At 54.4% G+C, this 68,931-nt stretch overlaps 1 protein-coding gene across 4 annotated transcripts; it reads left to right on the forward strand.

Annotated features, from left to right (window-relative positions):
- Positions 1-32,520: 32,520 nt before the first annotated feature.
- WNT4 (Wnt family member 4) lies at positions 32,521-60,740 on the forward strand. 4 transcript variants are annotated; one of them, XM_030875588.2, is made up of 5 exons: positions 32,521-32,609; positions 47,473-47,708; positions 56,638-56,769; positions 56,867-57,009; positions 57,726-60,740. In XM_030875588.2, the coding sequence occupies exons 1-5, from the start codon at positions 32,533-32,535 to the stop codon at positions 58,191-58,193; spliced, it is 1,056 nt and encodes a 351-aa protein (XP_030731448.1). In that variant the 5' UTR covers positions 32,521-32,532; the 3' UTR covers positions 58,194-60,740. The 4 variants fall into 4 exon arrangements, with proteins under 4 accessions (XP_030731448.1, XP_060165839.1, XP_060165852.1 ...); XM_060309856.1 differs by lacking the exon at positions 32,521-32,609 and adding an exon at positions 41,846-42,024; XM_060309869.1 differs by lacking the exon at positions 32,521-32,609 and adding an exon at positions 41,846-42,024 and having other exon boundaries at positions 57,825-60,740.
- The last annotated feature ends 8,191 nt before the right edge of the window (positions 60,741-68,931 follow it).

Consider the following 68,931-nt stretch of genomic DNA (forward strand, 5'->3'; position numbering starts at 1 on the left):
GGTGATGAAGGCCAGGTGAGGTGATGAGGGCCTGGAGAGGGGACCACCCGCTCAAGAAAAGGGCCTGAAAGGAGGTGCTGAGGGCCCAGCTATGGCTGGAAACCATGCATCTGTAGCAGCTGTGACCCATCAGGCAGCGATTTTCTTCAGTGATGCTCAAGTAAGCAAGCAGCAGAGAGAGGAGGGTGGGGTGATCAGGACCAGGGGCTCTGGGGGCAGATAGAGGCCTGGGGGAGGGAAAGGAAGGGCTCAGGAAGCTGCCAGCTCAGCGCAGCTGTCGGTGCAGGAGGATGGGAGCTGCTCAGCATCAGCGAGTGGAGCTCGGAGTAGGGATTCAGAGGAGGCAGTCCTGGGGGATGATGAGGCCCAGGGTGGCCACGGGGTGGGCAGGTGGAGGGAGTGGAGCCACTGGAGACAAGGCAGTCCAGGAACTGAGTGACCAGGTGCTAGACAGGCCATCCACGAAGTCACTAAAGTCACCCTGGATGACAGTAGGATGGAGTGGAGGGAAGGGCGTGAGCCAAGTCTTCAGGGAATGTGCAGGGTGGCAGGGAGGTCAGCGGGACGGCAGTGACAAGGATCCCAGCCTGCCAGAGAACGGCAGGGTTAGGAAGGCGTGTCCCCAAGGAAAGCTGGGTCCTATGAGGGGGAGGGAGCTGGTGTCAGGCTGAGAAGGTGGCGGAGCATCTGTGAGCTATAAAGACATCCAGGACCTGCACAGGGGCCAGAAGCCTGGGCAAGGATGGTGTCTATGGTGAGGGGAAGGAAGGCAAGAAAATGGGAGGATGAGACTGCATTATCCTACCATACAGATGAGAAAACAGAGGCCCAGAGAGAAGAGACTCACCCAGGGTCACACAGAAAGTGACTGAACTTGAACCGGACCCAGGCCTTTGCTCCGGCCACTCAAGCCTACACAGATCCCTTCACATCTCTAGGCCTCAGTTTCCCCATCCATCAAACAAGATCAGCAGGTGTGGTGGCTAGATCTCAGCCGCAACCCATGAAGATTTGGGGGTTACACAAAAGTTCTTGGGGTGAGAGATCCCCTTCTCCCAGCCCTGCCCATTTAACTGAGTCACCTCAGAAATGACAGAACTTCAAAAATTCCCCCAGCTCTGTGTTAGGTCATCAGGGGAACTGAGTCACAGGAAAGGTGGAGACTACAAGGAAGCTGGTGGTTGATGCAGGTGAAATCGGGCTGCCACCAGGACCATCACACAGGTGCCCTCTCTCACAAGAGGTGGCATCACACCCACCCTTGGTAACCCACCTGTGTTGATCTGGCCACAACAAACCCTGTACAGTGAATGGGCCTCAACACCAAAGGCTTATTCCCCACCTCCCTGCCTGTCTTCATCCCACCCCAGTTCCTCTACAAGCCTCTGGAGCCGTCCTCCCACGGCTTGCTTCTTGTCCCTCTCCTGCTGTAGTCTTCCATAGCGCCCCATTGCCTATATAAAAAATCAGGTTCTTACCTAGCATGCCAGGCCCTTGTGACTCAAACCCATTGCCCTCCACAGCAACACTATCCAAGAGTCCTCCACTCCAACCCATGCTTCTCAGCTCCAGGCCTGGGTCATGCCATTCCCCAGCCCCACCCCCATCCAATAGGGAATAGCGTTTCCTCTCTGCCGATCCAAGTCATACAAATATAAAAACAAAACCCCGATGTCACCATGTCCTTTAGGTTCACCGTGGTCTTAATTTCAAAATAAAATCATTCAAAACCCTATGCCCCATACTTCAGAAAGCCCAAAGCCCTTCTTGATGTTCCTGGGACCTTGTGAGAGGGTTTAAGGTTCCTGTCTCCCTCCACTCCTAAATCTGCTCTTGGCCTGAGCCACATCTCCACTGCATCCTGCTGTCTGCCGCCCCTCTCTGCTCCTGTGTGCAGCCTGTGCCATGACTCCTTCACCCCCAAAGGCCACGGACACAAGGCTGTGTGTGCAACAGAACCCACTGAAGGGTCAGGGAAAGAAGGGAGACTCCTGGACCTAACCAGCAACACCACCAAAGTGACCAGTTCACTGTTTGGGACATTCCAGGGCCCTCACTGCCAGCCCATTCCCTGCCTCTGGCTGTTCCCACCTTCCCAAGCCCCTGTCTACCAAAGAGCCCACTGCTCATCCCCACCCAGCTTTGAGTCCTGGGCCTCCCAAAATCTCTCTCCAGCAGCCCAGAGGTGACTCCCAAACTCCTCCTCGTTACACAGACCCACGTCCTTCACTTTACAAGGAACTTCCTCTTCTAGACCAGGCCCGATGGGGGGTGGGATGGGGAGACCCTGCCCTTTCATAACCCCTCTCAAGGGGTTTTGGCGCAGTGGTTAGGAATCTACCTGCCAATGCAGGGGACATGGGTTCGAGCCCTGGTCCAGGAAGATCCCACATGCCGCAGAGCAACTAAGCCCGTGCGCCACAGCTATTAAGCCCGCGCGCCACAACCATTGAAGCCCGCACGTCTAGAGCCCGTGCTCCGCAGCAAAGAAGCCACCGCAATGAGAAGCCTGTGCACCGCAATGAAGAGTAGCCCCCGCTCACCACAACTGGAGACAAGCCCGCATGCAGCAACAAGATCCAACGCAGCCAAAAATAAATATGTAAATAAATTTATTTTGAAAAAAAAATTTAAGAAAGAAAAAAAGGGGGTTTTCTGAAGTGAAAGTGCAGCCTCCTTCTGTTACAGCCCCATCTCAAGTGAGGAGCAGCTGCCCTCAGTCCTTTATTTAAGTAGCAATGTTCTTGTTTTCGTAGAATGGAATTTTAGAGTCAGAAGCAGGACCATCAAGTCCAAGGTCATCATTTAACAGATGAGAGGTCGACAGAGACCCAAGGGTCAGGATCCCACCCAAAGAAAGCCCAGCAATTCAATGCCAAGCCTGGGGCAGAACCTAGTTCTCTGATTCCAGGTCTGGGGCTTCTCTGCTCCCCACACCACCTGCTCCTTCATATCCAGTACAAAGCAGGGAGGTGGGCAGGAGGGACCTGACATTTACTGAGCACCTACTATGTGCCAGGCATGATGCCAAGCACTTTATGTGCATTATGTCATTTAATCCCCACATCTACTCTTGAAATGGGAAATGCTATTATCCCCATTTTACAGATAAGCAAACTGACACCTGAAGAGGAAGCCCACGGTCAGTTGCCCAAGGTTCACCAGCTCAGAACTGAAACTAAACCAAAGCCAACTCTTTAGGTAACTGACCAAGCTTGGTCTGAAGCAGGGTTCTTATTCTTCACCACAATAAAAGCAAACACTGGTGGACTCTTTGCTTGGGCCAAGCACCCGTATAAAATTTTACATGATTCATCCTTGTTCACTCTTCACAATAATCCCGGGATGCATGTAGGATTATTCCCATTTTACACACAAGGAAACTGAGACTCAGAGAGGTAAGGTGATACGTCCAAGCTCTCACAGCTGATTAGCGGCAGAGGTAGATTCAAACTTAGATCAATCTGGCTCCCAGCCTATGCTCTTTCCATTCCCCTTCTCCCAGGGCCCTCACCATCCCCTTCTGCTGTGGAAGGACAGGTGTGGACACAAAGGCCTGTGTCTGCCTCTCTCCTCGGCCTCGAACTAGCTTTAGGGACTTTTTCCCCCCCACTCGTGGATTCACTTCTGGGCACCGGAATGTGGCTATGGTCATGGTGCCAGCCTAGAAGGGGCAGTCCCCCCTTCCCTCCCCTGCGCCCCACCATCCCCACTCCCAGGTCTCAGCAAAAAGGACTAGGTTTGGGGTTAGGAGGCCCCTCTGGGTAAAGTCCTGGCTGCCTGGCCCAGGCAGCCCCTGGAGTTGGACACTGGGCACCACTCAGGGACTGAACAGCTGACCCCTGTGGTCCCATCCAGGGCCAAGATGGGATCCCCCTCCGTCCAGACACTCTCACCACCACCTTCTCCTCCCCACTGGAGCCCTGACTCTCAGCTCCTCTATCCCAGGAGTTCGTAGATTTGTAGGGTGTGTGCATTGAATGCCAGCCACAGACTCCCCTTTGGCTTCCTTAAGCTTGAAGGGTATTTACTGGGGGTTGTGGAGAGCTCACAGAGTGGCAGGCAGGCTGGAGAACCAGGTCCAGACCCAAGTCAGGAGAAGAGGGCTTGGGTCTGTCCAGCAGTCCCAGCAGCATCTCATGATGTCCCACTGCCTCTGAATGAACCAAACCCTGTGGCTGAGGGAACACGATGACCAGGCTGGCTTAGGCAACTCACACGTTCCACCTCTAAGGGGGAAGAGTCACACAAGACAGTGGACTGAGAGGACAGGGGAGAATGCCCAGGGATCCTGGGTGCTGTAGGCATTGTTTCTTCCATCCACATAGACTAGAGGCTTCTCTGGCTTGGTACTATGCCTCTCACATCATACTAATTGTTCCCCTAGAGCAGGAAGGGCCATGTTTCCACGTTAGAGGGAGGGAGAGAGGAGGGAGGGAGGATGGAAGGTGCACTTTTAAGCACTGATTATGCGTTTAACCCAGTGCTGGCCTCTTTCACACAGGGTATCCCTGCAAGTAAGGGAGGGTGATCCTAGGAGAGCAAACAGCCTGTGCAAAGGTACGGAGGCGTGACACAGTGAGACTGCAGAGTGGCTCAGGACTGAAGCCAGGGAGGTGAGGCAGGGGACGAGGCCGGAGAGGTGGACCAGGGTCTGACTGGGAAGGGCCTGGAACACCAGGCCAAAAAACTGGCCTCTCACTAAAGACTGGGCAGCCACTGGGGCTCGGCGTGTTCTCCTCCCTCCCAGTGGGGCCCAGAGTCCAGCCACCCCACAAAATAAGACCCTCCTATGAAATGCTCCTGCCTGGGCCATGGTGGGAACTCCCCATCACCCAGGTTCAGACCCTCCTCCTGGTGAGGCCTTCATCCGGATACAGCCTATGCCCATGCCTAGTGGGGCTGAACAGACAAGTGAGGAGAGACAAGCAACAAAAGACAGGAGCCCAAATGCCACCTGGGCAGCCTGTCTGCAGAAGGGCAGGAAGAGAGTGCTGAGCAGAGATGAAAAGACAACAATGTTGATTTTTAAACTACTTTTATAAAGTTAAAAGTGAGCTGCAAAGCAAAATAATCACTGCTTTTTTAGCTAAAGACATACAACATTGTTCTTAGTTTTAACTCAACTAAGATGATTCTTTGCCTGGTGGCCACAGATGTGTTGTTGATTTGATCAGTGTGTTAACAGTCACCAGCCCCAAGTCTCTCTGCAGTTGATCTGTACAGACGCCCACATGTCTCCATAGATTTGTCATCTCTCGGTCCAGTCAGTCCAAGATGCCTGCGACCTGAGAATATGCCACTGAGGCGTACACAGCCTGACCCGCTAGGGCAGGACAATCAAGCCTTGGGGTCTGGAGTGAGTGGGATCGGGGTGGGTCTTAAGGAGAGGCCTCAGGACATATCTAGAGAAGGTGAATGACCAGGGAACAACCTGGACTCAAATCACAGCTCCACTTACAAGCCATGAAAACCTGGTCAAATCACCTCACCTTTCTGAGTTTCAACTTCCTCATCTGTAAAATGGAGATAACAACATTGACCCCTCAGAATTGTTGTAAATGTTAAGAAATCGGATGCAAAGGCGCCTAGCAAGACACAGCAGATCCATAGAATGTGACCACTTTCCGGTCCTTAATCAATCCTGCCGGTTAGTCGAATCCATTCTCTTGCCTTCCCAGAATGCCCACTCCCAGCCCGCCCCAGGCCCCATCCTCAAAGCCTGTGGGAAGATAACATTCCCTTATAAGGTGACTCCTGGAGCAGGGCTCGTTAGATGGGTCCGACCAGCCTCAGAAGGAGACACGTCCAGGGCCCCAGCCTGGAGCCCACGGCATGAGGTGCGATGGCTGCCAGATGATGACCTACCCTGAGTCACAGCAAGAAACAAAGCCTGAAACTTCCCCTGGCAACGGCCCCACCACCAGGTGAGCCCATTTATCGGCAGCATCTCAGCAGAGCCAGCGCCGCCAGCGCTGCCAGGGCCGGCAGGCACTTGATGAAAACCTAAGTCTGAACCTGCTAGGCCTCATAGGAAGCAGAGCCTCTGGGCTCCACTCCCTAGGCAGGGCCACGTGGGGCTCCAGAGATGCTGGAGGCCATTACAGATGGCAAAGGGCCCCATCATTCCATTCATTCAAAGGGGCTCTGATGGCAGCCACCATGCAGCTCACTCATCCTCTGGCCACTCTGCCTTCTTTCTCATCAGGACCAAGATTGCCCCCGGCCCTTCTCTCCTCTTACTCACCCACCAGAGGTCACAAACTGCTGGGGGTGGGGGGGGAGGCCAGGCTGCAGATGGGTTCTGTGGATAAACACATGGGCTCTGGAACCAGACTTGCCTGGGTATGCATCTTGCTCTGACCCTATCTAGCTCGGGTCCTTGGGTGAGTTACACAGCCTCTCCATGCCTCTGTTTCCTCATCTGCAAAACAAGATAAATTCCTCATAGAGTTGTTGTGAGGAAAAGGAGCTTAGCGCAACCCATAGTAAGTACTACCCAATTTTGCCTTTGAAGTTGAGCCAACATTTTAAAATAAGACTATTTCACAGAAAAATCCAGATTTCGGGCTTTTCTTGAAAAAATCAAGGGACTTCCCTGGTGGTGCAGTAGTTAAGACTCCACACTCCCAATGCAGGGGGCCCGGGTTTGATCCCTGATCAAGAAACTAGATCGAACATGCATGCCGCAACTAAGAGTTTGCATGCCACAACTAAGGAGCCTGCGTGATGCAGCTAAGCAGCCGGTGAGCTGCAACTAAGAAGCCCACAAACTGCAATTAAGGAGCTGGTGAGCCACAACTAAGGAGCCCTCGAGCCACAACTAAGGAGCCCGCCTGCTGCAACTAAGGAGCCTGCAGGCCACAACTAAGACCCAGCACAACCAAATAAATAAATATTCTTTAAAAAGAAAGGAAAAGAAAAATCAAAAATTTGGGAAGACACATTCCTGCAAGGCACCAAGTGGCATTCCTTTTGGACCACTGGTTTTCACCTCTGGTGATACCTTAGAACCACAGAATCACCTGGGCAGCTATTAAAATATTTTGCTGTCCAGGCCCCACCCTGGACCAATAAAGTCATATTCTCCAGGGATGGGGTCCAGGAATCGTATTTTGTAAAAGTGCCCCTGGTGTTTCTAGTGGCTAGTCTAGTTTGTTTTAGGCAGACTGTGGACTTTCCAGTTGGCCATGGAGACATTTGTTCTTCATCATTTCACTGGTTTGTTTTAATTAGAGAGCAATGGTTGGATCCCTGCCCTTTTAAAAATGGGAAATAGAAGCAGACCCACAAAGCCATAAGATCTCTCTCACATCTGACCAACTTAGCTCACTCATGTGCCCGCCTGGCCCCCAAAAGCAGCAGCCTGTGACCCTGGTCTCTGCTCTCTCCTTGGCCAGCCTCAAGGAGAGGCTGTAACCTCAAGACAGGCAACTTCCAAGTCCTCATCTCTAATCCAACCTCACCACATCAGGAACTCTTGCTTTTTAGTGGCTTCAACCGCTTTCCTGCCTTCTTTCCCAGTAAACTTCTATTCATTCTCCATGGCCCTGCTCAAGGGCCACCTCCCCTAAGAAGCCCTCCTCAATTTTCCAGGCAGAGTTGAAGTTTTCTTCCTCTAAGTCCCAGAAGTATATTGTATATCTCACTATCTGTACACTGAGTCCCAGTCTTCATTCCTTAGGGGTCTGATCCCACTAGACTGAGAGCTTCTCAAGAGTGGGGTCTTATCTGGAGCTCTAAGACCTAGCTCGGGACCTAGTTTCCTGACCTCTCAGCCTCTTCCTTCACACAGCTTCCCTCCCTCATGACCCCCCTTTGCACAGCCCCTCGTGGCCTCTCAGCCTCTCTCCATATCTCCTCCAGCTTCAGATCCCCCTTCCAGCTGCCTCGGTCTCTCCTCATCTCGAAGCTCAGGTCTGGGATCTGCTCAGGCCAGTTTAGCTCTTCTCATTGAGTCACAATGAGATTCTGGCCCTGGATTGGCTGCCTTTGGCTCAGGACCCATTCCTGTCCAACGAACTGTGGCTGGGGGGGTCATGAGGTGCAAACATGGACTCCTTGAGCAGGGGTGAGGATGGGCAGCTTCCTCTCCCAGGGGGTGGTAGCCACTGCAGGCACAGTGATGGCCATGCAAAGTATACTTCCCCTGCAGGGCCTCAGGCTCCCCATCTGCTGACACCCTCGGTGACCCCACTCCTCTCTGCTCTCTTCCCTCCCCTCCTTTCGCTCCTCCCCAGTCACCTCTCACATCTCCAGGCTCCCTGTCCATCCAGTGACAGCTCACCACGCACCATGCCTGTCTCCGCCTCCTCCTCACCTCGTGAATGAACCCGTCCAGGGTGACTTCAGAGGAAGTCTGGGGTAGGTTTTCCACATTAAATACAGGAAGCTCAGTTAAATATGAAGTTCAGATACACAATAATTATTTAGTATAATATGTATGTCCCAAATAGTGCATGAGACATACTTAGACTACAAAAAAAAAAAAAAGGATTTGTTGTTTGTCTGAAATTCAAATTTAAGGAGATGTCCTATATTTTTATGTGCTAAACCTGGCAACTCTAAAATGAGTCCCCACGGTGAGGTGGGTCCCAGTGGAATTCTCACCCCCCCAGGGGTGAGATACACCTCGGCTGAATTACACTGAATGTGCCCTTTCGAGAAGCAGGACTCCCTGGGGTGATGACAACCGGATGAGTCTCAGAATTCCAGCACCACCTCTCCCATGTGTCCGTTGGGACCCCTGAACGGCTTAAGGAAACGGGGAGTCTTCGGCTCCTGTCACTGAGGAGTCCAGGGGCGGGCTGGCTCTGTGAGGCCTCAGCAGAGGCCCAAACCGCCCTCCAAGGACCCAGCTCCTCCCTCTCCAGTTCAGCTCCCCTCTCCTGCGTGCTGGCCCTGTTCAGAGGCAAGTTTGCCCTCAGAACTTATCACTTTCGGCCACTACAGACCTCCATCCCTCTTCAGGTTTAAATCCTCCAAGTCACGGTGGGTGGCTCCTTCCCAGAAGCCCCAGCGATACTCCCGTTGCTTCTCATTGGCTCTGATTGGGTCACTTCCCCATCCCCGAACCAATCAGTGTGGCCAGGGAAATCCAGTGCTCTGATTGGCCAGATCTGAGTCACAGGCCGCCTTTGGAGCCAGTGGGAGCAACCAGTCTCCTGGAGGTTTATCAGGGTGCAGTCCTGCAGGGAGGAAGAATGGGTCCTGGAGGCAGGAAGGACAGATGACCACTATGGTCCTGCAATACACACCCTCGCCTCATCACACCCTCACAGCTGTGATTGCAACATTCTCAAGAGGAGCACGCCTTTTCCATATAAACGTTTTCCCAGATTTTACATTTAGTATTGATTAGACGATAAACCGCGTAATGGTTTTTTAACATGTGAGTTCAGAAATTCCTTGAAACTAATTTGTATTTTATTCATCATAAAATACAAATAAAATTTGTATTTTATTCATTGTATTTATAGCATCATTATATATGTATGTATTCAGCCTGCAGACAATGCCTAACAATGCACTACGACTTTGAGGACACCCTTCACAATTACCCAGTCTGCCTTCCCAAGATTGGACCCACAGAGTGCATCGCTAGAGCCTTGTGGGAAATCACCCAGCCTGTGTTTGACGAGGCTTCTCAATGAATGACAGACTCTTCTCCCACCTTGCTGCAGACCCTTCAGCAGGTGTATCACTGAAGACTCTTTGGTTGTAAACAACAGAAATGAATCTTGCTAGCTTCAGCAAAAGGAAAAATATTGGAAGGCTGCTACTGGGAGTTCACAGGATCCACAGGGGGCCAGAGCACCAGGCTTGGGAACCAAGGATGCTGCAGAAGTTAGATCCAAAAGGTACATCGGGTTCACGACTGGAATAGTATGGTGAGGATCCTGACACAGAGATAGATGGACCAGCCTCTTCTGCTCAAGATTCCATCTCAGTAAAGGAGCTTTTGTTTAGCCCACCTTTGGCTAGGGAAGGTGGGACCCCTGCCATAATTCCAGGAAAAGAAACCAGAGTGCTGGCCTGCAGGGGAGGAGATGCTGACAGCCAGAAGCAAGGAATATTCCCTGCAAGGATGATACTCCCTTCAGGTGGTTTAGATTGGGATACACCCTCCTCAATCAGGAGTGTGGCTGTCAATTATTTTGCTATTAGCGTTGCCACCACTTTTGGTTTTTTTTTTTTTTTCTTTCTTTCTTTTTGGTTATTCTGGAAGCATTCATTTGGATTTTTCCCTGCTCTGGTTTTCTTTATGTTTCCATAATCTTTCGGCTCCTGGGTGGTCTGGTTTCCAACAGGCAGCAGTGTCAGCTGGTTCTCACAGAGCCCATGTGCTCATGGAGGAAATGTGGCCTGAGCTGATGTCACCACACCCACAGAAAGGAAGTGACAGCTACACAAGGTGGAGAAATGTATGTGTTGTATCCGTAAGGGTGACTTTGGTTACTAGGAACAGAAAACTCAATTCAAACAACCATAAATAATAAAGGCAATTTATTGGCTCACATGTTTTGAAAAGTCCTTCAGGAAAGGCTTGATCCAGCAGCTTAACAGTGCTAGCAAGGACTCAGTTTCCTTCTCTTACTCAACTTGCCTTTTTCAAAACTGGCTTCCCTTACCGTCCCAGGACACCTCCCAGCAGTTCCCAAGAAAAAGATCGCTTCATTTGTGATCAGTAGGGTATCAGAGAAGCATCTTTGTTCCAGAATTCCCAGCAAAAGTCCTAAGGTTCGCTCTGATGTGACAGGCCTAGATCATATGCCCAGCACAAAACCAGTCACTGAGCCAGGGGGTTGAAATGCCCTTGTTGCCTTAGCCCTGCTCCTGCCTAGCACCAGCAGTAGAATAAGTCCCTGCAACTACATGGCTCCCCAAACCACAATCAAGGTTATCTGGGAGGGCAGGGGGTTGCTGGGAAAGCTACGCACTTGGCCCATTGCATTGGGCAGCCACCTATTGGGTTGGCCAAAAAAGTTCATTCAGGTTTTTCCATAAGATGTTACGGAAAAACCCAAACGAAATTTTGGCCAACCCAATACATGGGAGTTAGTTGATTAATCATCATAATTGCAGCTCCCATCATGAACTGCATTAAGCACTTCACATGCATGAGTTATGTGATCACAGAATCCTGGAAGGTGGCCTTTTAATCCTATTTTGCAGAGAAGGAAGCAGGTTAAGTGAAGTGACTTGAAGCATCGTAGCTGGTATGAGTCAGAGACAAGATATGAACCCAAAATCTATCTGATCCCCCAATCCATTCTCCTAACATGTACCCCATCTTCCTCTTAATAATGTGGAAGTCACTGCTGGGGACTCCAAAAAGGGAGCACACTTATTTAACAGGGCTTAACTGAGAACCTATTATGTGTCAGGCATCCTGCCAGCCTCTGAGTACTCAGAGGTCAGAGAGGTATGATCTCTACTTTCTGTGAGGTTCATGGCCTAGAAAGAGAGACAGGCACAAACCTATAATGACAACCCAATGGGAAGCACTATTTATTGCTATGGTGGGCATTTCACATACATTATCTCATTGAATCCTTAAATACACTCTGGGAAAGATTGTCTTATCACTTCTGGATTCCTGAGTTAGCAGGGGGACAGTAAGGTTAAGTCACGTCAGGTCACTCAGCTGCCTGGGCAACTCTACCTGGTCTCACTTTCTGGAAGCTGAGGGGTCACTCACAAAGGTCAGATCAGCAAGAAGACAGCCATGACGGGTACAAGTTCACTGAGAATTCGTGGCCTGGAGGAGGGGAGATGTGCTGTGGATTGGGGTGGGCTGGAGAGGAACACATTTTTCTGAGCATGGAGAGTAAGGGTACAAATTCAAGGTCCCCAGGCTGGCACTGGTGCCGGACCCTTCCCCCGCATGCTCTGGGGATTTGTTTTTGCAGTATTCCCACCTCTGGGAATTCCCATCCCAGAATCTCAAACCTGCTTGGCTCTCTCAATATTGCTCAAACCCCAAGGTTAGCATAAGAGAATTTTAATAGCTACAATTTACACCCCTTCTCGGTGCCAAGACTTCACCTGTCTTGTGATCACCCTGCAAGGTAGGAATGTAGACATCACTTTACAAGCAAAGGAAATTGAGTCCTAGAGACAGAGGTCAGAAGTCATGGGGCCAGAATACACCCCCCAGGCCTGACTTCAGGGTCCTTGCTCGTCCCGAGATGTTGAAGTTCCTCAGGCTATACATATCCTGGCCGTCAGGGGCGGAGGAGGCTGTGTTCATCCTGAGTCACCCTCCTGTAGGCTTCTCTCTGTCCAGTCCTCTGGCTTGGGCTCCTAGCTATGGACATTCTAGAGGCCTCAGGCACCTCACTGCAGATGTTCCCTCAACAGGGAGCTGGGTTCCTCAGACCTCTCTAAACCTGCCACTCATTTCTCAAAGCCGTCATGGAAGAGAGAATTGCAGAGAAAAAAACATGGAGAAGAAGAACACGGGTTTTGAAGACAGGCAGACTTGAGTCAGAATCCAGGCTCGGCCGCTCACATGCTGTGTGACCTCGAGTAAGTCCTTTCCTGTCTCTGAGCCTCCGTTTTCAGAGCCAGTTAAATGAGAGCCGATAATTCCCACTCCATAGGTTTCTGTGTAAGCCAGGAACCTAGAAGCCGTCCTTCAAATGTTTATCTCTTCCCACCCCTCCACCATTCAATCAGTTCCCCAATTCTATTAATTTTACCTCCAAAATGTATTTCAAATTCATCCTGTCTCCTATGTCACTTCCTTCACTTAAGCCACCATCGCCTCCTGCCTGGATGACTGCTGTAGCCAACTGTCTCTCGGTGCCTACTTGCCCCCTTCAGTCCATTCTCCATAGTGTAGCCAAAGAGATCTTTATAGAACATATATTCTGTGATGCCAGCCCAAGTTACAACTCTCCAAGGGCTTCCCATGGCTCTCAAGGAGACGCCAAAATTCCTACTGTTGCCTCCACAGAGAGGCCCACATGGGCTGACTGCTAACATACTCATTCATCTCTTGCTCTCTCCCCAGGACTCTCTGCACCCAACCTCAAAGCTGTTCAGCTCCTTCTGTCTCAAACACTCTTCCCCATTCTATGTCAGTTAATTCCCGCTTCTGTGTCAAACCCCTATTCAAAGGCTAATTACTCCAGGAAGCCTTCCTTGATTTCTCAGACCAGATCAGATTCCCTCATTTACTGATCTCACCCTGTACTTCTTTGTGACACCAATCACAATTACAATTATATAAGTATTGGTTACATTGGTCCTTGAATATCTGTCTTCTCAGTCATGGACACATTATTTTTGCCTCTTGCTCAAGAGAACGCCCCCCACCAGTTGTCTCAGAAGTGGGTCCGAAATTAGATTGGCTATGTGGGTGTTGCTAGGGAAGGGGAAGCTGTAGGGATCCTGGTTGGGGCAGGCATCTTCAGGGCCCCATCAAGAATGCTTGGGTGAGGGGCTTCCTTGGTGGCGCAGTCGTTAAGAATCCGCCTGCCAATGCAGGGGACACAGGTTCGATCCCTGGTCTGGGAAGATCCCACATTCCGTGGAGCAACTAAGCCCGTTTGCCACAACTACTGAACCTGCGCTCTAGAGCCCGTAAGCCACAACTACTGAGCCCACGAGCCACAACTACTGAGTCCACGTGCTGCAACTACTGAAGCCCGCACGCCTAGAGCCCGTGCTCCGCAACAAGAGAAGCCGCCGCAATGAGAAGCCCGTGCACCGAAACAAAGAGTAGCCCCGGCTTGCTGCAACTAGAAAAAGCCCACGTGCAGCAACGAAGACCCAACATAGCCAAAAATAAATAAATAAATAAATTTATTTTTTAAAAAAAGGAATGCTCAGGGTGAATGAAGCCCCAGGCAGAGAAGGTACAAGCAAGAGATGGAGACAGAGCAGTTGAGCCTGAAATGTTCTTTTGCCCTAGAGCCAGCAGCATGGGAAAGTCTTCCTGATCACAGGATGCCCTCCCCCGCTGTGTTTTTTTTGTTTTGCTTTGCTTGAGCTGGTTTCACCTTGCAAATAACAGATGAGAGGAAACCAATATATGGAGATTTCTAGACTGAAGCTCCATGGAGGTGAAGACTGTGAGTTTGGCAACTTCGGGGCTGTACCCCAAGCTCAGAGCCGGCTTGATTACCGTTTGTTGGATGAGAAATGAAATAGCAAGTAGACAGCCCATAGTGTGGGACAGAAAGGAGGAGTGATGATTAAGAAGGGTGGTGTACATATTTACAGATGAAATATTTGATGTCTGAGATTTGATTCAAAACAATCTGTGAAGAGTGGAGAGTGGGGCAGAGTACAGATGAAACAAGACTGGTCACGTATTGATGACTGTTGAAGGAGGGAAATGGAAACAGCAATTGTCTGTACTTTGGTGTCGTTTTTACATTCTATAGTAAAAAGTTTTTTTAAAAATGAAAAAAAATAAAACAATGAATCAGCATTGAAAGGCTGCTTATTGTAAAAAAAAGAAAGAAAGAAAGAAAGAAGGAAAGGAGATGTACACAGATAACCAGCAAGGACCTACTGTAACTATACTCAATATTTTGTAATAACCTATAAGGGAAAAGAATCTGAAAAAGAAAATATATGTATGTGTGTGTGTGTAACTGAATCACTGTGCTGTAAATCAGCTATACTTCAATAAACTTTAAAAAGGAAAAAAGAAAGAAAGGTGATGTCCTCTTTCTCTCCTGTCACACAGATGCTGCCAGGTTGACCAGAGCAGAGCCTCCCTGATGTCCCGACTCCAGGACCCTCCTTCCTGGGGAGCAGACAATGCCAGCCCCCAAGCCAGCCCAGCCAGGGCCAGCTTCTGTGACAGCAGACTCGTCCTGGGCCCTCCCTTTGGTGCCCTCCACCTCAGTCTCAGAGCACGAGGCCTCTGGTTTCCCTCCTTCACTTACCAGAACACGCCAGAGCTGACCTATCACCCAGGTGCACACCCAGGTAGCCAAGGCAACTGTTTACCCTCTGCCCTTAGAAACCACCTCCAGCTTGTGGCAGTAGGCACCCAACACAGCTGCCCTCTGCCCACAGCCTGGCCGAACAAGCAAAGGTGTTTCCTGCTGGGGCTGGCATTGCCAGGCTGGGTTTCCTACCCATCCACACGCCCTACTGCTCCTGTCCGCCCTGGCTCCCCGCAGCCCCAGGGCACCACACACTCACCTTCTGGTCTGTCTGGGAGCCGAGGGGAGCGAGAGTCAGAACTCACCTCTTCCTGTTCCTCCAGCCACACGGCCCAAGGCATCAGCAAACGCCAGGCAGACGGAGGAGATCAAGCCCTTGGGCTCTGGAGTCACAGAGCCCTGGGTCCAAATGCCCCTGTCCACCTGCTGCCTTGTGACCTCAAGCCAGGTACTTCATCTCTCTGAGCCTCCGTTTCTCCCTATGTAGCATGAGGATAGTACCTGTAACCACCCCTTCGGGCTGTGTGACAATGAAATTGGCTTAGTGCCTGGCGTGTGACTAAACACTGACTGACTGGAGGGGCTCTGTTCCAGGGGCTCAGCCCTGTCCTGGGGGGATGCTGTGCTGGGAGAGTCCTGCCTCACCCCGTGGCAAGTCCTGTTTTAGGGGCGGCCACCTGGCTGGAAGACAACCAGCGGGTTTGAGCTGGTGCCTCATTTGTGTAGCCAGTACCCTGTATTAACTTGACTTTTGTTTATTTGGGGGGAGGCTCTGGGATGTCCGACGGTGGTTTGGGGGTCTGAAGAGCTCCCAAGTTGTCCCTGGACACTGCTGACGCCCTGCTGGTCCCAGTCCTGCTGTGTGACGGGGACCCGCCCCCCCCTTGCCCTCTTGAGGATCTTCAGAGCCATACCCACCTCCTTCCCCATCACCCTGTCACCACTCCAGAAACACAGCACATGCACCCACCCAATATCCCCAGAGTGCTACTCTTTCCTAAAACATCTGTTCCCCAGCCTGTGAACACTAGCTTTGGAGTCAGCAAGTGAGGATGTTCTACTGGCTTTGTGGCCATGGACAAGTCACCTGGCCTCTCTGAGCACCCTAGGATGGGGAAAACATTACCTAACCCCCTGGACACTGTGAGGATTAAACGTGGAAACTTAAGGAAGCTCTGGACATGGCAGGCCCTACGTAAATGATGAACATACGTGGCAAGGAAATGACACGTATTGGAATCCCCCCACCCTTCCCTTGCTTGCTGTCTAAGGAGGGGGCAGGCTTAAAGCAGAGAAGCCAGGGGTGAAGTAAGAAGAAGGTGAGGCCGCCGCCATGCCCTGAGTGGCCCTGGAATATGAGTGAGCACAAGACGAAGCTTTGCAACTTTCCAGTCATGGCCTGGCCCCTTCTCTTCCCACCCTGGTTTCAGTGTGTGGACACCTCAGCCCGCATGTCCAAACTCTGTCCCATGCCCCTCAGACATCTGCTCCACGGCCACCTCGGCCTAGCAGGGCTCACACCCACAGTGCAGTCCACCCTCGGGGGAATAGGCCTGGGGAAGGGGCCCACACAGACCCTGGAAGCAGGCTCAGGCCTCTTCAAGCACGGCAGGGGTTCCAGCATCCGGAAGGTGGTCTACAGGGGGATGTATCAACAGTATGAGCTCTGGGTGGGCACATCCCCTTGGTGCCTCACTCTGTGGGATGCAGTGCAGGCAACAGAGAAACAGATCAGGGTCCAGGAGCAAGGCCAGCACCTCACTTGCCTACGTGTAAGGGCGGTTAAGAACTGACTTCAGCCCTGCCCTTGCGACACTTAGAGTCTAGCAGAGAAAATAGACGTTAAGCAAGGAATTCTATGAAAGCGGGACCCTGATTCGGATGCCTGAAAGGAGAGAGAGCCTGGCTTCACTTGTGGGGGGTAGGGGGTACACCCTCTGCTACCCTCACTGAGGGCCTAAGGCCCCTCCTGCTGCACAGCCCCTTCCCAAGACCCTCAAGGCAGGATGTAGGGGAGCCACAGCCGCAGCTCAGCGCCAGTCCTGCTGTGCCCGGGGCCCTTCGGCAGACCAGGATCCCCGGGCCTGCGTTTCCCGAGGGATGGCCTCCAGACCTGCTGCAGATACCTGCTCACTCCAGACCCACAGAATCAGATTCTCTGGGGCAGGACCCAAGTCTGTATAGTTAACAAGCACCCTGGGGCTCTGATGCTCCTTGAAATTTGAGAACCACTGTTGGAGGGAACATACCCCATTTGTGCATTTATTCAGCATCCTTTGATTGAGCACCTACTGTGGGCCTGACACTGTGCTCGGTACTGAAGATACATCTGTGAACAGACACAGCCCCTGACCTTGGAGCTGACATCCAGGTGGGGGAGACAGTAAGACAAATCAATATATGATGAGATCATCCAGGCAGTGGTAAATACTGTGAAGACAATAAAACAGGGGCAGAGCAGACAGGGAAGGCCTCCTGGAGGAGGTGACATTTGACCTGAGACCTGAAGGACTCAAAGCCAGATCTGTCTGCGTCCACACCTTAACCACTTTGCAGCACTGTCTCCCTTGGCTGGTCAGCCCCGCAACTCTGAGAAGCCAGGAAAAGCAAGGATGATGATGGAAAGAAGAGCACGCTCCACCCCTAGAGAAAAACCTTCACAAACTCAGCGTGGAGGGAAGTGGTGATATAATGCCCACCACATATAAATAGGCCCGACCGCTCCAGAGTCACCCTGGAAGACTGTGGTCAGTTTGGACTTTGCTTAAGGCCGAGCTCCCTGCCACCAGGAGCCCAAAACGGCTGAACAAACTTCGAGCTTCACATGGGGCCGACCCTCGATGAGTTCAAGGCCAGAGCATTTCCCCAAAGTCAAAACCGCAACAGGAAGGCACAGAAAAAGTCTTCTGAGGAGGCCCCGCCTGGTGCAAGGGCTCTGGTTAGCCTTCCCAAAGGCCGCGTGGAGTAGGAAAGAGAGAAGCTAGAAATGTTCCTCCCCAAGTTCCAAAATCTCTGCCCTGCCCAGGTGCCACCATGCCGGAAATATCACCGTGAGAACTGGGGATTTGGGTTAAGCATTGACCTGCATCCTCACTCCCGGAAGAAGAGATGCATTTAGCCGCTGAGACGGCGGGTGCAAGAGGAGGGACTCTGTGGGGTTTAGTTGTGCTGACTGTGTCTCGAATTTTCCTTGACTGTTCTGATGTCAGATCATTTGTTCCCATGTCCCATGGGAACTAGCTAGTGACTTGTTGGGAAGTAGGATCATCCTGGGAGTTCCATAGGAGAAGGGGCCCTGGGAAGGGCATCTGGAGTCCAGGTTCTCAGTTCTGGCTCTGCCACTTGGGCTAGTCTCCCTTCCTGTCCTTGGGCCTCAGTTTCCTTACGGTGGGGACCATGGCCTAAATCAAGCGCAGGCACCCCAGGCTGATTCTCTTCCCTGAGAAGGGAAGAGGGCTCCAGAATGAAGGTGGTGGAGGTCCTGAGTAGGGGAAGGACCCTGGGAGTAAGAATGAGGTGTCAGGAAGCAACACGCTGACTCCCCAGTGCCATTGCCACCTGCTGCCCAGCGGCCCACTTCCTGCCCCCTTCCTGTCCTTGGGCCCCCAGGGAGCTTGACCCAGAGCAGACCTGAGTCCACACTCCAGCCAGGGTAGCAGCCAACGGCAAGCCCCAGGGCAAGGTGGCCTCCTGTGGGCACGAGGAGAGGCTTTGGCAAAGCTGCCTGGGCCATCACATGACCTTGACTGGCAGTGGAGAGAGCGACCAGCACAGAGGCCTGAGTACTGTTTGTGCAAGAAAGAGCACAGGAGGTGGGGCTGTTGGGACCTGGGCTGGAATCTTCACTCCATCTTTTATTCACTCTGTGGCCTTGACCAGACCCTTGGCCTCTAAGCCTCAGTTGCACCATCTGTAGAGTGGGGTTAATGATCCCCCTTAAAGCCCATGCGAAGCTCCCAAGAAATTATGCACCTACTCTGCTAACCTCAGCATGTGGCACACAGTAGGAGTTTTAGAAAAGAAAAATTCCCTTCCTCTTATAAATGTAAGTTGAACTGTGCCCTCGATCCTGGTTCTTAACATTTAACCCCAGGGACTAAGCTCCCTCAACAAGAGGAACTGGACTTAGTTCAAAAATAAATCACCACCATCACCCTCATTCTTGCTACCAAATCTCTGCACATTTGTTACCAAGTGAGGTCCTGTCCAGTGCACAGTGTTACCACCATTGATAGTGACTACCATTATTGCACACCTACTGTGTGCCAGGCACTTCTGTCACTATCCCGACACATTCCCATAACAACCCTTCAAGCCGAGGAAAATCCCATTTTACAGATGTGAAAACTGAGGCTCAGAGATGTGAAGTTTCTGCTCAGGGACCACAAGGAGGTGAAAAGGAACTCAAGCCCCACTGTCTGCCTGTAAAGCCCATGCATTTACCACTAGGCTACACTGCCTCCCAGGCTGAGGGAAGCCTCCTCTCTCAGTACTGCAGCAAGGGCTGCTAGGGAGACCCCGGAGGAAATAGCAAGGCTTGAGTGGCTCCCCTAACCATTCAGCATGTGATAATTTCACTAAAAACTCAATTTCCCTCCATCAAGGGCTCCTCCTCCTTTTTTTCAAAGTAAGACCTGTGTTTCAAGGTGGACCCCAGGGCTGCTTTGAACCCTGGAGGGGTCAAGAATGGAGCTGTGGTGGTGGGAGCACATTTCTAGAATGATCACATTTGCCAAACCCAAAATGGACCTGTGAGGCCTGCCGAGGACAAGGTCCCCATGTATGTGCATTTGGGGCCATTCTGGCAATCAGGGTCCCAGGGTCACTGCAGCCAAATTCCCATGATGCCTCAGCTCTCTCTGGGAAAGTGCAGTTGTGCCTACAGGTTGTGACTCAGTCGACACACGTGTGGGCCAGTCACGGTGATTAGGGCTCTGTGGTCTCTCCAGCCCCCTGGACACCCTCGCTGAGCCTGGGAGCAGGTCAGGCAAGTCTTCTTGGAGGAGGGAGGGTTGAACAGGCCATGGTGGACAGAGAGGTTTGGGGCAGGTAGAGAGAAGGACGCGTCTTCTCCAAAGAGGCATCCTGGCACAAAGGAGGTCTGCTTCATAGCCAGGCAGACCTGGGTGTGAATCCTTAGATGGACAGATGGATGGGTGGATGGATGGATGTACAAATGGATGGATGGAGGGACAGACAGATGGATGGACAGATGGGAGGATGGATGGGTAGGTGAATGAATGAGCAGATGAATGGACAGATGGACGGATGGACAGACAGACAGATGAATGGCTGGATACATAAAAGAAGGAAGGAAAAAGGATCAGTTGATTAATTCCAAGGCTGCAGTCTCTCTTGCTGTCCCATAGCTTCCCCACCCCAGAACCCATCAATCAGGATACACAGGTTATGTCACAGTAACAGACAACTCCAAAACCTCAATGGCTCCAAACAGCACAGGTTTAGTTCCTGTTCACACTACATGCTTGTGGGTTGGTGGGGGCTCTGCCCCATCTTGCCCTCACTCAGACCAAGCCGCCACCACCCTGCTAGTCTCTGGTTGCTGTCACATTTCATTGGCCAAAGCCTGTCACACCATCATCCCTAACTTTAAGGGAATGGACAGTGCATTCCTACCACGGATCCGGAAAGAGGTAAACCTGTATATTTGTCAACAGCTCTAAGGTCACCACACATACTGTGCCCCACTCCAGCCGCTTAGGGTCACTGTCCCCAGGGTCAGTGGGATGGAGACCAGGTGGGGCGGGGGGAAACAGAGAACAAAGACCCTGGCCCCATCTCCCTGGACATCTTCACTCCTCGGCCCCTCAGCCCTGCCTGCATTGAAAGGCGGATTCTCAACCACTGGACCACCAGGGAAGTCCCTGAATTGATTTATTCTTGATTTCATTTCAGCAGGTGCCGGCCAACTCCAGGGCCAGCACTGTGGGTGACTAGATGACAAAGTTCCTCTGTCCTAGGAGGAATCCAAACACATCCGCTAAAGGTGCAGGAGAACAGGAGGTCCCAGGTCATGCCGGATACCTGATGCTTGTCTGTGTATCACTTGTTCACTGATTTATAGCCCATCTCCCCCACAAGGCTATGAGCTCCATGGACACAGGGACCCTCTAAATCCCCAGCACCTGACACGTGGCTTATCTTCACCGAGTATTTATTGACTCGATAGAGGATCTTGCAGATCCCAGATCTGTCCTTCCTGGCAGTCCCTTCTCTTGAGCCTCAGGCTCCTTATCTGTAAGATGGCAGGTTGGGAAAATAAACTCAGAAAACAAAGGACTTAGATAACTTAGTCTGCAAAGTTCCCGGATCATCACAAGCCTGCAGTGGGCATGGCTGTTGTCATCATTGTGATCATTATTCCTAAGTGCTATAATAATGTAGCGATGGGAGAGATCTCTCCGGGGCTCAGAGAGCTGGGGGAGAGCTCTAGCCCCGCCCACAGCTAGCCCTGAAATACCACTCACATTGCAGTCCACTACCACGCCCACAAGTCCGTTTCAGCCTCCCAGACCGTGCTTCTTCTCATCTTTTAAATGAGGAAACTGAGGGTCAGATTGATGAGAGAATTCACCCAGGTCACGGAGCACCTAAGAGGTTTGACCCCGGGAGAGAGCATTTCCTGAGTGTGTGCAGTGGACCTGTCACTGCCAGGAGAGACACTTCCTTTGCCTTATTTTATCACCCCATCTTACAGATGAGGAAACTCAGACTCGCAGAGGTAATGGGCTTGCCTGAGGTCCACAGTCAGTTAGTAACAAAGGAGCACCTCCTGCCCCTGCCCAGGGCCTCAGCCTCAGAGCTCCACCCCTCAAGAGACTAGGATCTGAGCAGTGCCCTGGCCACCCTCTGCTGCTCCCAGAAGTGCCCTCCGTCTGCACCTTGATCTCCACACCCACGACGCCAGGAAACCCCAGCAGGGCGGCCGAGCTGCCGGGTATTCATAGCGGACATGCAGAAAAGCTGCCACCCCCATCTGTTTACCCACACAACGCTCTTCTAGCTGGACGCTTTCAGCCCCGCCAGCCACAGACAGACCCTCACCGCCGCCTCATCTATTTTTTCCTCCCCACTTAATTTTGCATCATCCCAGCTTCCAAAATAAACTTCCCCAAACCAGCCGGGCTCATTCTGGCCCAGAGCCCTTAACGGAGAGCCCCCTGCAGCCCCAGCCTTCACATCAGCCCACAGGGCAGAGCCACCAAACCCAACCCGGCCCCTCGGCTGCCTCTGGCCTTGATTTAGAAGCAGCTGCTCCTGCTCCGGCGGGTTTCTGACACTCCAGGGCCGGGGTGTCTGCATTTGTGGGGATGCCAGCTGGGCATCTGCGTGCATGGTTCCTGGCTGGAGGCCAAGGGTGCCGCCCTTGCCCCCAAAACTGCCCCCTCATAAACTCACATGTACACACACACACGTGTACACACGTGCACACGCTTACACATGCATACGGTGTCCTGCAAGCTGCAGTCTCCTCCGGGGCATCCCTCACGTGTTGGTGGCCTCCTCCCTCTCTATCCTTGCCCTGACCCCTGCTGACCTCTTCCAGCTTCATCACAGGACCCACCCACTTCTCCATCTCTGCCCACCCACCACTCTGAACTTGCTTCATTCCTCCGACACATCATGCCATCTCACCTCCAGACCTTTGCATCTGCTATTCCCTTAGCCTAGAATACTTTTCCTCTCACCCTTTGCTAAACTAACCTTACTACCCCTTCAGGCCTGAACTTAGATATCACCTCAGCCAGGAGGTCTCCCCTGGCCAGCAGTAGGGGAGCACACACAGGCAAACCAGCTCTCTCATCCCCAGGAGAAAATGCTCCTTCCCCTCGGGATCTGAGAGAGTCATTTAGTCCATCCCCCTGTGGCAGAAACCAGGGATATCTCAGTCATTCCAGAATTACAATTCCAACTTTATGAAACTCCTTTTCAGGTGAACAATTCAAAAGACCATTTATTTCTTCTGAGTTTTTTGCAAGGCCTGAGGATAGGAAAGGAACTAATGTCTGTGAGGTATATCTATTCCCATTCAAAAGAAAGATACTCATAAGCCCATTTTTTGGATGAAGAAACTGAGCCTTAGGGAATTGTACTTCATTTATTCATTCAGCACTTATTAACTGAGCTCTCACCATGTGCCAGGCACACAGTGGCACTAAGAACACAGCAGGGAGCGAGACAGGCATGATCCCCACCCTCTTGGAAATCATAATCCACTGGAAGAGACACATTACACAGATAATATTACACAGAACTGTTTAATAACCATTGTGATTAGGCTGATAGGGCTTCAAAGGAAAAGTCCAGGGGGTTGAGAGAATATATGTAACCAGGAGACCAAGGAAGCCTTCTCAGACATGATGTGTATGCCAAGACCTGAAAGGAATGAGCCCAGTAAAAGGCAAGTTGAGGAGCATTCCAGCAGGGGAAACAGCACATGCAAAGGCCTGAAGGGGAGAAGGAGGGAAAAAATAGACGGCTTGCTGAAAGCCACACAGCCAGTAAGGGACAAGCCTAAGTCAGATCCCAAGGCTAGCTGACCCCAGGGCCTTTGTTCATGCCTCCCCAACATGAGGGCAGATTGATGCTGAAGGAAAACAGCACGGGAGCTGCCTCCTTTACTGCCTCCTTGTCCAGAAAGTTGGATTTCAGATGTGAGCATGACACAGAGATTAGTATCACTTATTCTGCTAGAGAATGTTTGAGAAAATTAAGTCCTCTATGAAGACATCTTAGCCACCCATTTTTTTAAGCCCTAATAAAAACAAGTCAAGAAAATAAACATTCCAGAGCAACTAGGCACCACATGCAGAAATCCTTACCTGTCAGGTACATTCCCTGTTACCATGACCTTAACAGAATGTCTCTTCTAACTTACCTTAGATAGTTCTCTACAAATCAGACCTTTTTTCTGAGACTCCAGGATTACAGGTATCCAAGGACTTGTAGGTAATGTGAATTGAGAAACAGTGAAGTTCATACTGCCCACCCCCAAGTTCCCTTCAGGCCAATGAGCTGCTTTACAGTTCCGCAATGTGCAAGGGAGGGGTCCCACGGGGTCTTCCCACCCCTGAAGAGTTTGCTTCCTGGGTTGGGTCCTAAGAGCAGCTTCAACACAAACTCAGATTCAAACTTCTGGCACAAGACAGCGCGCTAACGAAGCTTCCACGTTCCCCAGATGCCGCTTGGCTTCCTGAAGGTACCAGCATCACTTCTAGCTCAAGCTATTTTCAAGAGTCAAGCAGAAGGTGCAGCCTCGAGAAGTGTTTTCACCCCAGCCCTGTTTCTGGAAGGAAAGAGCAAGCTCCCAGCTGACTCAGTAAGGTGGGGTCGGGGCCCAAAGGAGCAGACCAGAGAACGAAGGCAGAGGGGAAGCAGCTTCCGGAATTTGGTCCAGATGGGAAGAGTGACCAGGACAAGAACGCTGTGGGGGACCAGAAACACAACTTAAGGCTGGGTCTGTGTACAAGACCCCAGGCCTGCCAGCCAGGGAATGCAGGGGGACCCCAGGATGATGGGTAAAGGAGAATGCCCTCTGCCCTGATCGGTAAGAACCCCCATCCTGCAGGTGGGTGGAGAAGGTATGCACAACTTCTCCTGGGCAGGAGCTGAGGGCACAGCAAAGTTAGAACCACTCTGGGGAGAAATGACTACCACTTCCTTCAAGTATAGGATTTAGATTCCTGGAATCACATGGTATTTTGGTTTGTTTTTCTTCTCAGCTCTAGAAGAGACTGGAGAATGGAGAGATTAAGAAATTCCAGGGTTTCACTATGGAGAACTGTATGGAGGTTCCTTAGAAAACTAAACGTATAATTACCATATGACCCAGCAATCCCACTACTGGGCATATACCCAGAGAAAACCATAATTCAAAAAGACACATGCACCCCAATGTTCACTGCAGCACTATTTACAATAGCCAGGTCATGGAAGCAACATAAATGTCCATCGACAGATGAATGGATAAAGAAGATGTGGTACATATGTACAATGGAATATTACTCAGCCATGAAAAGGAACGAAATTGGGTCAACTGTAGAGATATGGATGGACCTAGAGACTGTCACCGAGAGTGAAGCAAGTCAGAAAGAAAAAAACAAATATCGTATATTAATGCATATATGTGGAATCTAGAAAAATGGTACAGATGAACTGGTTTTCAGGGCGGAAATGGAGACACAGATGTAGAGAACAAAAGTATGGACACCAAGGGGGGAAAGTGGGGCGGGGGGATGAATTGGGAGATTGGGATTGACATATATACACTGATATGTATAAAAGGGATAAATGATAAGAATCTGCTGTATAAAAAATAAATAAAATAAAATTCAAAACAAAACAAAACAAATTCCAGGGTTCCAGGTAGAGAAAATGGGCTTGACCTAAAGCAGGAAAGACTGCAGTTAGACATGAGATAGGAATAGCTGACCATCCGAGTGACAGCATCCTGGAATGAACTCCCAACGGCAGTTCTTCGTCCCTGAGAGCGGAATGTAGAAAGACCTGCCCAGACTGGTGAGGCCCAATCGGAGAGGCCCAGCTTTCCTGAGTCTGACGACCCCTCCTGCAGAGCCAAAGATTCCATAGTGGGTGTATTTGCTGTCTACGGTGATGGTGAAATAGCAAAAAGCGACCATAAGTGTTTTAATGCTTGTCTATGACTTTGCATTTTGTTCATCACAAAATCATCTACAAGCATCAAACAATTAATTGTACAGCCCAGCACTATCTATGAAGTCTTCTGTCCCCACTCCTCCAAAAACACAGACAAATGGAAAAAAAAAAAGCTGAATCTATTCAGCCTTTCAAGAGCAGATATACAGGGATGGAGGAGCACATTAACTTACAGAACATCCAGCCAAAGCAGAACAGGACCCGCTACAGATCAACCAACCTGATGTCTCCAACGATCAAGGCCAGAAACATAAACACAGCGGCGGGGCGGGGGGATAAGGGGGCATGCCCTGGATTAAGAAAAATGAAGAAATGCAACAACTCAATATCATAGCTAGATATTTGACCTTGTCTGAGCCCTGATTAGATGAACAATATGTAAACAGATATTTTTGAAACTACTGGGGACATTTGATTGGGATGTGAGCATTAATTTCATTAGGGGAGATAATAGCATGGTGGTTATGTAAGAAAATGGTCGTGTATTTTTGACAGTGGTGTACTGGTAAATGTTTAACAACCGGCTCTCGGGGGGTGGGGGTGTGGAGGGAGCCCTGGTTTGTAGCTTTTGTCAATTTCCATGGTGTAAATACTCCCACCACAGATGATTTCAAGCTACCAACATGACATCACTGAACGCCAAGTTGAGAAGAGACCACACAACCAGCTCTCGGCAGCCAGAACCAGCTGGCTCCAGCACTCCACTGGTTTCAGATCCAAACTGAAGTGTGTGCAGGAGACGTGACAAGGCATCTGGAATGTGTTCGGAAATAATGCCCTAAAGAAAAAGAGAAACAAACAACAACAACGAAAGAGTAGATGAAGCAAACGGAACAAAATATTGATAGTGGCTGAATCTGGGTGATGCATACATGGGAGTTTGTTATACTACAGTTTTCTTCTATTTGAACGTTATCATAATAAAACATTTAAGACTACAATCATCTTGTATATAAGCGAGAGAGCTTTATTCCAAGACTTCTAGGTATGCACGCTGACTCCTGGACTCCTACCCTAACTCCACAGCCCCCCAGGGATCTGAAGATAAAGAATGGGAACCACAGGCATTGACATCACATGCCTAAATCCATCTATCAATCCATCAACAGGTAATAAGCAAGATGTCTCCATGGACCCTGTGCTAGGCTGAGGGTGGAAGGAGAGCCCCCAGAAGAGAAAAGTGACACAGGGCCTGATTGGAAGTCCTGGCTTGTACCGTCTGCTGACAGAGTGGGCAACTTAACCCAACTCTCTGAGCCCCTATTTCCTCATTGGCAAAATAAGGGTATGAGTAACCTATGGTGAGAATTAAATTGCAGTTCGTAGGCACAACTCCTGACATGATCCCTGACACACAGTAGGATGCTCAGGAAATACTGGCTTCCTTCCTTCCGCTAGGGCTCTGCTGAGGTGCTGCAGGAACACGCGTGAGCCGTTAAAGATGTGCAGAGCTCACTTTCTTCATCAGAGAATGTCGGTGTCCTGTTGCCAAATCTCACCATTTTTCAAGAGAAGCTGGGGATCCTGCTTCTTAAGTGAAATCTCCCAATCTTGAAATGTTGTCAACAAATTCATATATTTAAAAACCTTGGGCAGGCCAAGCAAAACACACCTGCAGACCACTGGAGTGTGACTTCTGATTTAAACCATAGAACAAGATGAAGAGCTAACCTTCACTGAAGCTGAGCCCCGGGCGTAGAAGGCTTTACACACAGAATCACACTGATTCCTCACAATATCCCTTATGATCCCCAGTGTACAGATGAGGAAACTGAGGCTAAGCTTGGTGAAGAGTTCTGGCAGGGCTGGAAACAAATATAGGTCTTCCTGAGAACTCGAAGTTCCAGTTTACCCCCTCTCTAGATTCCTAGAAGGGTCTTTAGGAAGCAAACGCCAGGTCCCAGAGAGGGGCAGGGAACTGCCCAGGGCCACACAGACACACCTGGCTGGCTGAGACTGACCAGGTTTCCTGCGCTCTTCTGGAACAGGGCCCCAGGGCAGACAGCTCTAGAAAAGCTGACAGTGACGATCCAGCCAGCCAAGCCTGAGATGGTGCAGGAAAGGCACCTCTACTTTTTTTTTTTTTTTTTTTTTTTTTTTTGCTGTACGCGGGCCTCTCACTGTTGTGGCCTCTCCCGCTGCAGAGCACAGGCTCCGGACGCACAGGCTCAGAGGCCATGGCTCACGGGCCCAGCCACTCTGCGGCACGTGGGATCTTCCCGGACCGGGGCACGAACCCGCGTCCCCTGCATCGGCAGGCAGACTCCCAACCACTGCGCCACCAGGGAAGCCCCACCCTCTACTTTTTATCTCCTTGAACAATGTATGTATAGGCTTAAGAATGCTCTAGACCACAAGCCTAGGCCCTTGGTTTCTCCATCTCAAAAACCTGGGAAGTTGGACAGGAAATCCCAGTCATCAGCTGTTCCACTCCTCAGTGCTTCTAAGACTGGGCTGGAGGCACAGCAACCACCCTGCTTTGGACTAATTCACCCAGAGCTGGCAATAATTTAGACATGCAGTATGTGATTCTTTCTGATTAAAAACTTGGCCACGTTTCCTGTCCTTGGTGAATTTTCATAGTTTTACTAATAAAGAAGGAGAATTCACTCCAAAAAAGGGCCACTCCAGGAGAAAATGGAACCCTCCTGCACTGTTGGTGGGAATGTAAACTGATGCAGCCACTATGGAAAACAGTATGGAAGTTCCTTAAAAAACTAAAAATAGAGTTGCTATGTGATCCAGCAATCCTACTCCTTGGTATATATCCGGAGAAAACTGTAATTCTAAAAGAAACAGCACTATTTACAATAGCCAAGACTTGGAAGCAACCTAAATGTCCATCAACAGATGAATGGATAAAGCTGTGGTATATATCTCCAATGGAGTACTACTCGTCCATAAAAAAGAATGAAATCATGCCATTTGCAGCAACATGGATGGACCTAGAGATTATCATACTAAGTGAAGTAAGTCAGAAAGAGGAAGACAAATACCATATGAGATCACTCATATGTGGAATCTAAAATATGACACAAAGGAACTTATTTACGAAACAGAAACAGACTCACAGACACAGAAAACAAACTTACCAAAGGGGAAGAGCGGGAGGGATAAGTTAGGAGTTTGGGTTTAGCAGATACAAACTACTATATGTAAAATAGATAAACAACAGGTCCTACTGTATAGCACAGGGAACTATATTCAGTATCCTGTAATAAACCATAATGGAAAAGAATATGTACATATATGTATAACTCGTCACATTGTAAATCAACTATACGCCAATTAAAAAAAAAGAAGACACTCCAAAAGTTAAGGAATCGTTTCCTTCAACCAAGGAACAGGAAACAACCAATACACGTTCAGATTCCATTTGTGTGGGGCACTCAACACACTGGACACAGAGAGGAGCTACAGACGGGGAGACCCCACCTCAGTCCTAGAGGATTTACAGAAAGTGCCAGGAGGAGCCTAGAGAAACCCCATGACTTTCCCCTTCTGGACCCAGACATTAATCCTTACATGTGGAAGAATCCTGTCTACTAAACAATGTAGTGGGTCATTCAGCACCCAGAACACCTGTGTCCAAACCTTGGCTGTGCCACTTACTATAAGCAAGCCATTTTACCCCTCTGTGCCTCAGTTTCTCCATACGTAAAATGGGAGTAACAACAATAATGCCGATTCAGAGGGTCACTGATATATCTTAAAGCACTTTAGAGCAGCACCTGGGTTTCACCACGTGTAAATGGAAATAACAACAGCACCTACTTCCTAGGGCTGTGGCCAGGATGAAATGAGTTCACATGAGCAAATCATCTGGAACAGTGGCTGGCACACAGAAAGCACTAGATACACGGTGCTATTATTATATGAAAGAGCTATTGATGATTGAACTTTTTATTAATTTGTATTTATATCTTCACAATTGAGGTGCTCTTGAAAGTTAGAAGAGCATTTTCTCAAAGAGACTTTCACATTAAGACTTTCCACTGACTCAGACCAAAGGACTCTCCTCTCCCTTATCACGATCAGGGCGTGCCTTTCTGGCCGGGGCCCTCAGTTCCCTCCCTCCCTCCCTCCCGGGCTCATCTCTTTCCAGCTCACAGGACTCACACCCACTGCTTCACGTGTGTCTCCCAGCAGCCCCAGGAGAAGGTGAGTCAGGTAACATTGTCCCCACCTGATGGTACAGACACTGGAGGTCCAGCAGCTCCCCAAATGTCAGGGGCATGTGCTGAGGGACAGGGACCCAAACCCCAGAGCCCCAGGCACCAGGCAGCACTGGGTACACCACTGTCCTTGGGCAAGTCACTTCTCTAATCCTCACTTCCTCATCTGTAAAATTGAGAAAAGAACAGTACCTTCTTCCTCGATTTCTCGTGAGGATTGAATGAGCGACAGCATGTAAAGCATTTAGAACAACGCCTAGCACATGAGGGCTCAATATTTTAGCAAAACAAGACATCCTAGTTTGCCTGGCACAGTCCTACTTTATGCCTGATACCCCAGCAAATCTTCCAGTTAGAGTCACCAGTCACTCTCAAAAATGTCCTGGTTTGGAAGAAAATTATATGGCCACCCTAAAATAATTGCCCATTGCTGTTTAAATTATTATTATTATTTTATTATTATTATCATTTTCCACCATACCACGCTGAGACTCCAAGAGTAAATATGTTGGCTCAAAGTAGTTCTGTAATTCAGTACTGATCTTAGGTGAAAGTGGTCCCTGCCCTGGGGACCCCAAACTCTGGTCCTCCAGCTAAGCTCTCACCACAGGGAGGAGAGACGACGGGGCCAAAGGGACGTGTCATCTGGAGACTGTGGCCCCTCTGGGCCACACTCTGGGTGCCCAGGGCCCTGAGATTCCCTGCCCAGATGGCCCTAAGCCCAATTCCAAGACCTGGGTGGCTCTCTTCTGCAGATCAACCCCTGAGGTCAGACGGCACCGCAGATATGCCCTGCCCTGTGGCCGAGGGGTGGCCAGGGGCAGCTCTCTTGGAGGTGGGGTGGGGTGGTCCGAGCTTGTGTGTGCAGGCTGAGATGTTCACACGTGTGTGCACAGGGCCCCTGCACCACCATGCTCCAGTGCAGGCTCTGAGGAGTCTGAGAATTCTACATTCAGAGCTAGCCTTCCAGGTTGTTATGAAAGTGTGCTTGTCAAGGTAGGAGAATAGAACATATTTTATTTCACATTTTGTTAGCTTGATTTATAACTTGCAAATATTTAGACATATGGTATGTGAACCTCCACCTGTACTCTTGCTCAGCCCCACAAATCCCTGCCACCTTCTGCCCACTCTCAACACCGAATGGTTACTGAGTCCCTCCTCTGTGCTGAGCCCAGGGGACTCCATGGAGTGAAGGGCACCCTCCTGGCACCCAAACGTGACCATCTACGTGGCAGCAAACCTCTTGCCTCTAAAACAGTGAAGAGCACAGTGTCAGGGGTGAGGGTGTGAGCCTGGTCTACGGCTCTGCCCCAACCCGAGTGAGGTGGGCAGCTCCCTGCCCCCCTCTGGGCCTTAGTTTCCCCCATTTAGACAAGAGATCTCTCCAGCTCCGAGAGGCTCTGGTACCCAGGCTAAGGTAGGGTGAGGAAGGACACAATTAGATCAGGGACCTGGAGAGGGCGTGACCTCGGGATGGGCAAATAGCTTTCACCGGTCAGTAAGGTATGGAACTGAGCACTTCGCACTAGGGAGGCACAGGCTGCAGCCCATTTCATTTCATTCATTCATTCCACAAACATTGCAGCCACCCACGCTATGCCAGCTAGGGGCTGATCTGCCGGATCTGGAAGGATAAATAAAACAGGCACACAGAAAACACAAACGCAAAGCAAGACTTGGCGAGTGTGCTAAAAAGAGACCTTCCCTAATCTCTTCCATCCTCACAACCCCCAGGTCTTATGTCCATTTCTTGGAGGAGAAAAGGGGGACTGGAGAGGTAAGGGGCTCGGTCAAGACCCTGCTGCTTAGGGCGCGCCCAGATCTTGTGGCCAGCCAGAAGCAAGGTTTCGGATTCCGGCAGTCTCCGGCCACTGTCCCAAGCTGCCCGAAGCTGGGGAGGCCCCGTCCAGCTCCCGGAAGGCTGGAGGGAGGTGAGCGCCAGGGAGGGGCTGGGCCAGAGGACGCTCCGGCCGGGAGGCAGGGAGGGGCCTGGCGGGGGGCGGCCGGGCGGCACCGAACTCCCTGGTGCGCAGCCCGGGTGCGCAGCTCCTGGCGCCCGGAGCGCAAGCGGCTGGGTGCGCGCGAGCGGCAGCCGCGCTCGGGCCAGTCCGCCACGGTCGGGCCGGGGTCGGGTTCCGAGGCGCCGGCGGGGGGCGAGGCGGGGCGGAGAGGGCGACGCTGCAGTGCCCGCAGCGGCGGGCTGGGGGAGCTGTGCCCGCCTGTCCCCCAGGCTCGGGCGGGGACCAGGCAGCTGGGTCGCCTCGCCTCTAGCCCGGCCGGGCTAGGCGACGCGCAGCCAGGCGTGCCTGGAGCGGACTCCGGCCCCAAGTCCTCTCGGGCGCCCGGCCGGGGAGGCCCCCGGAGAAGCCAGTCCCGCGGGCCAGGGCGGCCGCGGCCGCCGCCGCTCCGGCCCGCCCCCGGGGGGTGTCCCGGGCCGCTGGGCCCGCCCAGGTAACCCCATCCTCGGCCCGCCCCCGGCCCGCCCCCCCGGCCGCCCGCCTCCCTCCGCCGCCGTCGCCGCATCCCGGCTCTGGGGCGGCGCTGACAGTCTGGTCCGCGCCGGGCAGCGGGCGCAGCAGCGGGCAGGGCTGCCGGCAGGCACGGAGGCAGAGCCCCGCCGCGCGCGCGCCCCGGCCCGCGCCCGGCGCCGCGCCCCAGCCCGCCCGCGGGGCGCCCACCTGCCGCCCCGACGGGAGGCCCCCAGCGGCCGCAGCCGCTGCCCGGGGCCGGGCGCCCGCGGCGGCACTATGAGTCCCCGCTCGTGCCTGCGTTCGCTGCGCCTCCTGGTCTTCGCCGTCTTCTCGGCCGCCGCGAGCAACTGGCTGTAAGTCGGGCCGGGACCCGGCTGGGCCGGGCGGGGGCCGGGCGGGGCGGGGCGGCGCGGCGCAGGCCCCGGGGGCAGCGGTCGGTGCCAGGCAGCGCGGGGCAGCGGGCGCGGGGGCGCCCGGCAGGTGTCTCGGCCGCGGGACGCGAGGCTCGTTCGCCCTCTGCACTGCCGCCGACACCGCCCGGGCCTCCCTCCGGACACCCCTCTGCCCGCGTTCCAGCCCAGAGGCTGCAAGGGTGGCGGCGGCTTCCGCACCCCTAGGCGGCCTCGGGAGCCCGAGAGCGCAAGGGGTGCGAGAGCGAGACTGCGGCCGGCGTGGGGTGCCGGGCGCGGGGCGCAGACCGGGCTGGGCTGACAGGTCGCCGAGGAAGCCCATTACGGGGAAGAACCCTGGCTCCTAATAACAGGTTAATCCCCAGAAGTACAGGGGCTAGTTCCCCGCGCCGACCTGCCCCGCGCGGCGCTGCGGGCTGGGCTGGAGGCGTGCAGAGACCTGTTTCTGCTTGGGGGGCGGGAGCCGGGAGAGAAGGAGGGAGCATCCGAGAGACCGCAGCCGACGCTGGACGGCCTTGGTTCTCCCTGGGGCAGGAAGAAACTCCGTCCAGACCTTAAAGAGCACAGCAGCCCTCCACCTCCCTCAGTCTCACCTAAGGAGGGAGGGGTAGTGACCGCTGATGACCTGTCTGTTTCTCCTTGACTGGGCCTGGCTCAGGGGACTCCCTGGGAAGATTGGCTCGGGGGGTGGGGGTATTCTAAAGGATGAGCTTCCATGAGTGGGTGAACAGGGAAGCAGGAGGACCCTGGACCCCTTCTTCATCTCCCTCAGTGACCATTCCCCCAGTCCCAGGCTTAACCCTGGTCCCAATTCCTTCTGCCCAGAGCTCTGCCCCCATCGGCTGTGGGCAGCCAGTGGGGAGCCAAGCTCCAATATTGATCTGAAAAGCATGAGGTGGGAAGGGGGATCGCCAACAGTGTAGCTGGGGTTTCCATGGAGACAGCAGGAGAGGAAAAAAAATTCTCTCTGCATCAAGACCAAAGAACAAATATCTCCCATGAAATTGCCCCGAGTGTCCAATGGCTGTTGCTATGAGGTCATTGCAGCCTCCAGGGCCCCGCAGGCTGGAAGGAGTGTGTTCGTTGGGGTCAGAGCCACCCAGGGCTTGGGGGACGGAGGTGATGTGGAATTCTCCCAGCTGTTCTGAGAGCAAGAGTGAGCGACTCCAAGGCAGGCTGAAGTGGCTGCGGAGCTTTTGTTTTTCTTGGAGACTGAATTCGATTAACACTTCAGGGGCAGTGGCAAAGTGTACAGAAACCATGGCACCACCACCTCCCTCCCACTACCCCCAGTAGGCCATCCCCCTGAGAGGGGCCTGGGTCGCAGAGCCGAGGAGGGGAGCTGATTTGGACTTGGGGAAGTCTGGGGTCCCTGGAGTTGACTCTGGAAAGCATGGGTTCAGAGCCGGGGTCTCCAAAGGGAGCATGAGCGAGAACTGGGTGTGACCAGCCCAGGGCTGAAGGCTGCTCAAAGGCAGAGGAGGAAGCGGCAGTTCAAGGGTCTGACCCGGGCCGTCGGGAAAGAGCACGACATCCACAGTGCAAAGTCCTTCAAGAGCATCTAGCGTTTTGGCTCATTTTACAGATGAGGAAACTGAGGCCCCAGGAGGGGAAGCTACTTGCTCAAACTCAGAGCTGAGAACTGAACCCAGGTGCTCTGACTCCCAGCCAGTGACACACGCCCTTCCCTGAAGCCGTCCCAAGGTTGAGCCAGTGTGGCCCAGGTGGTGTCACCACCCACCTGAAATCCCAGCCAGGGAGGCAGCCCCAGCTTTGGGTCACGCAAACCATGGGGAATTCCAGCAGCTCAGTTCTCGTGCTGCGCTGTGGGGCGGGGGGGGGGGGGGGGGGGGTGAGGAGGGGCAGCCTTCTCGAGAGAAGAGAGGTTGGCAAACCTGTTCTCTGCAGCCGTGATGGTTCAGGTTGCCACGAAGCAGGTCTCCGGATGACCCAGCTCACTCCTGCTCCACCCTGGGCTTCGAGCCAAGGGTCTCTCTGCTCAGCCCAAGGCAGGAAGAACAAGGGGCTTCCCAGGATGCTGCCAAACCAGACAGGCTATGATGGAGAAGAGATCTCTGGGCACATTCCAAGACAGGGTCCATCCCCAGGCCAAGGACTGGTCCAGCTCTGGGGGAAATAGATGTCACAGCCTGGTCTCCAAGAGGAAGACAAGATAAAAGCAGATCACGAATGAACCATGAACCATGAACACGCTGTTGCTGTCAGAGGAAAGAGCTGAGTGTGAGCTGGAGCGGTCATGGAGGGGACTTGGCCTGGAGGTTGTAGAATCATGACAATAATGATTATAGCCGCTCCCCCTGTACTAGCTAAATCCTGACAACATCTGAATCCCATTTTACATATGAGAAAATTGGGGATCACAGAGGTAATTGCCCCAAGTCACCTAGCTAGTAAATGACAGAGGCATCTGACCCAAAAGCTACCTCTAGAAGGAAAAGCTTCTGGCGGGCAGATGTCCAGCCGGGCATGGTAGCTGGCACTGTGTCTTTTCAAGTGTGGGCCACGCTGGAGGTCTGGCCCCAAGAGGATGGCTGGCAGCGCTCTCAGAGGGGCAAGGCCTGGGTGTCCACTCCCCTTGCAATACCTGCAGTCAGGCTTCCGTCCAGGGTCGGCTGGCTGGCCGGCTGCAAGAGCCAGTGCTATCTGTTGTCTCCGAAGGGCGGGTGGCCTGGAGGGGAGGCCAGGTGTCCCGCTGCGTGCAGCTGTTGGGCAGGATGGAGCTTGGAGATGGGAGGGCTGTGCAGCCTGAGGCCTGGGCAAGCCCAGAGAAGCTGGAAGCTGTTGATTAGACTTGTGTCTGGCACCAGGAGTGAGTTGACAGCTTGTAGCAGCCCCCACCGAGGGAGGGATGGAGGGATAAAAACAGTCCATCGGTGGAAGGCCCGGACTCTGCCCCAGGCCTGGGCTCATAAATGTCTCTGAATGTTCCCCCCGGCACTGGGGCTATGCTGGAAGTCAGGAGACCAGGGTTCCAGTCCCAGCTTGGTCCCCAGTGCTGGGCGGCCTTGGATGGGCCTCTTTTTCCCTCTGCGCCACAATCCTCAGCAGATTGTTCTGAACCCCAAATGGAAGTACTGGAAGAGTAAGAGAATAGATAAACTAAAGTTTCATCATTGTGGGTTTCCTGAAGAAAGGCAGTGATGCGCTATGCTGGGGCCCCAGCGGAGGCCCAGTAGGCGAGGGCAGGGCGCCTGTGCTCCACTCAAAGGTAGTCCAGCAGAGTGGCTAGGACAGATGGTCTGCCACTGACAAGAGTAGTGACCTTGTTACTCAACCTCTCTGAGCCTCGGGTTCCTCATCTGTAAAACGGTACCCATGCTTGGGGTTGATGAGGCCAGAGAGAGCCCGTGCATGTGGCATGCTGAGAACAGTGCCAGGCGCAGCGATAGAAACTACAGCCATGGCTGCTGCAGGATGTGGAGGGCAGCTGTCACTGAACTGGGGGAGCTGTGCCCCTGGTTACAGAGATGATGGAGGGAACGGGCCTTCAGGCTGCTGCCCCCAAGCGCCATCTACCCAAAACTGTGTTGTCCAGACCCTGTGATCTTACACAGGTCACACAGGGAGGATCCTAGGCTGCTGTCTCCCCGCTCTTCAGCCAGGGCCCCTGCAAGAGCCTCACAGAGCCAGGGAGACCAGCCGGGCTCCCGGGCAAATCCTGCCAGCCAGAGGACTTGCTGCTGGGAGTGCCCTTCGGTGCCCCTGGGGGAGGCATCTCCCTGCGCACTGGATCTGACTCCCCGCAGGTGTGCACCTCCGTCTCCAGGCCAAGCTCCCACGTGCCTGCTCACGCAGCAGAGGTGTGTAACTGCCCTGCCCGTGAGCAGAGTGAGGCCTGGCACTCTGGGTGCAACTTGCTGGACCAGGTGTGGGCAGAGCCAGCCAAGATGTGCAGTGCCAGCCCCACAGGTAAAGGTGTGGTCTGTCTCCCCCAAGAAGTGTCAGCCTAGTCTCCAGCTATAAAGGATCCCTCGCTCCCTTCTAAACAGCAAAAACCCACCCCCTTGGATCACCTCCCATGGCTCTGGGCATTGAGTCATAATCACTACACACGCACAGCTCTTTACAGTCTACACCAGGATTTCTCAAATCCACCATTGATATTTGGGGCCTGTCCTGTGCACCGTAGGAAGTTTAGCAGCATCCCTGGCCTCTCTACCCGCTAGACACCAGTAGCACCCGCCCAACTAGGTGACCACCAAACATGTCCCCAGACATTGCCAAATGTCCCCCGGCTGAGAATCGGTGGCCGACAAAGCATTTTCACAGCCATTTCCCTATAAGAACCACATAACCTCTCCCCCTTCCCCTTCAGAGGAGGGAGTCTGTATTGTCTTCAGCCCCACTTCAGAGGCCCAGAGGTGCAGTGACTTCCCCAAGGACACTCTGCACGTCAGAAGCAGGACTTGAACTTGCTCTCACATGTCCAGACCTCATGGTTTTTATCCCCTGCCTATAGAACTGTCTCATATTGTATATAACTATAGTCTAATAATGTGGCTCCTTCTACAAGGTTAGAAACCTCTGGAGGCCGAGGCTGTGGCATCAGCACTGCTCAGCAGCCTCAGTGCCTGGCATATGTCTGGCATGTAGTAGGGGCTCAGTCAACATTTGATAAACAAACAAAGGACAGGCCTGTTCGCTCCAGAGGGTTGTAAGTTGCTGTCACATCGTGCCCCACTTTCAAAGACCTCGAGTGGGAGGGAGGCTCTGCTCTACTGCCTTGAGCCTCAGGTGATGCTAAGATGTGCCAAAGTGGGTGTCAGGACGTGTGGCTGTCACCTGGCAGATGCGCTGTCCTGGCCCGCAGCTCCCGGCCAGGCCACCCGCTCAGAGCCAGGCTAAGCGCTCGCTCCCCTCACCCTCCTCCCAGGGCCCCGGGACCAGGCTCTGCCCGAGGGGTTTGCTCAGGCAGCAGTCACGACCCAGCTGTCTGCTATGGCTTGACTTTCTTCCCTCAACCCTGGATTAGCAATTGAGCAACTCAGCATCTGACAAGACAGTGCTCCCCAAACCTGTTGAAACTCGCCCAACTCGGGCCCTGTGGGTGCATTTGGAAAGCTGAGCAATTGTACCACGGCTCCTCCTCTTGTTCCTCCCTCTGGGAAGAAGGGCTTGGCCTGAGCCAACTGGGCACGGAGTTGGCCAGGGAGCCGCTGATGGGGGTGGGGGTTGCGTCACAGCTGCCCCCACCCCAGTCACCCCCCGCTCCAAACGAGCTTGCAAGAGCTGCTCAGCAAACTCAGCTGGGAGGCGAAGCTGCGACCCCATGGTTGCTGTCCAGATTTCTACAGGAGTTGCCAGGTTTTATCTCTGAGTCCTGAACTGTGTCTTCTGTGATTCGGCCAAACCCGAGAGAAGGCACGCTCCCTGCTGTGACCCCCCCCCCCAGCTCCCCCTTCCCCGCTCCAAACCCCTCTCCACCTCCCCCATCTCCTGGCAAACTTGAAACCAAACTCTGTTTTAAAAGTTCCCTGGCCAAGTCAGAACCCCCGCAGCAGAGGGGACCTGGTCTGAGAAGAGAGGCTGGGCGGGGAGGGTGGAAAGAGGGAGGGATGTGTCCTGGGAGGGAAGGAACCCCCTGACAGCTCGCAGTTCACGGGGGAACTTTGGAGCGGCCCATTGGAAGCAGCATGAAATTGCTGATGAAACTAGAGGGGCCTCTTCCCTGCTGTGACCCTGGAGGGTGCTTTCAGACCCTGTTTCTCACTCTGTTCACACACAAGTCATATCATCGCAGGGTTGGGTCCCAGGAACTCTTTGCCAAGGACTGGAGACAGCAGGGTATTCCTCTTGAGTCAGTGATGCCCAGCTGTCCTGACGCCCCAGGCATAGAGGGCGGAATCACAGCCATCAGAGTCAGAGGGGTTCTCAGAAGTGATCAGCTTAGCCCCCTCCCGGGACACAGAGCCTCCAAGCAGGACAGTGAGTGCCTGGTAAGCCCTATTCAGTCATGTCAAGCACTTACTTGTCCAGACCTACGCTCCGTCAGGCACTGTGCTAGGCACTTGGGGTCACAGAGCATATGAGTGGTAGAGCTGGAACTCTACCCCAGGTCTCCTGACTGTCTTCCCAGAACTTTCCCTGCAGCAGGTGAAAGCAGAGCTGCAGCCCATACACCTAGCCAGTCATCTCTGCTGGAGGTGATGAGCGACAAGGGAGGAACCAAGGTTTTCCCATCTGCCCTGTTGGGGTGGGCGTGCGGGCTCAGCCACAGGCTCTCCCAGGACTGGGCCGTTAGAAGGGGTGCACCAAGGCCAAGGAACTCGCTAGAAACCTGAAACCACCAGAGCATGAGCCTCACTCCAGGAAGCCAGCGCCGGCCCTGGACAGCTCGCGCAGCTTCCCCATCCCTCCCTGGTCCTCAACCCCAGGGCTCCCTCAGCCGAGCTAGGGAGGACAGTTCAATGGTTCGATGTCTCCAAGGGCAGGAAAGGCACCCTGGGGACGAGGGTTGGATGGGTCTTTGCGAGGGAGAAGCTCTCTGCTGGTAAATTAGGGGGGCAAGGCAAGGTGAGGAAGTGCCTTACATTTGACACCCACTCACCCCACAAGCACACCTGCCCCAGAGAGAGAAGAAAAATTCTCACCTCTGGCACAGCTCTGGAACCATCCAAGTTCAGGTCTGAGTGGCTACTTCCTGGCCCTGAGTCAGCCACCAGCACCCCTGGGAACAAATACTGTGAGATGGGAAATGGGGGGGGCTCCCAAATAAGAGGTGGGGGACAGGAAAGACATACAGGGAGCTGAAAATAATGGAAACTGGGATGTCAAGAGACGGAAAATACGGGTGCCGAGGCTTCTGCGGATGGGGAGTAAAGGGAGCTAGGGATCCCAGGAGACAGGTAGAGGGCGAATTAGCACCCTAAGGTACAGGAGTGGGGCCTTGGGCTCCAGAGGAGGCTGTCATTTCCCCCCAGCTGGGGAAATGCACAGGGGACAAAGAGAACGTGACCTGGGCATTGAGAACTCTAGAGTTATGCTACACCTGGGAAGAAGGTGGCGTGGACGCAGCACCCACCACCCCACCACCACTGGGAATGTCTCCAAGGCCAGCCCCTCCTCGCTGGCTGCCCCTCCAGGGGGTTCAGGCCAGTGACAGCAACTCCTTCCATGGCCTGAGTAGCTGCAGAGACCACCGGCCCAGATGCTGTCCAGGCAGCCACATAACCCCTGAGACATTGCCCTCCCCAGCACCCCTCACTCCTGAAAGCAGCCCTGAAAGATGCCTTCACCATAGTTCAGAAGAGACATGGGGCTCTAGAAAGACTCATCAATCAAAGAAGAAGACCACCTTCCTCAAATCATTGTCCACTGATGCCAAACTCTCATGCCCTCGATGCCCTGGGCCCTCTCTGGAGCCTGATCAGCCAGCCCAGGCTTAGGAGCCAGTATGACCTGTTTTCAAATCCTGACCACCACTGACACGGCCTTGAACGCATGGCTCTCTGAACCTCAGTTTCCTCATCTGTAAAATGGAGGGGATGGGGCTTCCCTGGTGGCGCAGTCGTTAAGAATCCGCCTGCCAATGCAGGGGACGTGGGTTCGAGCCCTGGTCTGGGAAGATCCCACCTGCCGCGGAGCAACTAAGCCCGTGCGCCACAACTACTGAGCCTGCGCTCTAGAGCCCGTGAGCCACAACTACTGAAGCCCGCATGCCTGGAGCTTGTGCTCCACAACAAGAGAAGCCACCACAGTGAGAAGACCGCGTACCACAACAAAGAGTAGCCCCTGCTCACCGCAACTAGAGAAGGCCTGTGCGCAGCAACAAAGACCCAACACAGCCAAAAATAAATAAGTAAAATAAATAAATTTTTTTTTTTAAATGGAGGGGATGATACCCACCTGGACAACCCTGCATGGATATATGGATATATATCCATATAAGGATATAGTAAAGGACGTGGCTGTTGTTTGAAGAGCACAAGTGACAAGGGACATGAGGTCCCTTTCTTCTAGTCATCTAGTCCCATGAACGGTTTCCAAGTCCCCTGGGCACACCTGAGCTAGTCCTAGATCCCCACTGTCCCTGCCCTCCTCACCCCAGTGTCCCCAGCTCCTAATCTCCTAACAGGACCATCCCCCCCCATCCCATCCCTCATACTCCCAGTCCTTGGAGGATCCATCTGATGGGCCAGAATCGCTGGAAACACGTTCTCTAACTCTGCATACTCTGTCCGGAGACTATCAAGAATCTACAGTTGGGGGGGACTTCCCTGGTTGTCCAGTGGTTAAGAGTTCTCACTCCCACTGCAGGGGGCACGGGTTTGATCCCTGGTCAGGGAACTAGGATCCCGAATGCTGCGTGGCCAAAAAAAAAAAAAGAAAATCGACAGTTGGGATCGAGGCTGAAGTGATCCACTGTGCCCCATGGGCGTGTGCCCTGCCCTCCGGAGTGCTCAGCTGAAAAACAGGCTGGGAACCCAGGTGGAAGAGAGCTGATGGAACCAAGCCAAAGAAGACAAATAATTAGAACTGTCTGGGGTCCAGAAGAGGGTCCAGCTCAATGGACTATGACGAGGCTTTGAGAGGGCAGTGATGATGATGATGATGACAGTGATGATAAACATCTTAATGATGATTATGTAATACTGTTGCCAACAGGGGAAGAGTGCCTACTATGTGACTATTTAATTCACTTAAGCCTCCTGAGATCAGAACTATTCTTCTCCCCATTCTAGAGGTGAAGACACTGAGGCTCAAAGATGTTCCCTCTCTTGCCTCAGTAACACAGAGATGGGACGCTGACCCAGACTGTCCATCTCTCCTGCACAGTGCACCACGCTGCCTGCCACGCGAAGGGATAAGAGTCTCCGGGACCGGGACACTGTAGGGAAGAGGACAGCAGGAGACTAAGACCACGGGTACAGAAACCCTCAAAGGTCTGAGGACAACTGTAGGTGTGGAAGGCTCCTAGGGAACGAGGCGCTCCCCACCTGCCAGGAGCACAGTCCCGGATGGGTCTGGGTCCCTCTCGCCCTCACCCGGCCACGCCTCCCCAGGCCACGCCTCCCCAGGCCACGCCTCCCCAGGCCGCTCTCGCCTCATCCGGGGCTCATTTCCTTCTGGCTCCTCCTCCTGCCGCTTGGCCTCCTTCCCCCCTGGTGTCGCCGGCAGGCACGACCGCTCCTGAGGAGGCTCTAAATGTGGCCCGGCCGGGTGGGGAAGCCAGAGGGAGGGGGTAGAGAGGCCTGGACTGGCGTCCCAGCCCCCACCTGGAGACCATGGGGCCAGGACCCACGACGCTGAGCTGCTTGGCCTCCCAAACGCTCCAGCTATCTCCCGTCCCCTGTCCTCTTGACGCGCAGAGCGAGAGCTGGGCAGGAGTCGCGAAGAGGTGCGGATGTTCCTCTAGGAATTTGTATATTTTTTTAAAAAAGCAAGCAAACCTGGAAAAGCTTGGGACAAGCCCAGCTAATTTTAGTTTCTAATGAAAACAGCAGGTGGCCGAGAGGATCTGATCTCCCTGGCAGGGCCAGGGCCCTCCAGCCTCGCAGGCTGCAGGCACGGGCCAGGCGTGGGGGGGGCCTCCTGGGAGGAGCCTGAAGGACCGGAGCCCCCGCTGGAGAAGACGGGGCACGAGCTGCCTGGCAGCGAGGCGGCCCGGGGTTGGGGGCGGGGGGGTAACCTGATCGATGGCACGGCTGTGGCTGGAGTCCTGCGTGGCCGGGGCAGCGGGTAGCAAATGGCTAAGCCTGTGCTCAGCAGTGGCAAGAAGAAGCCTACATTGGGGTGATGCAACCAGAATGAGAGAAGAAGCAGGGATGGCCGAGGACCTCCACAGGCCGACCCAGCCCAACGCAGTCAGCGCCCCCACCCCCACCCCCGCACACTCCCAGGCTCTTGGTCTCCTCCAGGAATGGCTTGTGCAGTTGACATTTGAGCCGGCCCAGCTCCAGGTCAGTAAGTAGCACGCGTGTCTCTGGAGGAAAGGTTGAGCCACCTGAGGGTGCAGAGAGGGGATTCCTGAGGCCCCTGGAACCAGCTGGGCCTTGCCCCTAAGGGTCTCCAAGTCCTCAGCAGAGCAAAAAGCCACAGAGCCTCCACTTTCTCCCCTCACCACCCCGCCCCCAACCCTGAGCACTCTGCCAGGAGGGGAGCAGAGGGGACCTAGTCAGGACAGAGTCATCCATTTATGCTGCAAGCATGTATTGAGCACCTTCTAGGTGCCACACCCTGTGCTAGGCATCGAGGAGGCCACAGACTGGACGTGACACCGAGGGTGGTGTTAGCCCCCTGCAGCTGTCAAACAAGGCAGATCCACAACCAGGGTACAGGGGAAAGAGAGGTCCCAGTGTGAGCTGGGTTTGCATTCCAGCTTTGCCACTCACTAGCAGTGTGACTTTGGGGAGTCACTCCACCTCTCTGGGCCTCAGTTTGCTCATCTGTAAAATGAGGCCAGGCACCCTAACCAGATACCAGAACGAGCAAGCAGTGTGGGCAAGGGTGTGTGATGCCTGGGGTCCTAACTCTCCCCACTCCATTCCCAGTTCCATTTCCAGTTCTGATACCCAGCCCTTCCCAGGCAAGACCCTGGGATCTGAGAGAACCAGGGTGCGTTGGGGCCATGCCTCCTGTGGCATGGAAGGGGACAGCTGTGGAGCCAGATGAAGGCAGGGGCTGGGGGTGGTGGGCATTGGTGCCAACCTTGGGGGCAGGGACACTCCTCAGCGGAAGAGGGTTCTCAGCCTCTTCCTGGAAGCTGTCCCAGTGACTCACACCCATGGAGGCCAGCAGCTCACCCCTAAATCCCTATTACTGTTATTTCAGCCATGTCCCTCGTTGAGTCCTGAGCTTACGGGAGGCGGGGGTGGGTGGCCCCTCAGGTCCATCTCACGCCTCTTCAATGGCAGGGGCTCCGTCTGTCTGCCTGGCATGGGGCCAGGGGGACTTTGAGGCTTGAACCCATCCCCCGTCCCAGCGGACTCTGACACAGACCCATTCATTTATGGTGCCGTGAGGAGACAGGCTCCCAGTGGGGCGGGGACTTGCCCAAGGTCCCACAGTGGGTTGGTGGCTCAGCCAGGCCTCCCCAGCTTGTTCCTCCTGCCCAGAGAACCCCTGCCTTGAACACAGAAGCCAGGGCCCCAGCACAGCCCCACCTGGCCCCTTGGCAGGACACAGAGGGAGCAGAGGCTGAGATGGGGACAGGCCAGCTCTGTGCCCCCATGTCACAGAGGGAATAGGGGGCCCCACCTTCTCCTAGAGCTCAACCCTGGCATCTGAGCGGGAAAGGCTCCAGCTTTAGGCCCAGTTGCTAGTCCCCTCACCCGTGGCTTCCCAAACGTGTACCTGGCCCACGGCCAGTAGCCGGGCTCTTGGTGCCCCCTGCAGGCCAAGAGCGCCAGGTAGGACTAGCTCCGTAGCTGGTAGAGGCAGGGGATGCACCTAGGTAGGGCAGAGGAGCTGTCAGCCCCCTCCCCTTGCAGATGCACCCTCCCCGGACCCCCAGCCACCTTCCCACCCTTGTCTCCCTTCTGAGAAGCTCAGGCTTCTGCCCAGGCCTCTTCGGGACACTACCAGCCTCTGTGCATCCTCTGGGCAGGACCTGGTAGAGGAGGCTGTGAGGCTCCCGGGAGGCAAGGAATTCAGGAAAAGTGAGGGGAGGTGGGACTGCCTCAGCCCAAGACCACCCACCTCCCACCAGCCCGAGCTGCCAGGGAAGGGCGAGATCCTCACAGCTACGGTGCACCCAAGATGCGCCGGCCGAGAGCCAGATGCACCAGCCACGTCAAATCACGTTAATTTCTCACAGCAGCCTGTGGGATTGCCAGAGCAAGAAAGCCAGACGCAGAGAGGCCCCGCAGCTTTGAGGAGGAGAGAGGGTCCCAGAATCAGATTCCTTGGGACTTAGAAAGAAACATCCCCAGTGGTTACTCAGACTTCCCCTAAAGTGCCCTCCAGGCCACTGCCAGCCTGGCTTCACAGCTGCTGCTGGGAACGTGTGAAAAGCCCAGATGCCCACCAAGCCCTGCCTGGAGCGGGGCCCAGATACCTGCACTTTCGGGAAACCCCACAGATGTTTCGATGCGCAGCCAGATATGAGAACCATCGCTCTGGTCCAGCCCACGTGCCTGACAAACAGAATCTAGCTGCTGACTGTACACCCCCGGGGGTGGAGAGCTCAGCAACCCGCAGGCGGCCCACCAACTGCACCTTGGCCCGCATGCTTAGGTCAGACGAACCCAGCTCTCAGCAGCCTCTGCCCACGGGTGACATTCAAGTCCTTGAGCCACATAAAAGAATACTGTCTCTACCAAAGGTTTTGAAGTCGGGCAAAACCAGGTTCAAGTCCTGGCTCTGCCTTTACTAGCTGTCTGACCTTGCACACAAAGCAAAGTACTTAACTTGTCTGCGCCTCTGTTTCCTCCTCTATAATTGGGGGTTCATTGGCTTGCTGGGAGGATTAAATGCAATCACGTAAGTAAAGTCTTAGGCTTTACTGATTAAGGGCCATACAAGGTAGCTATCCTTATTGTCATTGTCTTTAAAATCTCCCGTATCTTACTAGACTTGCTGCGTGCTTTTCTCTCTGGGTACCATGCGTTTATTCATTCCTTCACTAAGTAAACAGATGTCGAGCGATTTCCTACCCCATTGCCTGAGGCCCCACGTAAGACCATCTTTCACATACAGGATCCCTTCAGCGCCTGACAACAGTTCCCTGACTTGGCCACAATCGGTGGTCTCCCCCTCATTACAGGTGGAAAAACTGAGTCCCAGAGAGCAGTGGCCTTTGTCCTTCTTCGGACAAGAAATCGGCACAGCTTCCCTGGTAAAGATGCACTGGCATCTTCACCTCTACCACCCAGAGAGCCATTGCCCACCCCACCCCCCCAGCAAGCAGACCTGGGCTGCTGGGCTGGTTCACTGTGGTCCCTGGGGCAGTGGGACACTTGCTCCGCTTTTGTTCAGAGCCCCTGATCTGTGGGGCTGAGGCTGAGGGTAGAGCCAGGGTCTGAGTCTCCTGCTGGTAGGTGGTGGGAAGGCCCCTTTCCTCCTCTGAGCTTACCTGTAAAGAAAGGAGTCTGGACCAGACCACCTGTCAGGGAACATGCCTTAAGGCTGTGATTCCATGCACCCTGCTGCTCCTCCCAGGATCTGGAAGGCAGCTCCAGGCAGCCCTGCCTGCCCTGGGAGGTGGCAGGTGCGTCTCCCACTGAAGAGCGGGGAAAGGGAGGCAGGGGAGGGAGAGGAGGCCTTCCAGAGTCACCACTCAGCTCTCCTTCCACCATTAGGCTGCTACTTGTGTGCCTACTATGTGCACTGGGCCCTGGCCAGGGATGCTGGGATGGGGTGAGGGGACAGGTTGAGGGGCAGTGGTTGGAGCACAAGCCTCAGGGTCATCCAGACCCGGGCTCCAATCCAGGTCTGCCCCTACAAGCTGGGTGACCTTGATGGTCATCTCACTGCTCTGAAACATGCCTGGCACTTAGTAGGTGTTCTGTTAATGCACACCCTTCCCTCGAGAGAAAAACCAGTTTCTTCCTCACAGGGTCTTTCCCTAGCTCTGCTCCCACCCCGGTGAGTATTTTTGTGTCTTACTCCTGGCCCCCTTGCCTCCTGGCCCAGATTGCGAAGTGGCCGTCACTAGGGACTTCCCTGGTGGCCTAGTGGTTAAGACGCCATGCTTCCAATGCAGGGGGCGCGGTTTCGAACCCTGATCGGGGAACTAAGATCCCACATGCCACGCAGCACGGCCAAAAACAAAAAAACAAAGTGACCGTCATTAGACAGGGCAGAGCCTTCCAGGGCCCTCATGGAGGGGGTCGGCAGGGGAAAGGCCCATGGGGTTTGGAGGGGTTTGAAGCTTGGCTCTGACACTTGCTACCTGGGTCACCTTGGGCATGGTAACCTCTTAGCCTTTATTTTGGAATCCATAAGATGGTCGTAATAATTGTCACCTCATAGATTTGGGGTGAGCTGGCAACAGGAAGAAGGGCCTGCCGCCAAGCACAGCACATGGTAGGTGTCCAACCAACAGTAGTGCTGTCTGTACTCTGCTGAAAGGGATGCAGTAAAGCCCCTTCCCACGTATGCCTGGCCCCAGAGTGCCTCGACACAAGCTATCTCATCTGGATTGTATATCCTCACTATAACCCTGTGAGGTGGGGCAAGCATTGGTGCCCCGTTCTCTGGCTATAAGGACTCCAGGGGCGGAGGGGAGAGCATGGCACACTTTGTTTTCAAAGCCCCCTCCCCCAGCACTATCCCCAGCCCCCCAGCCCTCACTGCCCTTATTGTCCTAAGTGCTACAGTAGTGACGCTGGTCTCTGCCTGGTGGCCCTGGGATATGGCTGGCAGTGAGGATCATGACCTTGTAGCCAAAGGTGGGCTTAGGTCACTGGGGTCTCTGCCTTGGGAGGGAAAGAGACACACCAGGGCAGACAGTGGCTCCAGCCTCCCATCTAGAGGGCATTTCGACACGAAGGGCTTAGAGCCCGTGGGCGAGGTCTAGGGTAACATCGGGGTACAGATGCCAGTGCAGGGGCCACCCAGGCAGGGAGGGATCCCAGGGGGGTCTGTCAGCCGCCCTCCCAGTGCTCTCCCTGCTTTGGCTAACTTGAGATGGAGGCCTTGTGCAAGACAGCACTTCCCCCCTTCTGGCCCTGGGAACCAGGCAGGATGGCTGTCACTGGATCCAGAGAGAAGCCAACCTCCAGGACCCATCCCTGGTACGAACTGGCTCCTAGAGACTTGGGCAGGGCGTGGCCTCAGCCGGGGCGTGGAAGGAGGAGGGAAGGGGCTCAGCCTCACGTCCCATCCCCAACCCCCCTCTCCCCAGGTACCTGGCCAAGCTGTCATCAGTTGGGAGCATCTCAGAGGAGGAGACGTGCGAGAAGCTCAAGGGCCTGATCCAGAGGCAGGTGCAGATGTGCAAGCGGAACCTGGAGGTGATGGACTCGGTGCGCCGCGGCGCCCAGCTCGCCATTGAGGAGTGCCAGTACCAGTTCCGGAACCGGCGCTGGAACTGCTCCACGCTCGACTCGCTGCCTGTTTTCGGCAAGGTGGTGACGCAAGGTGAGGGAGGGGCTCGCGGGGGTGCTGGGGACCCCGGAAGGGACCACTGTTTCCTGGGGTGGGGAATCATGTGCTCACGAGTGGCCTGACGCGTCCATCACTCATCACAGGATGCAGATGGAGGCATGGGAGCGGGCGGGACCCAGCGGGCGGCAGTCCCCTGCGGGAGGGCCGATGGAGGAGGATGCCGTTCTCTGGCTGTGCAGCACAATACGGTGTGCTGTGTTTTCAGTCCTGGAGCCACCATTCCCGTTTTAGAGTCGGAAACTGAGGCTCAGGCAGGGGAAAAGACGGAGTTGCCCGGGGCTCCTCAGAGGGTGAACAGCAGAAAAGCATTCAGACCTGGGCTTCCAGCCCCCCAGCCCTGTGCTATTTTTCCCTTAGCACTGGTCTCACCTATGCAAGCGCATCTCGTTCGTCCGTACCTTTGACGAACCCTGTTGAGCCTCACTTGCCCAGCCCTGAGACCCCGGGAAGAGCAGCACCCAGATCCTGTCCTCCTGGGCTCACGGTTGAGGCAACAATGACACTTCAGTAGGAGCAGTGGCTCTCACACCTGTAGCACCAGCTAGGGACCAGACACTGGTTAAGTGTTTTAAGTGATATTAACTCATCTGGCCCTTGGAGATGGGCTTCCGTATTGCAAATGATGAAACTGAGGCACACAGAGGTTAGGTAACTCGCCCAAGGTCACAGAACCAAAAGGTGGCCAAGCCAGGACTTGAGCCCGTGCAGTCCAGCTCCAGGGTCTTGCTCTTGCCCAGGATGAGAGGGGACACAGGAGCCTCGGGAGCACAAGGGTGGACCTCTGCCCCAGCCAGGGCGGGTGCTCAGGGAAAGCTTTCCCGAGGAGTGGGTCCTCGGCTGACACCAGAAACATGAGAAGGCATCAAGCCAGAGGAAGATGGGCCAGGGCCTAGAGAACGTTCCATGCAACTGAAGTCTCCTCAAGAGGTCACCGGGTCAAGCCGCTGCCCTCGAGGGAGCGCTCTAAACCAGCTGCCTCTTTTACTACTTCCTGAGTGTGAAACTGACACTAGTCCACAGACCCCTTGACTTGCTCAGGCAGCAGAAAAGCGTTCCTGGGCCAACCTTTGTCTTGGCACCTGTGGTCCTGGACAGCGAGGGCTGCTGGGCTTGTGGCAAAACCATTTGGATGTTGTTGGAAACCAACTGGGATAGAAATTTGGAAGCCATTCTCCTGGGAGTTGGCAGGGGCCAAAAAGGCACGATTATGCTTGGCATGACTGAACATTGCTGCTTCGGAGAAGCAGCAAAGGCCCAGTGAGTGGCCTGGGAGCAGAGGCCCTCCAGGGACCACGGTGCCCCTGCCGAGGACCCAGGGCTGTCTGTCTGATGAGGCCCAGACACTAGGCTCAAACAGCAGACCCTGGGCACAGGAAGCCCCTGGCACACAGTAGGTGTTCCATGTTTTAGGTGGACTGATGAATAGACTGGCAGGGTTACGTGTGCCCGGCCCTGCATACCCCCGTGCCTTTGCACATGCCATTTCCTCCACCCCCAAACACCCAACCCTCTTTCTCCACCAGCTCAGCAGCTCCCTCCTCCAGTCTGCCCAGCTCCTGCAAGCAGGTGGTTGCTTTTTCCACTGGGCTCCAAAGCTCTTTGTTCATGCTGGGGTTTTTCCCCCTTTTTTTGGTAATCGTTTTGATATAGTTTCAAACTTACAGAAAAGTTGCAAAAATAGTACAAGGAATTCCCATATACTCTTCTTTAAAAAATCTCTATGTGATGGGTTTATTCAGTCAGCTACTTTCATTTTCTTCTTTTTAAAATGAGGTATAATTGACATATTGTATTAGTTTCAGGTGTACAATGTAACGATTCAGTAAGTCTAGTTAACATCCATCACCACACAGTTGCAAACATTTTTTTTCTTGTGGTGAGAACTTTCAAGATCTACTTTCTTAGCAACTTTCAAATATGCAATACAGTATTATTAACTGTGGTCACTACGCTGTACATCACCTCCTCATGACGTATTTATTTCATCACTGGAAGTTGGTACTTGGTGACCCCTTCACCCATTTTGCCCAGCCCCCATCCCTGCTTCTGCCTCTGGCACCACCAGTTTGTTCTCTGAATATATGAGTTCAGTTTTTCCTGTGAAGAATTGCCGTATACTCTTTACCTAGATTCACCAGCTGTTTACATTTTAACCCATTTGACTTATCAATTTCTCTCTCTCCTTTCTCTCTCACTCTCTCTCTCCCTTAATACACACACGTGTACACACACACACACACTTCTGTCTAAACCATTTGTGTCCACGTGGCTTTCATTACACCTTTCACACGGAACTGTGATGCCTGTCTCCCCCACCCCACTCCCCCATCCCTAAACCTTGAACTCTTCCAAGGCAAGGGTAGTGTCTCATTTACCAGTTTCCCAGCGCGTGGCAGAGCCTGGCATGGAGGAGACAGTCAAGGGGTGCCATCCAGTGGCAGAGAGCAAGTCGGGGCAAGGACTCAAGGGGCAGAAGAGGGGAGGCATGGGTCAGTGTGGCCTGATGCAGGTGAGGGACCCCGTCAAGAAGTGCTTTCCTCACCTGTGTTTGCACCAGGAACCAGAGAGGGGGCCCAGCCCCGGCTCATCAAGTTCAGGGAGATGCTGAGAATCCTACCAGGCTTGGCTGGAACCTGCTGTGGACTAAAGTCCAAGTGACTTGGTCAAGCATCCAGTCTCCTCGGGGCTGAGTCAGGGCATGCACTCGCCAAGCCAGCCACATGCGAGGCAAGGGCAGTCGTGTCTGGAGGAGTCTGAACTCTTCCCATTCGTCCATCCCCTCGCTTTTGCATTTTTTGTTTTCTTCCCTAGTAAAATTCCTCCTGGAAAAGTCTCAATTTATCTCCACTGAACAAGAGACGGGACTTGTCCCTCCCGAGGCCACAGTACCGCTCTTGGGGGGTCCAGGGTTGATGAGGCCATGCAGGGAGAGCACGGGCAGCATGACCTTGGGGGAGGGACCTCACTCCTCCGAGCCTCGGTCTCCTCACCTGTCAGGAGGACCTGCACGTGTGCTTACCTCATAGGGGCATCACCATTTAGGGTGGACCTTGACCCCAGAAAAGCCATCCGTGCTCACCAGCTGCTGTGATTTGGGGCAGCAGCCGGCTGGGCAGGCCTTTCTCACAGCCCCCAGGTTTAGGGGTTGGGGGGCTAGGCCAGTGCCCGCATTCATGGGCTGCCTGGCTGGGGTCCTGACCTCAGACCTGGAAAGGTAATAGCTCACAGATCCCTCCAGGAGCCAGGCCATACTTGGAGGAGCAAAGGAGCCCCATTTGCTGAGGGCCTCCTTGGTGCCGCCTTGCATCCAACCGCCCTCACGACAAGTCCGAGTGTGTAGTATTGTCCCCACGTTACAGCTGAGATAGGAGGCCCAGCAGAGAGTGTGATGCACCTAGATCCGGGGCCTGACGGCTCTTGGCATGAGTTCCCGGGCAAGGTCCATCCCCTGTCCTAGCCTCAGCGTCCTCCTCCCTGGATGGGGGGTGGTGGGGCCACCCCAGGCCCCAGCTCCTGGACTTCCCATCAGGGTTCAAAGATGATGTCTCCAAAGACCTGCCTGGCTCCCAGGGCACCTGGGGGTGGGAGCAGCTCTCTTACGGCCAGCACTGCCCGAGGCCGTACAGCTCCAACCCGCACCCCCTCCCCTCCCAGGCAGTGGAGACCCCCTGCTCCTGGCCTACAGAGGCAAGACTGACGGTGACATAATGGTGACTGGTGAGGACATGTGTAAGTCAGGGCCAAACTGTGCTCTAGGCTGAGAATCTGCCAGAAATTTGGTGAAGGTGGCATCGGGGGCAGCCAGGAATGGGGCAGCCGGTGGTTGTTGGCCGAGCAGGCGTGCAGGGCCAGACGTGGGATGATGGCCTCTGTGCGGTTCGGTCACTGCTTAATCCCTGTGCCTGGGGCAGCACCTGCACGAGGTAGGTGACTGATAAGTATTCGTGGAATGAACGACGAGGGTTTGAGGGTGGGAGGGAGAGGCCAGGGAGTCTGGCGGAAGTTCGGTGTGGCCGTGAGCAGGATGTGCTGGGGTCTCGGGGCGGGCAGGCCCGAGCAGCACGGGGAGAGGCGTGGAAGGCAGTGCAGATGCCTCTGCGCCTGCTTCCCTCCATCTGTAGACAACGCCGAGCCTTCCCCTGCCTTCTCACACCTTGCTCTGCGAGCTTGATGGTGTCCCTGTCCCGAGAGGGGACCCCACGAGCCCTGCGGCCCCTCTGGGCTCTGACTGCCATGTCGGGAGGCGATGTGGTGCACTGGTCGTAGCCGAGTGAGGATTCAGCCCAGGCTGTGTTTGCAGTCCCCGCGTGTCTAACCTCAGGGCACCTGACTGACGGGAACTTCAGGCTGGATCTAAGAAATAGATGCTTTTCAGTCCTGGGCTGTGACTCCCTAACACCCGTGCTCTCACCTTTGTCTTCGATGTTGGCATCACTTTGGACCCAATGAGGGTGACAACATGCCTTTCTTCTGGGGACCTCTCGGGCCAGCTTCTGGTGCCATCCGATACATCACAGGAGGTCTGGGGAGGGGTTACCCCAGAGACACTTTGCACTGGGGGTTCCTTGAGGACAGACTCACCTCCATCTCCCTCATGCTGGCATAGGGCCTGGCTCACAGCAGGTGGCTAATAAACGTCTGGTGAGGGAGGAGGTGTCTCTGCGCTAAGGAAGCTTTTAGCCCAATGGCAAATATGTGGACACGTGGCCCTCAGGGGGTAAGTGCCCTACCGGTATTTGTTAGCGAATGAATAAAATGGCATTAATCACCCAACAATAACATTCACAGTAGCTACTATGTCTCAAGCTCCTACTCCAGGCCAGGGGCTAAGCACTTCCCATGCTTTACATCATTAGATTTCCATACCCACCTGAAGAGGTCAGAACTATTGTCAGCCCCATTCTATGGACATAACAACTGAAATCACACGTTTAGGAAGTGGCAGAACCAGGACTAGATCTCAGGCCCGCCAGGCTGAGCATCCACGCTCCTCCCGATACCCACCTCTGTCTCCAGGGAGCTGGGAAAGGCCTGTTCTTGCCAGCTCTGTACTGGGCTCGAGGGGGGCAGAGGAGGTGGTGAGGGACAGCGTGGCCCCTGGAGCTTCCAGTCTGGCTGCAGACAAGCACACAAGACACTTAGAAGATGAAACAGTCTGAGTCCAACTCTGACTGCGCGGGGAGGGCAAGCCAGGCCAGCCAGAGCACCTGGGCTCCCAGGAATCCATGATGGTAGGAGGGATGCGCAGAAGTACCAGGGCCTGGCCTGCTGGGCCAGTGTTACTTTCCCCCTGTTAGAACCGGGAAAGGTCACTACACTAGTAAGAGTCTTAACACGGCTTTGTCCAGCTCCAAAGCCTTTACTCTTTCCCCTGCCCTATATTGTCTCTTAAATCCAAAGAGGCTTCCTGGAGGTGGTTTCAAGAAAAGGTGAGCCTTTGCAGACAAGAGAGCAAAGGAAATTGGAAAGGCAGGCTGGGGGGGCAGGGATGGGGAGATGACAAGGGCAGTGCCTTTCTCAGAGGGCCGTGCCTCTCCTGCCCCACCTCCGGAGGACTCCCGCTGGGTCTGCTTTGGAAACATGTAAGTTATGCTCGGAATGACACTGCCATCAGGACACCTGCCTGATGCCCCGGGGATCCCCACGCCCGTGGCTTCCTTTCTAGCCCAACTCAGCCTCATCTGTTTCTCCTCCAAACACTCCTTCCTGCTCAAATGTCCTTCCATCCAGCATCTGGGGAGACAGCGCATGTGATGTGCTCAGAAGAGCACTGGCCTCGAGTCAGGCAGGCCGCGGTTCCAATTCCCTCTTGGCCACCGACTGGCTGAGGGACCCCAGACAAGCCCCCGAGCCTCACTTTTTCCTCCACAGAGCAGAGCTGGAGAGAGCTGGTTGCTCAGGTCGCCATGAGCTCATGGAAAGGCCCTGGCACATCGCAGGCCCTCAGAAAGGGTAGTTATCACTGGATCCCCAGGACAACTCTGAATTCCCGGCCCCAGGCAGCCTTAGCACCTTGGAAAAGATGGCAGTGACGTGGGACCTAGAGGACGCTCAGAATTTAGACCAATGGAGCCAGGGAAGAAGAAAGAGCAGGAAGAAAGGAGTTGGGTGTGGAATGGGGCAAATGGCATTATGGAAAAGGCAGAAGGCTGTAGGGCAGCTGCTAGCACCTTCGAGAGCTCTGCCTTTCCCTCGGCCGGCTCTGCTGTCCCAGGAGGACAAAGTCCTCCCCCTGCAGCTGGAACAGGCAAACCCCCAGACCAGGGAGCAGTTATCGACCAGGTCGCTGGGGAACTCCCCTCTGCCACCCTCACAGCCACACCACAATCCTTTTTCTGTGTCTCAGCGGTCTCTGCCAGGCGCCCCACTGGTGAGCAAGGCTCCAGCCGGGCAGAGGGGATGAGCCAGGAGGGGCCACAGCCCTGGAGTCAAGGGATCGGGACCCAGGGCCAGTCATAAAAGGCTGGAGGAAATGCTGCCATCGGCTCTCGGGACACAGTGGCTCAGCCACATTCTTCAGGCCTTCTGGGGCCTCCTGTGCTGAGCACAGGCCCACTGCTCACCATCCCCCAGTGAAGAACCCACAAAAGGAACTGGACATGTCCCACAGCTCGTGGCTTCACACATGGAGGTGGCAAGAGATAGGCTGTATATTCCTGGGGGCTCCAGGCTCTGGGCTCCAGGCGGCAGGATCATGTCAAGGTTGAAACTCTGGAGCTAGGCTGCCTGAGTCCGAATTCTGGCTCTACCACTTCCTGGCTGGGTGTCCTTGGACAGGTGCTTCACGGCTCAGTGCCTCAGTTTCCTTATCTGTAAAATGGGGAGTAAAAGTGTCTACTTCGCAGGGGTGTTGTGAAGAGTATATAAATTATGTCAAGTGCTCAGACAGTGCCCAGCACGGAGTGAGCTCTCTCTAAGCTTTAGCTCATCTTATTATCTTCCTTCCAGAACCTCTTCCTTCAAGCCCAAGTGGAGAGAACTATAGTGCCCTTGTTCCCGAGGCCAGGAGAAGGGGGCCTGTAGTCCTGGCAGATGGGTGTTGGTTGGGGATGAGGCAGGGGTCTCCCTGAGCCACCTCACAGGGAGCCCTGCACCCAAGGCTGCTAGCGCTCAGGGGAGGAGGTGGGCCGAGAGCTTGGGGCAGGCCAGGGGCTGCCTGAGGGCCCAGAGAAGCAGAGGAGAAAGGAACATGCCAGGCCAGGAGCTGGGGCCACCCTGCCAGTCCCATCCACCCTACTATCTCCTGCTTTCCCTTCCCCCTTGGTCTTTGGGGCAAAGATTTGTGCTGGTTCAGGCCTGGAAATACCAGAAATACCAGAAACTAAAGTCGTCTCTCTTTGGGCGGCCACAGCGCAAAACCAACCAACATGATCCTGCTATTAACCTCGATTAACTTGGAGAGGATTCCATCTCAGGCTGTCGAGGCCCCCGTGGCTCCAGCCAGGCCCCCTCATGCCGGCCCAGAGCGTCCAGGCCAGGGCAGAGGGCGGGCCGTAGAAAGTGGGTGGCGAGCAGTATCCCCAGCTCAAGGGCCGAACCGAGAACAGGGCGTCCTGGGCCATGGGGGCCTGAGCTGCCCCCAACCCCAGCGCTCGGCCTCCACTGCCTGTCCACAGACACGGGCACAGAGGAGGTGATTGTTTCTGTCTGACCACGGCGACTGCTCCCCAGGGCAGCCGAGAGCACCGGCCTGGGTGTCACAGAGGTAATTGCCAACCACGAGGCCAAAGCCTCCCCCCTTTGCTCCTGTGGACACAGACACTCCAGCAAGAGACAGAAGGACAGTCACGGGCACACAGAGGCCCTCACAGGGCCCAGAGAGGAGCAGGGCCCGACTGGTCACACACCCAGCCAGCCGTGTGCACACGCACCACACACACACACACACACGCAACACACACAAAGACACTCCCTCCCACCACCCACACCCCCAGAAAGGGTCTACATAGCAGCTACACCCCCTGAGGCACAGTTCCTAGGAGGATAAAAACACCCATTCAGGCAAGAGACAGGGCAGCCACCAACACAGAACCACCAAGAAGTCATGGGGTGGAAGGGAAAGACAGGCAGCAGAGGCGGGCAGACCAGAGTTTGAGTCCTGGTTCTATCACTTGCTGACTGGACGACTGCGACCCACTTCCCCTCCCCAAACCCGCACTGTGCCATCTGTGAACTGGGCACAGATAAAGCTTCCGATGGTAGAGGGCATCCCCTCTTCAGCAGTGATCCTGGTAAGCGGTGGGGCCATTGTCATTACGGTTTACTCTTAGAGGTATAAGGAAGCAAGGTGGTCTCAGAAATAGGCCCAGCCTCACCAGGAAGGGCTGGGGCAGGTTCCTCGGGCGGGGGACCCCATCAGAGCCTAGAGGGGCCAGCTGGGGAATAGGCACAAAAAGAGCTGGGTTGACAGGCCAGCCTGCTACTTCTGTAGCCTTGGTAAGTTAATTCACCTCTCCCATGCCTGTCTTGTCTCTCATAAAATGACGTTAACATCACTAACCTCCCGGAGAGGTTGTGAGAACAGTAACTGACGGTGCTCAGAGCACTGAAGCTGGACCATCTGGCTGCTCAACCACATGCTGTGTGGCCTGGGACAAGTTGGCTAATCCCTCTGAAAGCGGGGATAATAATTATACTCACCTGACAGGTGCGGGGAGGATAAATGACCAGCACACGTGAAGGCCGCAGGGCAGTGTCCGGCGTGTGTAAGTATGTTGGCCATTGGTGGGTAAGAATAAGCAGCAGCTCGGCGTGACTCCTGCCCCACGGGAGTCAGCCTGCCTTGCTCTCTCCCTGGGCCTCCGTCGTTCAGGAGTCCCATCTACGCCTCTCCTCTAAAAAGGAGGGTGCGGGGAGGAGCACTGGGACCCAGCCCTGCCCTCCCTCTGCCTCCCTCCCACAGGGACTCGGGAGGCGGCCTTCGTGTACGCCATCTCTTCGGCAGGTGTGGCCTTTGCGGTGACGCGGGCGTGCAGCAGTGGGGAGCTGGAAAAGTGCGGCTGTGACCGGACGGTACACGGGGTCAGCCCACAGGGTAAGTGCGGGCGGTGGGGAGGGCATGCGTGGCAGGGGCAGGGGCCGGGGCCCAGGCCCTCACTCACCCGCGGACCCCGCATGCCCACCCCACCCAGGCTTCCAGTGGTCGGGATGCTCGGACAACATCGCCTACGGCGTGGCCTTCTCACAGTCATTTGTGGACGTGCGGGAGAGGAGCAAGGGGGCCTCGTCCAGCCGGGCCCTCATGAACCTCCACAACAACGAGGCCGGCAGGAAGGTAGTGCGCACGGCCCCAGCACCCTCACGGCCGGCCGGGAAAGGGCGGGCTCGGCAACGTCCCCAGACGCTCTCCCCCGCCCACCTGCCCCTCAGAAAACACTTGTTGGGCTCTGGCCGGTACCAGGCACCTCCTATGGGGCGGGGGGCACGGGGAGGGAGCGGACAGGTAAGCGGGCGTCACAGAACAGCGTGAGCGGCCCCCAGTGTAGCACACACGTCCCCCAACACGCCCCCGCCCACACATATATGTGCACACAGGTGTGTCTCCATCCCTTTGTCACGCACACACCCCCCAATAAGTAGCAGGGTTAGGATTTCTCCGTGTCACTGCGAAGACCGTGTGCTTAACTACAATACCATCTGCTATCTCAGTACCTACTCTTCAAGGTTCCTGTGCAGGTTCAATGCAGCCATCTTCTTCCCCAACACGTCACTTTTCACTGTTTCGTATGACACTGCCCTTTAACATGTCTCTCCTCCATCAACTCCGAGTGCCCCAAGGGCAAGGACAGTATCTCTGTTCCCAACACAGCTTACCAGGCCACCGTGGCATACAGCAGGAGCTCAATACAGAGGAAGCATGACCGTACACCTTTCTCCGATTCTGCGCCATGCCCCCGTCCCTGCCCCCGCGCATCCGCCCCCCCCAGCCGCCCCTCCCCGGCCTCCCCTGACATCTCCTGATGGCCCCTCTCCCCTCCCCGCCCCCCGCAGGCTATCCTGACTCACATGCGGGTGGAATGCAAGTGCCACGGGGTGTCAGGCTCCTGCGAGGTAAAGACGTGCTGGCGAGCCGTGCCGCCCTTCCGCCAGGTGGGCCACGCGCTGAAGGAGAAGTTTGACGGCGCCACGGAGGTGGAGCCACGCCGTGTGGGCTCCTCCAGGGCGCTGGTGCCGCGCAATGCGCAGTTCAAGCCGCACACAGATGAGGACCTGGTGTACTTGGAGCCCAGCCCGGACTTCTGCGAGCAGGACATGCGCAGCGGTGTGCTGGGCACGAGGGGCCGCACGTGCAACAAGACGTCCAAGGCCATCGACGGCTGCGAGCTGCTGTGCTGCGGCCGCGGCTTCCACACAGCACAGGTAGAGCTGGCCGAGCGCTGCAGCTGCAAATTCCACTGGTGCTGCTTCGTCAAGTGCCGGCAGTGCCAGCGGCTCGTGGAGCTGCACACGTGCCGGTGACCGCCGCCCAGCCCTGTGCCCAGCAACCACCTAGTGGCCCAGGGAAGGCCGATAATTTAAACAGTCCCGCACCACCCACCCCAAAAGATACTGGTTGTATTTTTTGTTTTGGTTTGGTTTTTGGGTCCTCATGTTATTTATTGCTGGAACCAGGCAGGCGACCCCAAGGGCACCAACTGGGGCCTCCCTGAAGCCTGGGCCTTTGTGGCTGCCACTGACCAAAGGGACTTTGCTCATGCCTCTGGCTGCCCACATGTGGCCACTGCTGACCACTCACTTGTTATCTGTACGTTTTTCCACTTGCAGACTTAAGGTGGGTAACGAAGTGTCGCAGCCACATGCCTACTGACCCTGCCATCTAGGGAAAGGGGCAGCCCTATGGCAGGGGATGGTGCCAGCCTGATGGCAGTTGCACCCCACACTTACACACGGACCCCAGGCAGCTTCAGCCTGGTAGCTTTGTCTCTCAAGCCCCGTGGAAAAGGAATGGGCAGACACCAGGTCCAGGGCAGAAGGTTAATTTCAGGCCTCCATGAGCAGCCGGAGGTTCAGTCTCTGTGGAACCCTCCAGGCAAGAACAGCAGATGAGGTGAGAGCCAGTGAAGGCTGCAGTGCCCCCACCCCTAGCCCAGCCGCCAGGCCTCCCCTCAGAGAGGGGGACCCTCACTCCCTGGTCCCTCCCAGGCAGGAATACGGCTGCGTCCTGGATCAGAGACCCCAGCTGGGCCTTCACAGTGACGCCGTGAGCGTCGCTCCACGGTGCTGCTCCTCTGTGAAACTAAGAATGGAAACGCCACACGCACACAGGAGAGGGCCACGTGAAAAAGCCATCTCCCAACTTTTACTTCACTCCCTTAACCGAATCTATTGAGCAAATACTGTTCTAGGCCCTGTACTGGGCCATCTCACTGGATGACCACAGCAATCCTGGGAGGCCAACAAGACAGGGATGCATGCCTGTGCCCATTTTACAGGAGAAAGGGCAAGGCTCAGCTGGGTCCCAGAGCCAGTAGAGGCAGAGGCAGAGCCAGAAGAGCCCCCCAGCCAAGGCTCCTCCTGGACTCCTGTACCCAGAGGCCCAGAAACTGTAGGTCCCCCTGGGTCTGAGCCTCAGGGATGGGGCTCTGGCTGGAGGAAAAGGGGCTGGGAAGCAGCAGGAGCCACAGACCACAGGCTGAGCCAGAGCCCACTTGGTTCCCAAGGGAGGGCAGAGCAGGCTCTGAGGGAAGAGGTGGACAGTGGGAAGGCTGACGAAGTGAGGTCTCAGCAGCGGAGGGTACCGAGGGTACTGAAGCAGAGCCCCCAGAGCCAGCACCAGCAGCCCGGGCCTGGCCCTGTGCACCAGCCAAACCATCAGGAGCCCAGCCCAAACTTCTGTGCGCAGGACCTGCACACAGCAAGCCCTGGCCTGACCCAACTGCTTCTCAGGTGGGCTCCCAACCACCAGAGGACCTCACTCTCAGCCCTCTCTCCAGGCTGCACCCACCCCGGGGCTTTCAGCTCCTGGTTTGAGGTCTTAAGCTCCAGGCTCCAGGTTCTCAGACTCCAAGTTCTCGGCTCCAGGGTTCAGCGTCTGAATTCAAGGTCCCAGATCCAGAATACGGGCTCCAGCCTGTAGACGCTCTCCCCCAGGCCTTGCGGTTTGTGCCTCCTGGTGTTGGCTCCCTCACGAAGATAGGGTCAACACCCTCGGCCCCCAGCCAAGCTCTCTGCTCATGTCCATCCAAGAAGAAGGCCAAAACCAAGTGAGAGGCTGGACCCACATTCAAATGTGGGGATAATCTCGGGGCAGGCGGGCTCTGATGTGGATGAAAGCTGAGCCGACTGTGTCCCCACAGCTGCCCAGCTGGGCTCACTGCTCCTCTGGCGGGCTCTGTTCAGCTGTCTGCTCAGAGCCAGGCAAAATACTATCCCTCACTGGCAGAGGCCCGACCCACACAAAGGAAGCAGTGGAGACCCCTCCCCCACCCCTAAGTCCTGTCCCCAGAGCCAGGGCACTAGCAGATTCAGGCTGGACGCTGGTGTGACGGGCACTGCCCCAGGAAGAGGAAGGATCTGCGCTTATTCATAGGCCTCACCTTTCCACCTACCAGGGGGCCCCTCAAAGCTCATCCTCCCGGCGTTCTGAAGGGTGTAGCCTCGGTGAAGCAGACTAGATTCTAGGAACCTCTGCCCAGCCCTACCACCACTGCCACCAGCACCCCAAAGGCCAAAGGGATCCACAGCTGCAGGAAAAAGGAGCTTCCTTGGACACACCCAGCTCTAAACTGTCCAGCAGAACAGTTTAAAGAGGAACCAGCGCAGGACTGACACAGCCACGCATCCTGGAAGCTGGCCAGAGGGTTCAAGCCCTGCCCGAAACCCTCTCCACTGGTCTTACCGCAAGGCAAAGGTGCCCTCGGAGGCCTTGGGCTGGACAAGCCCCAGCTCTGGATGCTGCTACCCCCTCTGCTGCCCCCACCTCGCCCAGATTTTTATACTAGGCTCCTTGCCTTTGTGACATCCCCATGAAATAGTCTGGTGCACGATAAAATGATTATTTCTTTATCTTGCAATTGTGGCAGTGACTTTTTTGTAGAAGAGGGAGAAGAGCGACTTGGGGAAGGACATGGGAAAAGCAGATAAACATTATCAAATTCTAGAAATGGGGACACCCTTTGACCCCTCTCCTTCTGAATATCTAGTTTGAATTCACCTTTAACACCCAGAGGCTGTATCCGCATTTCACTGAGCCATGCATGATCAGCTGTTCAAACCTTGGCCTAATCCAAGGTCTCAGAACGCTTCTTGGGCATTGATTTGGAAAGGAGGGGCAGATACGATGACAGAGGAGGGTGTGGTAAAGTGGATGTCGATTGAGGAAGTGGGGGACAAATAGAAAAGAGTTTAGTTCCTGCCCAAGGACACAAGGATTCAAGGCCTGTGACTAAAAGTAAACTCCAAGATTGGAGCCCAGTCAGAATGAGTCGTCTGGATGGAAAACCCCATATAACTCAAGTCACAGCTGCTGGGGAGACCCAAAGTGGCTTCTCAGGAACCTCAGTCTAGTGGAATGAAGTCCTCAGCCTTACCAAGGGGGCCATGGTCCCACACCCACACTCCGCCCCTACTGCAGTAAACCCACACCAGCCTGGGAACAGTTAGGCTACTATGTGCTTGGCTTTCCAAAAATTTAATGGGGTGTAAAAGGGCCAAAGCAAAGTGCTTTCAGGATAGCAGTGGTACACACAAATTTGTGATTGGGGAAGGGATGGGGTCTAGAGCATGGGAGGATAGAAAAGGACACATCTGCAAATCAGGGTCAAACGCAGAGAGAAAGAGACTGGTGATATAGAGGGTCCAAGATGGTAGAGCAAAGAGGTGGGGATGTCCGTGCCCAACCACCTTCCAGAACTGGGAAAAGGACCTAGGCTTTGCAATCAAACCGACCTGGGTTGGAATCCCAGCACTGCCACTTCTTCACTATATGGAACCTTGAACAACTCTTTGTCCCTCTCTGGAACTCATTTTCTTCATTTGTAATATGGGGCTGCTCCCCCTGCCCCAACTCCATTCCTAATTTGGGGTTAAATAATAATAGAATCTATTTCTTGGGGATGTTAAATAAAACGTGTGAAGCTCAACAAATGGCAGCTATTACTATAAATATTATTATTCCCTTTTCAGGAATGCAGTGGGCAGTTAAGGGAGCTCTAAGATTGAGGGGATCCGAGGGAGGATGAGACGAGGAGGAAAGCAGACAGTGTGGGATAGGTTAGGGGCTGAAGGCAGGTGTGCCCCAAGACTGTGGTCCTACTTTGGCCCCATCCCAGAGATCAGAAGCAGGCGGATGTCTCAGGGCAGAGATCTCCAGGCACGAAACCGAGAATCCAAGGGATCGGGGTACCCAGGGAGCAAAGCAATGGCAAAGCTGCCCCTAGGCACCAACAGGAGAGGCTGAATCCAGCCAGGCTCCAATGTGGGTGAGAGGCAGGACTAGGACAGGGAGTGGGGGTGAAGGAGGCCATAGTCAGAAGTAGAGGTGGGTGTGTCGGAGCTGTGGGAAGCTTATGCAGTGGGGCCCAGGGGCTCCGCCTGTGAGGGTGGAAGGTTTCCAGGGCTCCCAGGCCAGGTCTGCTCGCAGAGAGGCTGTGTCCAGATCCATCCTTGACAATGCCCTCAGACTCAGGCCTGAAGGTTTTTGAGAAGGTTGTGAAACCGTGTGATAATAAAGTGGACCTCCTTCTCAGCTCCTTTGTGATAGCCAGTACTCCAAGGAAGTCTTGGGGAGACCAGAGGCAGGGTTTAAAGTGGATCTTGGGCCAAGAAAGGGCCAGAGAACACAGGAAAGTGAAGGGTAGAAGGAAGTATAGGGAGGGTTCTGGGCAACTGACAGGGGCTAAGAAAGGCTGAGTGAGGAAAAGGCAGCGGGTAGGAGGGCAGACGCAGAAACAGAAAGATACCAGAAGAAAGAGAGGAAGGTGCTGAGGGACCAGAAGGCATCCGGGCAGAGGAGCCCAGCAGCTTCCTAGCAAGAGGAAGAAAACGCTGAGCTTCAGGAGAAGGCATCTGACTCGAGAAGGTCTAAGGGATGGGGGGAGGGGGCGGAGTGTGGCCTGGCCTGGCCTGGCCCAGGCGATGACTTCATAGGCATCTCCCCCCATTCCTTCCTGAGCCGCCAGCCCTGCTGACCCCCTGCCCGCATCTCAAGGGTCTAGGCCAAGCAGGCGCTGACAGGGGAGAGAAGGGGCCCTTCTGGGCCAGGTCCCCAAGCCTGGCATAGTGCCTGCTGGGGAGGAGGGGCCTAGAGGCCCAGCCCTTGTCAGCATCCCGGCCGGCACTTTGGAGGCAATTAGCAGCCCAGCTGAGCTAATCCCCCGCCTGGCGAGGCCAACACAAACAGGCCCAGGCCGGGTACACACTCGCCTCCCTGTTTGCTGAGGGGCCCGGTGGTCTGCCAAGAACAACACCAATAACCTGGGGCCTTCTCGAGGTTAAGAGGAGGACCGGGGCTCGCTGAAGAGCGGACAGTGCCTGACAGAGCATACTCTGGCCAGGTGCCCTGGCTGCCCCAGAAAGGCAGCCACTGTTCCCAAGCCTTTGGCCAGCCAGGAAGAGGAAGCTGGACACAAGGAGCCATATACTCTGATTCAGTGCCCACCCCCACCCCCAGCCCTGCCACCTGTGAGCGAGAAGGGCCAGCCCGGGCTTGTGCTGCCTCAGCCAGCCCCACAACTGAGGCCGGCAGGGGCCGGGCCCTCTAGGCAGGACTCGAGGATTACATGCTCCACGCTGGACACGGGAACCCAGAGGCAATTCAGACCTGGACCCTGCCCTCAGGGGCTCACAGTCTAGCGAGAGAACAGACTGCGTAGGACCCTGCAGCAGGGCCAGTCTCTAGCCGCACTGGCCACTTCCCCAACTTGGAAACGCCATGGCAGAACTCCCACAACTGAGAAGGCAAAGGCGGACCCAGAAGAAACAAACTGAGGCCCAGAAATTGATAAATGGGGAGACAGGAGGGATCCAGAACCAACTTTGGCACAGACTGGTCCCGGTTCAAGCCAGCAACCACTGAGCGAGCCCAGAGACAAGGCCCTGCTCTGCATCCCCGCTTCTCGAGTCCAGCCCAATTTCACCTTCATCAGCCCGTGGCCTGGGAGCATCTCTGTTCTGAGCCAAACCCTCTATCCTCAGTTTGGTTCCTCACCCCCACAGGTATGCATGGACTTCGCAGCAACATCAGGAGCCACAGCCCCTTTGAAGGGTCTACTTGGGAAAGCGACATGGCCTCCTGCCTGGCCAGGCCCCTTGCGACACTGCTGATCATCAACAGCCAACACTATCACCGTTTACTGAGCATCTACTGCCTGCGGGGTCCGACCCACACCAACACTGCCTACCAGCACTATCCCGTGTCATGGTCACAAGCGAATAATGGAACAGAACACTTCCTGTCGGATAAATCAGCTGGGAGGCAGGTGCACGATTTACCCCGTTACAAATAAGGACACTGAGGCCCACAGAAGGGAAGACTTGCCTACAGCCAGAGCCCAGACCTCCAGGCTCCTGGTCAGGATGTAGTGTGTCACCAGGCTCCACCCACAAGCCTCTTCATTTTTCTTCACCCCACCCTGGCCTAGACCCTTCCGGGTCAAAAAGCCTCAAGAGTCTTGAGCCCACCCCTCCCCACAAAAATAGCATTATCTGTCTCTGGCTGGGCTATGCTCAACTCTGTCACTCTGCTGGGAACCTACACATGGCTATGTAGACAGCTTTCTCTAGGGCAGAGGGTGAGGAAGGCTGGAGTCACTCTGCTAAGGTGGACAAAACCACATCTGGAAACAGCAGCCCTGCCTACTACCCCCTGCCCTGGCTGGTGTGGCAGAAGACTAGGTCTGGTTCCAAGCCTGCCAGACAGGCTGTCAGGATCCTGCCCACCACAGGAAGGGGCTGACATTCATGATGTGAGCTCCCTTTGGGCTGCTCCCATACCTGGCTCTAGAGCATCTAGCCTTGGACCAAGGTATAGATGAATAGATGAGTCCTTTTCCCCTTCAGTTCAGCCAAAAGGGGAGGGATTTTTCAAAAAGATCTTTTACTAGGAAATTGAAGGAAAACAAGTAGATTATAAGTACACAGAAACAAGCAGATTCCTAAGCAGGACTTTAACCAGCACCTAACCAGAGCCCTGTGGACGCCACTTCTCCCTTCTCTCCTCATGAAGCCTCCTTCTAGACACCGGGACACGGGGGTGGGGGTGGGGTGTCATTCTAGCTCCACTGCTGGCAGCCTGTGGAATCTGAAGCAAGTTAGTAAACTCTAAATCTCATCGGTAAAAGAGAGATGAAGATAACGACAGAGCCAGGACTGAGCTCGCTTCTGACTCCAAAGCTGCTATTCTGTACAGCCTCCCCACCCTGCCCCCACCACTATGGCTTTCAGAGGACCACACAAAACACTGAATGGGGAAGTGCCTTGTGGACTGGGAAGGGCTGTAAAGGACATTGACGGTTGTCATAAGCCAGCACCCTGGCTCTTTAAGAATGAGGGAAAGAGTTCTATGGGGGTGTGGGGATGGCATCGTAGGTTCCCGTCCCATGAGGTTTAGATGACAGGAGAATTTGTGGGGTCTCTCTTCTCCTGGGAGTCTTCCCACCCCTCCTCCTCCCTCCTTTCAGCACCTCCGGCAGCCTGCGCCTCCTGCTCACCCCCTTCTTGGACCTGCGGCTGGAGCCACCTGGGAAACTTCAGAAATAGCTGACGGTTATCACAGCCAGAACAGGGCGAGCTGCTGCCCCTCTGATTCATCACAGAGCTGGAGTGGATCCAGAGAAGTGACCAAGAGGATGCAGGGCTGCTGCTATGAATTCAGACTGCTTCAGTCCACAGAGAGCGGCAGAGGGCTCATTCAAATCATAAGTGGATAAGGAAAGGGGACTCTGGAATTGTTCTTCAAAAGAACAGGCACGCGGGGTGCCGGAAGAAGCCTGAGCTGCAGTTGCACAGATCCGGGACTGAACCTCTTCTGGGCCTCTCGCTAGCAGGGTGACCTCGGATACGTTAACCCCTGTGAGTCTCAGCTTCCCCATCTATGCCAACTCAGAGGCTACTGTGGGAACTGGACCATAATGTAGGTGGCTGTCCAGTAAAAAGTTCTCTGTCCCAGTCCCTTCACTTCGACCTGGGACACGTGTTCCCCCCTTCTCCCTTCCCACCTAGCCAGGTACCAAAGCCACCAGCCACGCATACCCCAGCCCTCTCCTCTCAGCACCAGGGGAAGCTCAACGTGCCATATGATTCCTAGGCCCCGTGCTGCTCGGGTTCCCGTCTGCAAGCCCCGCAGGGTTCAGTTAGATAGCAGGCCCCCAGCTCGGTGAGGAGAAAGGCAGGTTATTCCCCTCCAACTTGCCCTCAAGGGTAAGAGCTCCGTCCAGTTCACCCAGCAGAGGCTTCAGCTCATTAGCAAGAAAGAGGTTCTCAACCTTTAACCTATGCCCCCCTGCCTTTGAGCAACAAAACCCTTGCTTTGTTAGTTCTATGTGACATTTCAAAATAAATCTTGTGACTGAAACAAGCACTTCAAATCACATACACCATTTGTCCCCTGGCTATTCTGTTGATAATACTTCCCTCAAGGGAAGTGTAGTGGTCAAAAGCTCTGGAGTCAGATAATCCCAGCTCTACCACGTCCTAGCTGTGTACCTTGGGTAAGTCATTTAACCTGTTTCCTCAGTTATAAATTGAGCTACCGTGAAGATAAAGCACATAAAGCACTTAGCACGTTGCCAGTCACACAGCTGGTGCTCAGCCATTAGCCATCACTACTGCTGTTAACAGCAGAGGAGGCTCCCGTTGCTGAGCCAGATGCGTCACGGTGCGCTCCCCAGACTTCAGCTGGCAGAAGATACACTGCACAGAAAAATGGGTGGGTGCTGCCCTGAAGTACCTGTCACACTGTGCCACACACACTGTTGCTTCTAATGTTCACATGCTCCTCCTCAGACTGTGAGCTCCTTCAGGGTGGGATCTGCATCTTCTGTTTTACATGGCAGGGGGCAGGGGAGTGTCAGGAAGCATTGAATAAATGTCAAATGACCCGAGGCATGCACTCTAGAAGAAAATGCAATGCAGCCATCTGCCAAGCACTAGATGGCACAAGGTGAGCTATTGGACCGATAAAGGGCAGCAGAGGAGTGGGCTCGAATCCTTGAAAGCTCTAAAACACTACAGCTGTATGGCTGCTACTCTAGATTCCTTCTCTAGAACAACGGAGTCAGGAGAGTAAACTATCTCCATCCACTACTACCCCTGGATTACAGGACCCCACAGCTCTTTCAAGGCCCCGGAGAAAAGCCCGGCCTGAGCCCACAAGCCCTGGTCCCTGCGCAAGACCCCCCGGAGAGCCAGCTCACATGGCTTTGTTATAAATGATGCCCTGACAGCCATCTGACCCACTGTCTCCTGGTCTCCCCATCTCCAAGTTCCTGAAGCCTCAGCCAAAGACAACAGTGAGGACTCTTTTCTTCAGGGCCCAGAGTGAAAGGCTCCCCAGCACCTGGGAGCAGCTGGAAGTTGGAACTCAAGGACTCATCGCTGCTGGTCTCCCCATCTCAAGCCAAACACATCTGTAAACAAGCCTTCTCAGTGGCTCCCTGCAGCTGCTCCCCAGGAGTCAAAAGGGAGAGAAGCAGGCTAGAATCAGGGCGGCCCAAGGCTTACAAGTGAGAACTGAACCAGGCGGGGCCTGGTCTGAAAGAAGGCCCCTTGGTATGGCCAGGCCTGCGCTGGTGGCCTTGTGCCCAGATCCTTGGATGGGTTCACCACTGCCCAGGACTGCTGCCCTGTGCCAGGCTGCTGGGACCCCAAGAGGCATAGGGTCTGTGTCACACTGCTGTAGGTCCCACTGTTTTACAAGCTGGCAGAGAGAAAGAACTTGCTGGGGCGGAGATGCCTGGATGCTGGGCTGTTGTGCGTGATCCTGTTTGCTATAAAACAGCCAGACATTCCTAGGACCTGGAATCGCGCCGAGGCCATGGAGCTAGCCTTCCCGACCATATATCTCCAGGCGGGGGACAGGCCTGAGACATCTGAGATAATAAAGACATGATTGTCTCAGCCCTGGGGCTTGTCTCCCCTTTGTCCCAGGGCCCAGCAGCCAGCAAGAAGTTTAAAGACATCCACCCCCTTCTCCTGGGAAAGTACAAATGCATCAGATTCTATAGCCCCTGGGGTGAGCTTCCCAAGAACCAGGCCTGGGATTCCTGCTCTCAGCTCACCAGAGCAGAAGACAATTCAGGGTCCATCCCATGGCAGCACACAACTAAGTGGAACGTACAGCACTCATTTGGGGAATAGGCCATTCTCTGTGCATACATCTCAATCTTCACCAGCCCTACAATAGAGGAACTCTTCAATTTTAGGGATGAAGAAACTGAAGCTGAGAGGGGTTAATGCACTTGTCCAAAGTCACAGGTATTCAAAAGCAGATGGTTTCAAACCTAGATCTGTTTTACTCCAAAGCCTGCAACCTCCGTGTTAACTCTAAAACTCCTCCACAACCCCAGACTTCTTTTTAATGCTCCTTCTTCCCTAATGTCCAATTGCTCAATTCCAAAGCAAGAAGGTTTACCCTTTAACATCTGAAGGGAAAAATTCATGAAGGAAGCAAAACCCAGACTCCGAATCTAGAAGCCAAAACAGCAGTTGCCGGCCTGGCTTCCCCGAGTCATTTCTACCTCAATCTGACCAAGTGACAGCCACCTCCTATCCCAAGGGAGGGTGGCTTCACCAGGGAAAACAGACGTGAAGAGGTGCCGAGGATGAGCCCCAGCCGTTTTGTGAATCAGTGGAACGCCAGTCCTAGCTTTCCTGACCACAGGACCCACTGAGTGGAAAGGGGGCATCATCCACACGGAAGGGTGGGCTCACGGAGAGGGACCACTGGACGCAGAACCAAAAGACTCTGATTCGATCTGTGAATCTTACAGACGCTCAACTCTAAGCCAGTTTTCCCATTTGTAAAATAAACACCTGTTCTACTTGCCTCACAGGCTTTTCTGAAGATGAACACAAAAGCATTTTATCAACAGCTTTACAAATAGATGGTATTATGACCCATGCGTGGTTTCTTCCCCTGTTGGTTTCTTTTGCATTCCTGGCTCCCCACTCTTCTTGCTGCCTTTCTTCCGATCAAACATCTGAACTCACTATGTGCTTAACACCATGCTGGATACAAGGATACAAGGAGAGGCTCACA

The sequence above is a fragment of the Globicephala melas genome, chromosome 1 (genome assembly GCF_963455315.2).
Source record: "Globicephala melas chromosome 1, mGloMel1.2, whole genome shotgun sequence".
Lineage (NCBI taxonomy): Eukaryota > Metazoa > Chordata > Mammalia > Artiodactyla > Delphinidae > Globicephala > Globicephala melas.

Excerpts from the sequence above, each read along its gene's own strand:
- WNT4 (XM_060309856.1), top strand. The coding sequence starts at position 41,912 with ATGGGGCCAGGACCCACGACGCTGAGCTGCTTGGCCTCCCAAACGCTC. Across the intron at positions 47,709-56,637 it reads CGGCAAGGTGGTGACGCAAG|GGACTCGGGAGGCGGCCTTC; the intron begins GTGAGGGAGGGG and ends TCCCTCCCACAG. Across the intron at positions 56,770-56,866 it reads ACACGGGGTCAGCCCACAGG|GCTTCCAGTGGTCGGGATGC; the intron begins GTAAGTGCGGGC and ends CACCCCACCCAG.